Raw genomic sequence first — 72,089 nt, 5'->3', positions numbered from 1 at the left:
GATTACAACCCCCACCTCACTACTATTAACAATGCAGCTCACCTTTGTACTGGTTACAATTGGTATGCAAATATCTGCATCAGGACATCACTCTATGCCTTTCAGGGTGTCTGTTTCTCTATGCCTCTCTGTCTGTCTCTCTCTCTCTCTCTCTGTCTGTCTCTCTATCTGCCTCTGTCTGTCTCTCCCTCCTCCTTTCTCTGCCTGTCTATAGTTGCTATATTTGTATATGTTACCTATATATATGTACATCTATCACACTCAACAGATGCAGATATATCACATATGTGCCACCTCCAGATAGCTGCAGGTAATTCTGTTTGATGGGGTTGGGGGAGACAGTTAAGGTGTATATAGCTACTTATATGCAAAGACATATTTAGACAACAGAGCTGTATAGTCAGATGTGGGTTTAAACATAGACTGTAATTCTCTAAGTGTTGAAGCATGCCCAGTATGACCTTCAATACTAAGAGTTTGACTCCATTCCAGAGCTAGCTGATTTTGTGTGCTACAGCCGATTGGCTGATGAACCTGTGTAAACAGTCCAGAACCTCAGTGATATACTGTGTGAAGAATACCTTGGCTGTGTGCTGTCCTTATTAATGGAGTCATATCCTGGTGTGGGTACAGAGTACATTAGACTGAGCTGAGTTTTCCATAATATGTGTGATATAGTCTACATAGCACTGTGATTTCCTGGTATGTCAGTGGCAGATCAGTATAGATTAATGTGAGGGAGCACTGACAGACATTTGTTTACTGACCCCATACACTGCAAGGAATTATGTTACAACACAAATTGTTCTACTGTGCACATTCTATGTTTGCCTGCTCAGTGGTTCCCCTTCACATTATATGTGTCTCTTTGTCTTTCTACATTCCAGTCACAGTCTTTGTCCACAGTTGCTGCTGTTATGTATTTGTAGCTATGGTGTTAGTTGAGAAGAAGTTGTAACATCACACACAGGGTTACAGACCTCATACCTCTGACTGTACCTGTTTAGCAGGTTGTCCATCATTGTGCCCCATACATCTGCTGTGGTCCTCAGGCAATTTATGTTGCACTATTATAAGACTACAGGTTGGCCATAGCTCTCAAACTCTTACAGACAGACATCTGGACAGGCCCACATATAACAGTGTGACACAGGCCCAGACATGGGGGTAGGCACTTAATGCTCTTTGGAATGTACACAGTTGGTAGAACAGTTTTCTTTTAGCTTGCATTTACTTATGGGTATGACATCTGCATCTCAACTGTCTGTCATTGCTGTTTTCACATCAACCTTTATTGGTTTGCCAATAGTTTGGCAGGCAAATGCAATGTTATGACAAGCAGAAGAGATATATGAGGCATACGTGTGGACATTCTGTGACACCCTGTCATTTCAGGGGTATGGATGGTCCCACTGACTTGTTGTCAGTACTGACACAGTGACGTGGCAGCCTTTATATCCTGGCACTCAAGTGACTTGTCACAACCTGTAATAGGCACTGTGTAGGTTACTCAGACCTGTATACTGTCCATATATGTGGCCCTCTGTCCCTCCATTGTCCAGCTTTTCTACAGTAGCAAATATTGAGTTCTGGCCAGTGTGAAAAACTCCTATTGTTGGTGTAGCTGATATGAAAAACAGTTGCCATGGCCAGTCTCAAAACATGGACCCTAGCAATTACAGTACTGTACTTAGACCACTAAGCTACAGCAGACACCAGTAAGTGCTGTCTACTTGCTGATACTATTAACCACAAACATACATAGCACATTGATCCCTGCATATTGTAGAAATGGAACAAGTTATCAAGTTGATTGTGACAACCCTGGGAATGTGTGGCCTGCTGCTATCACCTTACAGACATGAATATTACTGCAGTTCTATGTGGACATAGGTGTGTTGAGGGAAGGGGGAATACTTCTCAACTGTGCACATCTTCACAGACTGTGCAGATGTTTAGCTCATATTTTGGGTCCATTTTTCATACAAATGTGGTTGTGTGGCAAATAATAGTGAAATCATTAAAGACTGAAGTTAGAAAGTAATGACAGATATTTCAGTTTCAGACTTCTAGACCTTCAGAGAATTCATGCTACTGCAACAGCTGTTATTCTATTAACGTTCTATGCTTGTAAGAGCAATATTTATGACTTGTCCTTGTTTTTGGGCCTTTGCCCCACAGTTGTTTTATGTTTGTACAGATGACTTGCTGTAAGAGGTTTAGAGCTATGTATGGGACTCCAACATTTACATCCATGCATTTGTCCTTTAACCCTGCTGTTTGTAAGTCCCTCGCATAGTGCAGTGGATTTTGCTGGCTTAGGCCCTACTGCATACTGTGAGTCAGCCAGTATTTGGGTGAGAGTTCCTGTTGTCCCACAAAGCTGTCCATTGTCTGTTGCTATCCTGGTAACCCACTCCATTCCCAGGCATACATGCAGTAATACCATACATATACTACCACAGTCTACTACCCCATTCATTTATTGTTAATAAGAATGACTTACCTTGTACCAGCAGCAGTTGAGAGGACAGTGCTTCAGGGCTGACTCTCTCAGATGCAGGCATTATATGGCCTATACATGGTAAGGTATAGGTAGTGTGATGTGGCTGGCATCCATTTTACTGTGTGCATGTGAGTCAGAGTAAGTTGTCAGTCCCTAGGCCCTTAGGGTGTCAGTGTATGTGCTATGCATTGCCTCTTTGCCAAGGCCAGGGTGTACTGGGCACACCTACATCTGCCTACAGGGACAGGCTGATGGGTTCCTCCTCTGAGTTAGCCTGTGCCTGTGGAGACCTTGGCAATGGTGGAGGGCTGTGTCCCCTTTCCCTGTGATGTTCCTGCCACAGCTGTTTCCACAGGATCATATTGTGTAGCATGGCAGATACTATGGACATGTGTGCACATGTAGCTGGAGAGTACAGCAGGGCTCCACCAGATATGTCAAGGCAGTGGAACCATGACTTGACCAGCCCAAACACATGTTCTAGCATGTGTGCCTCATTATGGCATTCTTCAGTGGGTGTGTGTGCATTACTGATAGGTGTCATCATACACGGCTCCAGTGCATAACCAGCATCCCCCACTAGATGGCCGTATAGGATGTCCCCCCTGGCAAATACCTGGTACAGCTGTGAGGTGTGCCAGATGTGGGAGTCATGATAACTGCCAGGGCTCCAAACACAGAAATGCCATCGAGAGCTTGTAGCTGAAAAAAGAAGCCCAAAAGAACTCACAAAAATAAAAGTTTATTCAACAATAACCACTGTCAAGTGCTTTTGTCCTGAACACCAGGACTTTTTCAGAACAGTTGATTATTTAATTGACACTCATTAAATCACACTTTTAAAACTTTCCAACCAATCACAAAATTTAAAAATGCTTACCACTTAAAATTAAAGAAGTACACATCCAGCCTTGTATGTTTACTTTATAAAACCAAAGCCCTATATTTGAGAATAGGCATAAGGGAGCAACAATCATTAATACCAGCTGCTACCATTGCATTAATCCTATGCTGCCAATAGTGTTCTGCTCTTTCCAGTTTATTTTCCCAAAACCCCCCCTCTAAGATCCCTTTCTACAATCTCTAAAATTTCAAACTGGAACCTTTTACAAGAGGGATACTTTTTGACATGTCTAAAGAGGGCATTGTTCTCATCCTCCTAATAGCATATAGATGTTCATAAATTTATTTTCTAAAACCCCCCTCCATTTTGCCCACATAATAGTGTAGGCATTCTTGGCAAATAGCCAAATATACAAATCCACTAAGGGGGTTCACCTACTACTACAATCCTCACTTGTAAGATACACTTACAGTATCTACAGGATCCACACATTACTGTTCCCTTATTAATCCTTCTCTGGGAAGGGGGGTTATTGGGTGTTGTAAAAGAAATGTTAAATTCAAATTGGTCCTGTATAGAAAGGTAGGTATGTTATCCACTGTCTCACAATAGTCTCCATTACCTTGGAACAAAACTACATTTTTATTCAAAATATCTCTTATTTTACACTTAATTCTCCATAGGTCAAAACCATGGAAGTGACATGAGTAACATTACTATTACAAGCTTTGTCAATTACTATGGGAACCCCCTAATAGGAGGTTATATCTGATCCCCCATCCCCCTATCACTGATCACAAATATTGAGTACTAACTGGGAAGGGTACTCTCTCTCCATAAAAAAATCTAACCAAGGTACCCATTTCTCTTTTACATACCTCAATATCTGAGCACATCATAGCTATTCTGATCATCTGGCCTTTAACTATATTCTTCTTAATAAAAGACGGATGACAACTACTATAATCCAAGTAGTCATTTGAAAACATTGGTTTCCTATAATTTTTTGAAGAAAAACATCCCTTAACATTGTCCTTCATTAATGTAACATCTAAATAGTTTATACTCAAATTAGAATGTGACAAAGTAAATTGAAAATAACTACAAATCCCATTAATAAATTCGCTAAACTCAGCTTGCTTCTGTGTTTTTGCACAAAATAAAAATGTCATCCAAAATTCTTAAATAACACGACCAGTGATTACTTTCAGTACAATACAGTGAGTACTTTCAAGAATGTGTCTCCTCAACCAATCATACATAACTAAATTGGCAATCAATGGTGCACAGCTAGCACCTATTGCCACTCCTCGAGTCTGTCTAAAATACTCCTCCTCAAAAATAAATTATTCTTCAAAATAATTTCCATTAAAACCATTACAAAATTTATCATTGTACCACTTAAGGATGTCCGTTCAACCAAAACTTCATAAAAAAGGGTCAATCCTTCATTATGTGGGATGGAGGTAAACAAGTCTACTATATCTATAGTAGAAAAAACAACAATTATTGGTATACAATTCATGTTTAATTCTGGAGAGAAAATCCCATGAATCTCTTAGTATATGGTCAATAGGAAGTAAAGCATTCCTTAATAACCTATCTACAAATATACCCAAGGGGTATGTTGCACTGTTATGTGATGTCACTATAAGCCGGCAAGGGGAATTCAGTATATTTTTATGAGTTTTGGAATCATAAAATGGGATGGTATCAAGGGGTGGTCATTAGCTAGAAAATTAAACACTTCCTCATTAATATTATCCTGAAATAATGACTCTTCTAACACCAACTGAATCTTCCTATGAGCTATGTTTGTCTCGTTCCAAGACACTACATCATATTTCTCTTCATTATGTAACATGGTAAAAATGTGACTATTATAGTCTGTTTTATCTACTATGACCACCCCCACCCCACCCCCATGTCAGGTTTCATAAATCTCAAATTAGGATTAGCCCTCAGATCTATTAAAACCTGCTTTCATCTTTAGTCAGATTATAAAACCCAGGTTTAGGTTTTCTGAATAGCTCAAAAATCTCTTGAGTACAAACTCTTTCAAAAGTTGCTATTATAGGATGCAATGGGGGGGTTAAAACAAAATTTTCTCTTAAAATTCTTACCCCTCTCATTTGTATATTCCTTCCATCTTTAAACATATACTGCAAGTTTAATTTGCAGGTAAACATTTTTAGTTCCATAAGGGTTTGTGCTACATCCCTCTTTCTTGCTGGCACAAATTTAATACACTTTTTTAACAAAGAGAAAAAAATTCTCATCAACCTCCATATTGGCATAATTAAAAATGTAGGAGCTACCAGCACACACATGATGATAATGCCCTGGGCATTGCACATGACCTAGCAGTTGATGGAGTGACAGCCCTTGCGGTTGACATACACTCTACCCTCCTCACCAGATGGTGCCTTGATGTGCACATGAGTGAAGTCTATGGCACCCAGTACCTCTGGCTAGTGTGCTGCATGGTTAAAGAGATGCATATTGGTGGTTCTCATCTCAGGGGTGTTGGGGAAATAAATGTGCTCACTAGCATGTCTGTCCAGGAACTGATGGAGTACCCTGGATGCAGATGCCTGTGAGATCCCCTTGATGTTCCCAGTAGGTCTTTGGAAAATATCTGTAGCTAGTATTCTTCAGGCTACACATACCTTTGTTTCCACTGGGATGGGTTCCCCTCTGTTGGCTCTGGGTCTGACTTGAGGCTGGCAAAGCTTGGTGAGTTGCTGTAGTATGCCCTGTCCACCCAGTAGCACTCTACTATCTCCAGCTCATGGCAGCCCCTGAAAGGTTACCCTGGGTCTGAACACTGTTCTCCTCCTCAGTCTGGGCTGGTTGCCAGTATAATCCTTATCACTGACCTCAGCCTGTAGCATGTAGAGATGTAGCAATGCAGCAGCAGCCCTTATCATTTTTTTTTCAGTTAAAATGCCCAAATGTGTACTCCAATGGTGCAGAGTATGTGGGAAAATCAGATTGCAGGGTGTTTGCATACTTTATAATAGTGTGCTGCAGATGCAATCTATGTGGTTAGCTGACTATGATACATTCTACCTGCCAGCTACATTATTGAGGAGTTTGAATGGGCCACTGTGAGTGACAGAGGGCTTATTAGTCATTTATAGTTGATTATCTTTTCTCAGCTATTTCTTTTTAATTATTTATTTATTTTATTTTCAATTTCCTCCACTTCTAAGCCCTGCAGCACTCTGCACAAACCCGTGGAGTTGGTGTAAACATTGCAGAGTAGAAAGGGCCCTCTCCTGTACATGAGCACAGTCAGCATTTCTTTAACAAGCACAGCTTAGCAGCCTCAGACACCGCCCCCCCGCTTAGCTGTGCTTAGCTGAGTGCAAACAGAAACCACTGAGCTCCAATGTGCTTACACAAAGCATGACACACACCCTTTTCATGTTAGCTGCCTCTTCTGCTTACGCTACCATGTTGTAGCCCTTACATGGATAGGTACCTGTGGACACAGTGACCCATTTTGCTATTCAATAAACTTAGCTCATTTACATACAGCTAACTGCATATACCCTAGTTACTGCACTACACCAGAGTCTATGTCCTTAACAACTACTATAACCTGTCATTGCATGACTCTGCCTACTAGCCAATATAATGTGAAAATTCAATATACCTTTATATCTCATATTTTACTATTTTAATTTTTATTTTACAGTCTATTATGTTTGCACGTCGCTGCGCACCACTTAAACATGCCATGTGTTAAAAAAAAACTTTGATTTTTCATTAAATGCATCACTTTTAAATGTCAGTGGCCATAGTTTTGGCCATTAGCATGCCTACTGCATCTAATACATGCTTTTATCTGAGTTGTCGCAGCCCCATTTTTATTTTTACATTCCAGTACATGGTTAGTAACTGCATACATTTTTCCTGCAGACACAGCTCCTACACGGATGCCTGTCTGCTTCCTGGATCTCAAATTCACCGCATTTGCATGTTTTTCACCAGTAAAGGAAGTGATTTGCATTATGTGGTCACTTCTGTGTATGAACAGTGCTGGGAGGCTTGTGCATGCCCCCAGTTTTGTTTCCTGGATCGCCTGGCCTCCTGAATTTGTGTTTGGCCTGTGGCACTATTCTTACATGGAGAATTGCTCCATATAGAGCTTATTGAATTACCCCCATTAAGTACTATACAAAATATGTACAACTGCTAGCAGTTTCTACCTGAACTTTCAGCTGCATGTTGAGCATCATGTGCAGTTCAAACACTTTCCTTCCAATAGTGCTCTTCTTGTAATCACTGCAACCCATACTTATAAATTGTGCTAATGACAGGCTGCATAATAAATATGGTACAAAGACTGCATTTCTGTACCTGCACTCCATGTTTATGAATAACCCAGCCCGAGTTCTTCTGTCTGACAAATGTTTTGTACCATTTTTATTCAGTCTTTAATTTGGCTGCTTTTAAATATGTGAAATGTTTGCTTGTATTTCATGGTTCACAACTATAATAATGCAGTGTAAATTCATAAAATTATTTTCTGCAGAGGAAAGTGATAGAATATAACCAGTATCATGTAGCATTACTAAATGCAATGACCACTGAAAGAAATGAACAAATCATGCTAATCTTCTGACCAGGGAATGGATCCTCATATAACATGTGAAGACTATCCCCTAAATTCAATAAACCCTACACGGTCCATTACTACCATGTGCGTGTTGCAGTAGCGCACCATTTTGGATTCAGTAAGCACCATATAGAGGTGTGCACCACTGCTCAAACAAGGTAAACACTGCAACATGCTAATTGCAGTATAAGCAGCTGAATTGCATGCCAATTAACCAATGCAACATGATGGAGCTATTCAACAAGCTATAAAGCAACTGTGTAGACTGAAGGATGGTTTTCCCTGTGAATTCCAAAACCTTTTGGATACAGCCACAAAAAAGTGTACATGGAAAGAATTTTAGGGGCTGCTGCTGCTTTAATTCATTTGTATGTGCTACAGGCTGAAGCTTGTGCTGCTGCTGCTGATAGACCCAGACCAAGAAGGAGAAGAGTTTTCAAGCCACATTTAACTTTTCACAACCTACACTATGTGGAAATTGTAGAGCGCTACAGGGTGGATAGGGACATACTACAGGAACTCTGAAACCTCCATCATCCTCAACTCAGAGCCAGGACCAACTGAACCCATCCCAGTGGAGACAAAGATATGTGTAGCAATTAGAATCTTAGCTACAGGTACCTTTCAGAGACCAGCAGGGGATATGCTGGGGGTGCCACAGGCATCAGCATTCAGGATCCTCCGTCAATTCCTGAATGCAATGCTCCAACATGCCAGTGACTACATATATTTTCCCTGTATTCCTGAGGCCAGAGCCAGAAATATGAAGGAGTTCTAACATGTAGCACACTACCCTGAAGTACTTGGTGCCATAGATTGCACACATATAGACAATAAGGCACCACCCAAGTGTGTACCTTTAACCCCTAGTGGGCGTGGCTTCAGCATTTAAAAATTTAAGTTATCACCTTACATTTTTAACAAATACCCATTGACAGAGGTCATATATCAATACAATTGTGTTTGCTATCATGTATGCTTCAAGATAAAATTTTCCAATACCTTGTATGTAACATGGTTTTGGAATTATTAATGCAAATATGAACAGGCAATATTTGATGCCTAGAGGAGCAGTAGAGTGTAACTGCAGAAATGCCTGGAGATGTCACTCGGCTGTAGAAGTACTACTTTCTTGCCTAATAGTACAGCGACTGTTATAGCCTTTTTACAGTTATGTGAGAATGATGTTTATGATCTGTTTTTTAATGGATAATCATCCAGTTTTCGCAACTTGAATGTTAGTGAAAGAAAACTATTAATGGATTTAGTTAAAAGGAGTGATATTATACTGAAACCAGCTGATAAAGGTTTGAAAACAGTTATATTTAATGTGCAACAGTATCAAGAACTGATGTATGAATTCTTAAATGACAGTGCAACATTTAAGGTTATAAATGTTATAGACCTGAATAGACTGATTTATATGATTAAAACTGAATTGTATGACTATTTTCTGCAATTAGCGATTACTCCTGAACAATATAATTATTTTTATATAGAACATCCTGTTTGCCCTGTCATATATGGGTTGCCCAAGCTTCATAAGAACTTGCTTCACTCCCCAATGAGACCCATCGTCTCAGGAAAACAATGGGCTACTACAGCAATCTCAAAATATTTAGACCAGCAACTTAAATCTTTATTGAAACATAATATGTCCTATATAAAGGACACTGGTGAATTTTTAGAGTCATTGAGAAGATTTTTGGATATAAATATGACAAATGTACTGTTTGTAACTATGGATATTAAGTCCTTATTTACGGTCATTCCTAACAATATAAGTATTGAATATCTTAGAGAATTTCTAGTTAAGCACAGTACTTTTACATCAAACAAAATTTCACTGCTATGCTCTCTAATGGAGATTGTTTTGCAAAATAATGTTTTCCTGTTTGGGGATGATGTCTATCATTAGACCTCAGGAGTAGCTATGGGCACACCTGTAGCCAACAGCCATGCTGACATAGTGTTGGCTAGATGGGAAGAATATACTATTTTTGATTCTAATAAAAATGAATACCACAATAGTGATTTAATTCATTACAAACACTTTGTAGATGACATAGTATTGTTGTGGGGAGGTAATAGGGAGGCATTGGAGCTATTTGTTGAACATCCACAAAATAGCACCAGCTTCCTTAAGTTTGAAATGTCTTGTTCAGTAGAGGAAATCACCTTTTTGGATGTTAAATTGATGAATGTTGATGGTAGAATTCACACATCTATATATAGGAAAGAAGTACAAGCAACTAGTTATGTACATAACTCCAGTATGCACCCCACCCACATTTATAAAGGTGTAGTGAAAAGTCAATTCTTGAGAGCCAGTAGGTCAAATACTACTGAAGAGGGGTTTGCAGCTAAAATGAATACTATGACACAGGACTTTTTGACAAGAGGTTATAATAGAGGTTTATTAACTAAGAATGCAACATATATTAGCTCTGAAAGGCCTAGTGTGGCCAAACCTTATTTACTTAGAGAAGGCAATAATGCCCAGAATAATAGCTCTGTGAGAGAAGCTGGATGTAATAAACTAGAATAGATGATGAAGTACAACAGACATTCTAGACAGATTCAGTCCATAATTAAAATAAACTGGACTGTTCTTAGTTCTGATGTTAATGTTTGGAAACTAGTAGGATAAAGCCCTTATTTTGTATATAAAAAAGAGAAGAATCTTAAACAACTTCTCTTCTATAATGATTTTGGTAGAAATGAAGAGCTATATAGATTTAACAGGGGGACAGTCCCCTGTTATAACTGCATATTTTGTAAATTCATTAATATGGAAACAGAATTTATAATCCCATAACACAAGCCAATTTTATTTTTAAGGCATCTGGGACATCCAATAGTGAAAAATTAGTTTAGTTGGCTAATTGTGAGAAATGTTTATGATTTTATATTGGAAAAACCAACTGCACATAAAAGGAGAGAATTGCCTCCCATTTATCTAACATAAGAAGAGGGGTTGAGACAATTGCACTTAGCAAGCGTATTCTACATTGTGGAAATGAGCATGCTTTTAAATTTAGGATACTGCAGAGAGTTTGCAAGAATAAGGGGGGGGTCGCATTCTGAATGCCACAGAGAAAGCAGAATACAAATGGATAAACTATTTTAAATCTGATGTCTACCCAGGGCTTAATAAAACTAACAGTATTGAACACATTTTAAAATGAAAACAAGCATATGTCAGTTAGAACACTAAATAACTTTTTTAGGTTGGAATGAAGTATTTTAGTCCATTATTAAGTTGATTATTGTCTTTAATGAAGTTTTCTAACAAATTAGGTTTAGTTAGTTATATTAATTATATTATTTATACAAATTGCGTAATTATATAATGTGTTTATGAGTATGTTATGTGATTGGCTGTTGTTGTATATTTATTCTGTGATTTTAATGTATTGATTCATTCTTGAAAAAGAGTTTCAACTCAAAAGCTTGATGAAAAAGAGTTTCAACTCAAAAGCTTGATGTAATAAACCCTGTTTTATATGGAAGGGTGTGCTGTGCCTTTTGTTACTGAAGATAACAAGAGATATAATTACTAATACAGTACAATAATTACTAGAACATGTACTAATAACAGTTATGTGGTTTCATATTACTGCAGATGATGTTGCAGTTAATTGTGTGCAGAATGATTTAGTTCCTTGCAGCACAGCTGTCTGTGTGGCAAAAAAGGATAAGGCACCCATTCTGTTCTGAAGGTTCATTTTAGTGAGAATTCAAATCCAGATCTATGTAGACATATCGCATGTGAACCATCATATTTAGTATGTATGTCATAGATTGAGTTTTCCTCATTTCAACTACTTGTCCTTTTTTTCTTTTCTGACTTGTTTTTGTAATTATTGTTCTTTTTTTTTTTTTTTTTTTTTTTTTTTGGGCCAGTGTTTGTACAATAAGTTACATAGTGTAATCACTGGAAAGGAGGAAATGCATGGCAGGTTTGGCTGTGCTTATCACATTAGCGTGAAGAATGACAGTGCACAAACTCGGCAACTGGAGCACCCAGTAAGCAGACAGAGCCAGACAGCCAAAAATAGAAACAGGATTCTGTTGGTCACCATGCAAACCCTTTAAGAGGCATTGCATGGGAGTTAACACAGACACCTTAAGAATGATTAGTAAATTTGGGAAAGTCATGCAATTAGTCTTGTGGCAGCAGATGTAAGCATAGGGCTAGAGTACAGATGGTTCTGGGTTCTAGTACAGCGTGTGCAACCTTTTTTTTACTGTTGTGATAATGCAGTTTATAGCAATGAACTGAAACATGAACAAGTATACTTTAACCTTTTTTATGGCAACAGGTATAAGTGTAAGACTGCCATGCACATGGTCCTGGGTCCTGATACAGGATATTCCATACATTTTTAATGTTGTTCCACTTACCATTATATTCACTCTCAGTTATAACACTTTAGATAGTTGAGATGTTATTAATTATATGTATGAGGGATGACAAACTATTATTGTTTTTCATTTTATTTATGTATTATCAAATTTATTATCAGATGTATGACTGAGGGTATACTGTGTACTATATTTCTGTAAGTATAATTCTGCTATCTGGACTTGCACGGCCTTCACATTTGTTTAAGACACCTACACAACTGCCTCTATATCCAATAACCTTTTCAGGTCACACACATACATGTGTAGCAGCTCATACTGTCACCTGCATTTATGTATGATGCCTGACTATGTTGGCATACCACGTCTTCTGTGGAAAAGATGAAAAATCAACACTGTGGAAGTAAATGTTTTACCCCTTATGCCTAGGTTCCACAGTGTAAAAATAAATGTTCTCATTCTTCACTGCTTAGCACTGCTGCTGTCTGTGCAGTATTATGCAAACATGTTATGCAGTTGTGCGCAGTCTAGTAAACACAATTACTGGAATTGGCAGGAAAGCATCAGTCTCGATTGCTCTAGATCCACTGCTAGATAGGCATGTCAGGCATCAGTGTGGAAGGTGCCAGGTTTAAGGCACAGAGGTGAGGTGTCCAGGAGTCTAGGATATTCAATGGATTCCTAGTAAAGCACCACAGTGGAATGCTTCTGCAGAGAGACTATTCTGGCTTCCGGTACAAGTCTGAGGTGTGGGATAGTTTAGCCCCAGGCTGTATCCAGTGCCACTGGTATCCCGTGCACTAGACAGCAATGTAGGCATCATTTTATTGACTTACAGAGGAGGAAGAGGGATACTCTCGACTGTTGGATTGAGGAATTTAGGACTGAGGATATCACATATCTGTGTAAGTATCAATTAAGAAAGTACTTGTAAGACTTAACAAGTTGAATATAGGCAAGACTGGTATGCATAACGGTCTTCTGTTCTTTTGCATTTTTCCCCATCTGCCAGAGATCGGGAGTTCAAAGTATGGGCCACGGGGCTAGGTTGGAGAAAATGAGCGGGAGCAAATGGTATGCAGCAGAACAGAAGTGTTATTGTAGTATTAAAAGTTTAGAGATTTTATAGAGGGCTGTCAAATTGAGCATGCATATCCCAACTGTAAATGCAAGTATGCATGTATTAGCCTGTAGTACAAACCGATTGTAAGAATCCAATATTTGAATTTAGTCAGAGGTTTTGGGTTCAAATGCCACAGTTCATGACTATACCATGCTGTTATTTCTGCAATAATATTTACATTAAATTAAAACCTCTATACCAGTAGCACAAATGCCCTGCTGTTAACTGTAATCTGTATAACTGGAACACGCACATATGCAATATATGCACATTTCAAGGATAACTTGCAGCAATCTGTAGTATAGTGTGTATCTGTTAGGAGGTAGACTTAAATTTAAAACTTAAGATAATAGAGTTGTATAATTGCATTAATGCATTTTATGTCACATATGAGGGTACTAATCTTATCTCTTTTTTTCTCACCCCACCCCTTATCTCTCTTTTTTATTTTCTTTATTTTTATTTTATTTTTAAAAATATTTTTTATTTTATTTTATTTTATCATTTTTTATTTGTATTTAAATCATTTTTGTGCTCTTTTTATTTTATTAAAATTTAATTTATTATGTTCTTTTTTATTTTTATTACATGTCATCAAAATGTGTCCATATCAATCATGTGTACCACATCACTAAACTCTCCACAGCACAGCAAGATAGGCTAGCCCCATTGGATCAGGCTGCTCCTGCTCCACCAGCTGAATCACAATTTCCCAGCATGTCTGAGAACCAACCTGACAGCACTACCTCTGCTGTACCTGCTCTACCTGCACCCTCAGGTAGTACTGCCCTGGAGGCTGGTCCAGAGGTATCCTTCAGAGGCAGTGACAGAGGTGGTAATTTCATCACCTGCAGTGAGTTTCTAGGGATGTTGCATAGGGTGGTGTGCCACACCACTGCTGCACACCTACACTGGCTGGAGAGGCTGCTCTCAGTCATGTTGCATACTAGGAGGAGAAGAGGACATCTAAGCATTCCAGCCACCTGTGCAGTAAGGTGACAATGATGACAGTCCAGTGGGTGAGGACTCAATTCTCACTGTCACCAAGCTTGACGGCCATGGGATAGGTTGTCCCCACCCTCACCCCAATTATGGTGTCCGCCAACCTTTTGTGCCCATCACCATCCCTGTCTCTTATCTTGTTGGTCTTGTCTGTCTGCAATGGCTTCCTCATTTATACAACTTACCTGACTCAGACATACCTACATCCCTTCCCCAACATTCCTCTATCTCTCTCTCTCTCTCTCTCTCTCAAATACAAAATAAATGGGCACCTGTCCCACAAAAATATCATCCCATATATAACTTTCCATTTTGCACATGTCTTCTTTCACACTTCATTTGGTCCACTTAGTTAATATTTTGCACATATTTTCAGTTTACACTGTAAAGTAAATGGATAGCTATGGCTCTTTCCTGCCTCCCTCCTGCACATTCTTGTCCTGTATTCCCCTTGTTCTTCCTCCTGCTTACTCCCTGTTTCACCACTTTCTATCTACCCCATTTTTACCACTTTAATCTGGGCAAAAATTAGAATCACACAAAACACATAAGTTGCTGCAACAGCAATGGATACCTTCACGTTTTGGGTTACATGTTTGCATAGAGGTGCACATCTCACACCAATGCACAGCAACAGTGAGCAGTGGTAAAATGGTGCAGTTACCTTTATGTAATGCTGCTTAACCCCACTGTTTTATGCCAACACACAGTTACACATTTACTATAAAGAATTCATGTTATTGCATTATCAATGTTTAAATAAAAGTATTTAAAGTATCCCATAGACCTGGATTCAAACCAAGTACCACCTGGGTCCAAAAAGGAATGTATCAATGCATTAACATAAGGTGCCACAGAGTCAGTTAAGCAGCAGGTTTGTTGCATAGACTCAATACTAACTGTCAGACTTTAGCACAGCAGCTTGCATTTGTGCACTGCTTAGCTACACACACAAGCATGTGTATCTCGCATGCATATACACTTTGCCAAACATTGCACAAACCCACTGCCTGCTGCGCTATGAAAAAATAAATATTATTATGTATTACTGCTGTTTACTGTCCATTTCCTGTCTATAATATGAAACTACATGTGGAAACATTATGAAATGAAGACCCTATCTAACAATATATCACATATTTATAATACAGCCATGCATTGCCACCCGACCACCTCTGTAACCCTGGTGTCTCAGTACTTTTTCCATACATATATCACCTACACTACAGAAAGTAATTTCAAATGTTGTGTGATATGCAATGCAAATCAGTCTGGTAAAAGCCTTATCTGCAAGGCTAGGGAAGGAATCAGCATGAACCTTATCCACAGGGACATAGGTGACCTTCAACACACTTGACCCGACCCATTCTGTTTTTGTCAAGGGTAGATCTTGCTTACTGAACCTTGTGGTCTTCTTTGATACTGACCCCAAAGACCTGGATGAGGGATAACAGGACATACCACCTATTTTGAGTTAGCCAAGGCCTTTGACACTATCCTCCATTCACATCTCATAGTGAAGATCTCCTGTCTGGGAATTAGGTCATACAGTACTAGATGGATAGCTAACTGGCTCACCGACAGAACACACACTCTCAAAGTTGGGAACTGTGCCTCCACCACTAGCCCACTTACCAGTGGAATACCACAGGGATCTGTGCTGGGCCCTCAACTGTTTGGAAACTTCCCTGAAGTACAGGTAACAGTAGATGACCTTTGGTTTACCAAGTTTGTAGATGATTGTTAACTGGATGCACTCTATATAGAGTCTCCCATTGATGGTAACATATTACAGAAGTGGCTGACATAGCAAATGATTGATGCCAAACTCATAGACTGAACCTTAAAACAAACAATGTCTCATTGTCTCCTTTGGCAATGAAGTACCCCTGCTAATTATGATATACATAGCACCCCTCTAAGCTCAAACACAATTTTGTGAGACTTGAGAACACATGTTGACAGCAATATACACTTTCATCCCTATGTGTCCATAGTGGCGAGACATTCTGCATTGCGCACCTCATACATATGGACATCACATCCAAGACCAAGGAGTCATAGCTCTGCTGTACTCTACCCTTATCAAGCCACTAATTGAGTACAATGCTCCCTTCTGTCTGTACCTTACCAGACACCTGCAGCAATTGGAAGAAGCACAGGGTTTTGTGACTGGGAGAATCCAGGGCCTCCAAACATGACATACATGGAAACACTGAAAGACCTGTAACTATACTCAGTATCACACAGGTTGCTGACAGGTGATATATGTCTGACCTACAGAGCAGTTTCAGACCCTGCCTTACTGCAAATGCTGGACATCTGCAAATCAAATGGGGCAAGAATAACTTGTTCCAGGGTTCTCAACCTAGCATGTGACATAAACAGAACATGACAGGGACACAGCTATATCCCCCAGTGATTGACCCCTCTGTAATAGGTTCCCAGTGTGTGTGAAGCAGTGCTTCTCAATGACCCTGTTCAAGTGCAACCTTTCAGCTGACTGGGTGATTGTAAAGTCATCTCTGAGGTGGTACCTATGTCCCTCATAGACAGGGCCAGTCGGTGCTGTTCACAAAATCAATCTGCTAACAATGACTATCTAACTATGCTCAATAAGGGTACTTGTGATTTTACACAGCTAGGCTTGTAAATACCCTATTGCAATTGCTAGACCTATGAAGGCCTCTTAACACCTTGTCTCACACATTGCTTGCTGATGTCATCTACTATAAGGTGACCAGCACTGGTGTAAGCCGTGACACTTGCATAAAGTGCTGTGTTCTGTAATCTGTATACTTAGATAGGTAGGCGGTTCTGTTTTCACTGGAGTCAACTTGGTGTGTGTGTGTGTGTGTGTGTGTGTGTGTGTGTGTGTGTGTGTGTGTGTGTGTGTGTATGTGTGTGTGTGCATGTGTGTCTCTAGACAGAAGAGCAGAAGTGTGTATCCTACACTTATTGTCCAGTGACATGGATTGACAGTATTTTTATGCTTGCACATGCCTACACATCCATTTCATGCAGGCCTTCCAAACTTTTGTCTTTCACATGGCCTACTGATATCATCTAGTATAAGCTGACTAGCGCTCTTATAAACATCACACTTGGGCCATGGCACTTGTGCAAAATATTTTGTTCTGCAGTCTGTGTACTTAGGGGTTCTGTTCTCACTGCAATCAATTTGCTGTGTGTGCATGTGTCTAGACAGAAAAGCAGAAGTGTATATCTTACAGTTACTGCTCCAATTCCATGGACTGACAGTATTTTGTTACTTGAACATGCCTACGCATCCATTTCATGCAGACCTCGCAACCTCTTTTCCTCCCACATGGCCTGCTGATGTATTCTACGTTAAGTTGACCTGCACTCTTGTAAAAGTGACACGTGCTGTGGCACTTCCATAAAGTACTAAGTTCTTTAGTCTGTGTAGTTAGGTAGGGGTTCTATTCTCACTGCAGCCAAGTGTGTGTGTGTGTGTGTGTGTGTGTGTGTGTGTGTGTATGTGTGTGTGTGTGTGTGTTCTTGCTTGACATTATAAAGAGCATTTTACACCAGCATGTGGAACACTGTTATTACCATATTGTCCTCAACACACACCACTGATGTCATCAGCTATAAAGTGATGTCTGAGACACTCCAAGTTGGACTTGTGCCATGATGCTTGCATATAGTACTAAGTTCTGTAGTCTGTGAACTTAGGTAGGTGTTCTATTTTCATTGCAGTCAAGTGTGTGTGTGTGTGTGTGTGTGCGTGTATGTGTGTGTGTCTGTGTGTGTGTGTGTGTGTGTGTGTGTGTGTGTGTGTGTGTGTGTGTGTGTGTGTGTGTGTGTGTGTGTGTGTGTGTGTATGCATTCTTGTTTGACATTGCAGAGAGCATTTTACACCATGTGGGACACTGCTATTACCATATTGTCCTCAACACACACTGCTGATGTCATCACCTATAAAGTGCTGTCTGAGACACTCCAAGCTGGACTTGTGCCATGGCACTTGCTTAAAGTACAGAGTTCTGTTTTCTTTGTGCTTACATATGTAGGGGTTCTGTTCTCACTGCAGTCAACTGAGTGCGTGTGTTTGTGTTCTTGCTTGACATTACATAGAGCATTTTATACCAGCATGTAGGATACTGTTATTAGCATATTCTCCTCAACAGACACTTCTGATTTCATCAGCTATTTCAGATTTGTGGATATGCAGTACTCCCACCAGGTCAGTGCCAGAGACTGGCCTGGAGTTCAGGGAGATGTCACCTCATCTTATGTGAGGCAGATTACAATGACATAGCTTTTAATGCTATCCACATACATCATGGCATGGTTTGTAGGCCTATGTTTTCTTGATGAGAAAGCCCTGTGGTCTCTCCAGCTGCTGCATGTGTCTAGTGAAGTACATGCAAAAGAAAAAATATATACTCTGTTAGTGTTCTGATAGGTTGGAGTACAGTGCGGTCATATAATCCTAAGATCTGAATATGATGGTGTGACTTATAATGTGCAGAGCACAGGCTTTCAATGCCAGTATGGACACTTGATTGTCGAAGTCCAGATTGCTAGCTACATGTGTTCACAATGTTTTCATCACTGGGTTTCAGCATAGCAGGACTGTTGTCAATGTTGTGATTAACATGGAATTTCACTTTTCAGATGGGCAACATAAAAAAGACACATGTTCCCATTTATTTGTAGATCATATGCCTTTGTCTCCAATAATTTGTCTGTGTTACTTCCTCCTATACTATTTTATTATCATTGGTGGTCTCAATGATTGCACCCAAAATGCAAGAATCAGTAAACTTGGTAAGCCAAAGGCCATATACTTTAGATTGAACTGTCAAAAAATAGAGTCCAAACAGTGAAGGGCCAAGCACAGATCCCTGGGGCTCGCCAGTGGTGACAGCTGTACTAGTACAAGTTGATTCAACAAATTTCACAGCATGTGTTATGTCAGTGAGCCAATTGGTTACCCATCTAGTGATGAAGGGATTAATCGCCATCTGGGAAGGTTTCTCAATGATGCCTCCATGGGGACTGCGTCAAACCCTAGGCCAGATCATAACAGGCAGTATGCACTGTCTTACCTTCATCCAGGACTTATCACATGGAAGCACTGGCTGCGACAACATCAGAGATCACCTATGGCATGATTCGAGACATACATCTTCTTGATGCAGTTGAATCTGCACTTCAACACACCTTCCACATGGGCTATGTTCCTGTAGAAGGGTATACATCAACATGCACCCATCTAAGTTGAGGGAACAGCTCCTGACACATGTATGTACAGAGACATCCTGACTCTCCTCAATTGTGAGGTAGACCAGCATGTCATCATGGACCTCTTCTAAATGGACACCAGCAATATTCCAGCTGTGTGCAACAGACCTGAGAGAGTCATTAATGCTAAATCATGTCTATTACATCTGATAGATGTCCTCAGAGAGGTCATTGAGGGCATGCACAATGACAACAGTATCATTCTGTGGAACTTGACCAGGTCAAGGCATTTGACACAAATCTGCACTGAGATATTCAATCAAAACTGTCATATGTGCCCATAAACAACTATATCACCATCTGGGTAGACCAGTGTATCACATATGTTGTGTCTCACTATGTTGGAATGTGTGAAGTGACCAATATTTCAGGTCCAGTGATCAGGTCCGTACATCAGGGCTGTCTGCTAGGCCCTTTCCTGTCCATTATTTAAGTGATGGATATCACAGATGACATACACATCCTGGGTCCAAACAGCTACCCGAAAGCCTACTGCTTGTGGGCAAACATTGACTCCAACTATGATATTGGTATAATAAGACAATATCAACACATGCCAAATATTGCTACCACAGCCATGAAACACTGCAATGATAAGACAACATGGGGGGATTTGTTAAGTCAGGTGCACAAACAACCCAAATATGATTGTGTAGACATCACACCCTATAATCAGACCAATAGGTATGTGACCCATGTCCTGGGGTACATGGTAAGTGGAACATCCACCAGCATGTGGTCACAGTGCTGACTACCCCCTTGAATGTAACACAAGTGCTGTATATGTGAAGGACATCCACATCAGAGGCCATAATACCTTCATAGTTCCCAGACTTTATCACACCAATAACTGAGTACAATGCACCCTTCTTCATGTACCTCCCTACACATCTTCCAGTGATGTGTAACTGAAGTGTACCACCTTTGTCACACTGAGATAGGTATTCATTTTGTGGAATATACATGACTGTCCGATGGTGTGGAACACCAATTAAGTTGTTACACTAGATGCATGTGTGCTACCTGTTCTGCTTATGCACACACTACATGCATAGGTGTTTCACAACATTAATGGTATGTTCATAGGTTCATGGGGTCATAGATTATTACTAGGTTAACTGTCTTGTGTGCCATTTTATGCCTAGCCAATTACCCTATGTGAGAATCAAACCCTGCACCTTGTACCTGTAAAGTAAACACCTTAACCATTATGCCAACCTCCTAGGTATATCATTCATGACAGTGTGGACTGTCAACTGGCCTGCATGGGTCGTATTTTCACATACAGGTATAGCAGTGTCCCTCTTAATACCTCCAGCAGATATTACAGTGCCAAAACAGTGTGTGTGGTTACCCTCATAGAATGTGGATGTATCATAATAGTTGTTCAAATGTGTTTGTGCAGTCTCATCTCTTATTAGTCTAAATCACATATGTTATGTCAGAAGCATGGGATTACTGGTGGTATTATTCTGATATTGTCCATGGGTGTGATTGATTCTTGTAATGTTTTCCATGAGCTTTTACCTGTGCCCACCTTGCTGGAGACCTCTGCTGAAATTACACCCATATTCAGGCATATCAGTTCTCACAGCTTCACAGTATGAAACCTACCCCAATTGTATGTCAGATCCCCATTAGATGTCCTCTGCATTATTTATGTAAGGATGCTTATCTCACACAGACATCCTCCCCATTGTTATGTCACCTTGTATGGCAGTCACATAAAACACATTTTCTCTGTACAGGCCATACTGTACCATATAGATATGTGATTGGTGTTGCTGCTACAACCATCTTCCACTAGCATGCCTTAATCTGCTGTACATTAGATTGTTTCACCTGCCCTCTTTCCCTGTGTTCATTCCTACAATTCATCTGTGTGTCATTATTCAATACATACACTTCCCCTGAGTGTTCATTTTACATGGCAGTCCATGTCCTGTTACAGATCATTTACAGCTTTAGTACAGAATGCCAGGAATGAGATATCACAATACTCTGCACCGTAGATACACTGTTCTGTACTGTGTTTGGACCTTATAATTCACATTCATACCTCTCATCTTTCCAGATATTCCCAGGATGTCCAGATTTGATCCTTATCAAACTTGTGGCTTTCTGCCATTTCACTGGGATGATGTCAGGACTCATGTGACTCAATATTACAACCATTTGAGTTCATACCTCTCAACTGTCATGATTTGTGCAGAATGTTCAGTTTTTGTCCCATATTTTTGATCTTTTCCTTATAACATTTTTGTTTTCTAGGAAATCATTGGCATGACTCTGCAAATTGATTTCAGGAAATAATGACAGACATTTGAGTTTCAAACTTCATGCTCTTCAAAAAATTCATGCTACTGTAAAATCTATTGTTCTATTAACTTTCTAGGTTTGTAAGAGCAATATTATCTCCCTATTTTTGACCCTTTGCACACCATTATTTATAGTTTTGTCCAGATTTTTGCTCTAAGAGGTTGGAAGGTATGTTTGAGTTTCATTCTACCTCATTTGTATATGACATCTATGTTAAATATGTCCTTGTTTCTTGTTAATTGTCCTCGCATTATGTTGGCCTTTATGCAGATGTTTTGAACTAGCAGATTGAAAGATCTGTGAAGCCATGGTGATCATTATGGCATTCCGCACAAAACCTTGGAACATAGGCACTCTTCTTTCAACAGAATTGCTATCCTGGTTCACTTACATGGTATTCAGGCCAACATCACTGTTCCAGGAGTGAAACCTTGTTTAGAGGCGGTGTGCGACATTAATATACATTGCGCAGTCGTGCTTGCTGCCTCTCACCAGGCACCACCACATACACACATGTAAACTCTGTGTAGGCTTCACATGGAGCCTACATGGAGTTTATTGAATCCCAGGGTATATGTTTGCAATCTCGTTTTGCAAAATGCATCATCCTCCAGGACTGTGGTCTATTGATTCTTGAAATTTTATTTTGGCAAAATGGAATAAAATACTACCTGTTGTGGTCTTGTTTTAAGATATAATCTCTAGTATTTCTACTTGATGGATCCAGTCATCTCCCATATTTTGCGCTATAAGGTCTCTGTTTCACAGCTTCAGATTCTAGGGCCCATCCTGATCTGTGTCACTACCTTATTGGAGCCCCCCCCCCCCGTGTCCATGTGAATTTAATCCAGGTAGTCTTTCTCTGTCATGTTTCTTAGCCATGTCCTATTGCATAGGTCATCTTACTGTTCAGCTCGTCTGCAAATACTTGCAGACTCAAAGTGTTTGTTGACTATTACTATTAAAATATTGTCTTGTGTTTTCTGCTTGCCCCAGGTCAAGTCCACAAAGTAACAATCTGGTCAGGCAACTCGTGTGGTTAAGAAATAAAAGCACAGAGGAATGAATCAGAAGTTCATTTTTTTTAAATTTTATTTTGCTTTTTTAAAAAATAAAATAAACTGCTGTTTTATTCCTCTATGCTTCTGCTATTTATTAACCATGCTGGTGTATAGGTCACTCTAAATCAATACATACATACGTGTGTGTGTGTGTGTGTGTGTGTGTGTGTGTGTGTGTGTGTGTGTGTGTGTGTGTGCGTGCGTGCGTGCGTGTGTGTGTGTGTGTGTGTGTGTATATACATGTGTGAGTGTGTGTGTGTCTGTGTGTATGTACATGTATGTGCGTGCAAATACACACAAATATGCATATATGCTATTTATATTAATGCTTATCTTGCCCTTGTAGCCTAGACTGTGTCTGAAATGGGTCCATAGACCAGGCAACATAAAAAATGAACAAATAATAAATAAATAAATATATGCATACATAAATAAATAAGTTATCTCTTCACATGATAGCAGTGTCACTTTATCAAGTAGTAAATAACTGATTTCCCATGATATTATTTTGAAAATAGCAAAAGTACTATTTTAAAATTAAAAAAAATATTCATCATTCTGGAATTAGGAATAAGTTCATGGCAAAATATTTTCAAATAATTAATACATGCGCTACCTAAACTAATAAAAACTCATCCGAAAAATTAGGCCAGAAAGTGACATTGCATGCTGTGTCTTGGAAAGTTGCCTCCCTTCCTGTTGTGCTTTATAACAGCATTTCATGCATAGCCAGCCCATGGCACAGTATTGTGTTGGGTAAGCACTAATATCAGTTGTTATATATAGCTGATGACTATATTTAATTCCAATTTTCCTCACTTCTGACTGAAACACTTGTAATACAAGGCATGCTGCTTAATCCTCAGTTCTCTCTCTCTCTAGAGGGATATTTTATTAAAGAAAAATACCGTTAGTAGCAGGAAGCCAGATCACTAATTCTATGGGCGGTGAAGCAGTGAATAACATACACAGTTCCCCATAGGAAAAAAGTATGATTTTTTAATTTAAGCATTGGACCTAACCAGCTCAGCAATGGAAATTGCCTGAAGGCAAATTTGAGGTCAGTGAGCCTGCAAAGATCAAACCTATGCTTTCCCTAGTACTGAATTTCATTTCTTCGGTGTTGCATTTTTTGTGACTTTTTCTCCTGTTAACTTTTAAATGACTCATTAGTAACCTGTTGGTTTACACTCTAGATCTGTTTATTTCATGTTGGCTCAAAGCTGCCTATAACTGTTAGTTTTTAATTTATATTCTGATGTCTTGTGGACTAGTTAATTATAAAATGATTTAGATTTGCAGACCTTGCTGATTTAATTTCTGCCCTATGGTTTCTATAAGATGTGAAATATGTTTAAAGCATATTATTTTATGCCTAATCTGTTACTTAGACTACTGAATATATTGCATATTAAGACCTTCTTGATTTCTCTTTACATTTTGATTTATGATTATTTGCAGCTGCGGGCTTGCATTTTACGTTTTGGTGTCTTGCAGAGTAGTTTACTCTAAAGTAATTTTAAGTACACAGACTTTGTAGACAGAGTTATAGTAAGTGTGTGGCATCTGGAAATATATTTAAAGCATATTATATAATCTTATTATGTTAGCCTTTACTCCTTCAACTTCTGAAGTGAACAAGGCCTAGTATTTGGGTTTATTTATTAAGTTCTGAAGTTAATGTATATTGGGAAAAATCAAAAAAGAGGGAACAATATTAGCTGGGATGAAAGCAGTACAGAATGAGTGATATGGGACTGGTTCAGCTTTAGTGGCACATAAGATAAGAGTTATGCTATGCAAGAGAATTGGTGAGGGTCAGGAATAATATGGTGCCTACAGGTGGTTTAACATAGAATAATCAGATGAGAAAAGGCAGATTGAGATAAGGCAGAAGACAGCAGTACTTTGCTAGGAGGGATACGTTTTTCAGAGGCTATATGTAAATTTGGTAGCACAAAGTGAGAAGGGGCAGAAGTAGCCATGAAAGACAGAGTAAGAAACATGAAGTCAAGGTAGAAAGAAGGGAAAAGGCAGCTGTGACAAAGCAAGAAGGGAAAACTGAGCCAGAGGTGGTCATGCAGGTGTCAATACCATGTGAAGTTCAGGAGGGAAGTGAGCAAGGAGGAGCAAAGATAAAAAGGACAGAAGAGTGTTTAGGGTTTACAGAAAGTTGCAGAAGGAATGGAAATGGGCCCTGTGTATCACAAGAAACCAGGAGAGATGAAGAGGAAAGCTGTAACAGTGCAGCTAGAGGAGGAAGGGTGAAGAAAGGAAGTGTACCGACGTGGGAGAGAAAAAGAAGCAGATGTGAGCCAGTGTGGGGAAAGAGGGGATAAGTGACAGGAGAGTTAGTCAGCAAGCAAATTACGAATCTTGGCAAGGGAGATATGACATGCCTCCTTACACTAAAACCATCATTGGGGCTTAGACTTAGTAAATTATGGGAAGAGGTAATAACGGAAATGGTAGCATGCACAGCCAAAAAATGAGTCAGGACAATACTAAGACAGTGGGTGGAAGGATAATGTAGGATTTTTGGAAGTATTATCTGTACCAGCAGCCAGCAAACTGAAGACCAGAAGAGTTAGGGAGTGAGAGTGGAGCAGGGAAAAGGATTTGTGACTGGCAGGAGGATTGGCAGTCTTTAGGGATGCCAGATCCATGGTAGGAGCAATGTCTCTCTTGTCCAGAAATGGCAGACATGCACAGAGCTATGATAGAAAGGTTCAGTTCAAGTCCAAGGTACTGATGATTCTTCTACTCATTTTCTGTTCTTTTTCCTGTCTTTGGCATATTTTCCTTTGGAACCCTATGTGGTGCAGAACAAGGTTTGTTATAACAAGGTTGTTATAGCTAAGATGTTATTATGAACTTCATTACAACAAAGATATTTTTTTCTGACAGTTTTAGTGTGTAATCATCATGCTTCACATACTACATGAATTTTATGTCCAGGTTCTTCCACAAAGAACTCACTTCATAGCTAAGAGAATGTCACACTGCCACACACATGCGCGCGCGCACACACACACACACACACACACACACACACACACACACACACACACACACACACACACACACACACACTGCAGTCACCACAAAACTGTATGGCAAACCAGTTAAAATATTCAAAAACTGTAACACACTGCACACTCCCACATAAACAGCAGCCAGAAGCAAAATCAATATAGATAAGTGGAGGATTAACATTTAAAATATAAAGTCTAACATTGCAAGGTGCTGTTTTTTAGAAATTAAACACCCAGGTTGTGTGTGTGCGATTTGTAGACTGATTTGAGACCTGTGAGTTTGTTAGCAGTAGCCTCTCTTAAATACACAAATGACTTCACCACGTTAATACTACTATGATGGGGGCGGAACCTAGATGGCCAACTGGTAACAGCTTTTTTCTTGAGCTCCATATCAGTTACTAAGAAACAGGAAATTTATTATTTAAAATTCTACTACCAGCTCCTTAAAGTTATACGATCTATTTGGGAATATATAATCTACTAGATTCTCAACTTTGGAGCCTTTTCTTAAAAACTTTCCTGCCAAAACTAATGATTATACAACTAAACAGAGATGAGCAACTCAAAATCTTCACATGCTGATTCCACATTAAGGAAGGAGATCCAGTCTATATCTACCACTCTCCAGGAACGGTCTTCAAAAATGGATAGATTTACTGACAATCTTGAAACTTTAAAGATGAGCTGTCAACAACAAACTGATGTCCTGAAGGAAATCCTCCAGCAGCAATAATCCAAAATTCTGAACATTGAAACTTCACTGAATGACATAGACAAAAGGCTTAAAGAAGATGAATCCCACTGTGAGACCATACTGCAACCAAATAACTGGCTGATAAATAAAGTAGACAACATTGAAAACAGAGAGAGGAGAACAAATATTAGAATCTTTAGTCTCCCTGAAAAAAAACAGAAGGAGAAGATATTATTTCCTTCCTAAATTCCTGGCTGCCTGAATTCTTAGACTTAAAAGAAGGTAAATCCTACGGGATCAAGACAGCACATAGAGCCATAGGGAAACCTATTTCTTTTTCCCCTAATGCTTCTCCAAGATCTATTGTTGTGAAGTTCCTATCCTCCTTAGATAAAGAACTTATTCTGAGAACAGCTTGGAGGAAAAGTCCCTTATCTTTTAAAGGAAACCAAATAAGGCTAGATAATGATTATTCCACAAGAGTCCTGGAAATGAGAAAAAGCTCTTGGCCACTGGTAAGGTTTTTAAAGCAAAATAAAATTAAAGCACCGTCTATCCAGCCAAAATCAAAATCCACCACCAGAATGAGATGAGATCTTTCAACAGTATAGAAGAAGCTGTTACTTTTATCCAAAACAATAACATCATTTCAATCCCAGGAGGTATGGACTGGGCACCATCTATGACCCTTAAAAGATCATCTTGAAAAACAACTGGATGGATGTAAAAAAGAAGAAATTGAAAACTGGAGCCAAAATTACTGGACTTCCTAATTCTCTCAAAGATCAAACTAAGTCATAAAATGTTTATGGAAACCTAGACCTAAAGAAGTATGTATCATCACTTTATTTGTCTTGCATATGTCTTTATAAAACTTTCAATCTAAAATTAATAATGCTATACTATTATTGGATACAACTGCTAGTGATACCTAGAGTGCATAGCTGGTTAAATCCTGCACACATATGTTCATTTATTTATTGAATTGTCTTTCCTTCCTTACATTACTTTGTTATGGGAAGAAGAGGGAAGTGGTGTAGGGAGATGTTTGAAACAGGTAATTTTAGAACTGTCCGTTTAATAGCAATCTTAAATAGACAATTTCAGAATCTGATTTTATATGAACAATGCAAAGAACTCTTGTTATATGTTTATTTATTTATTTTTCCTTTTTTTTTTGAAGTTATTTCAAGCATTTTGTCACTATTTGACTTCAACATATTATAATATTCTTCCCCGACTCTATTTCCAGCTTAGCGTTTTAGCATTCCAAACTGTCATTTCTTTCTTTCGTGAGGAAAGTAACCTCAAGCACTGCACTGAATTAAAAAGTTGCTTCTCCCTTTTTTTTCTCACTCAAGTACCCTCGTGGCTCCCTGTAAACTGAGCTTTGTTTAACATTAAGAAGCTCGTCTGAGTTGCCTTTGCGTACTGTGTTAGAAATCCATGGTCAGCTGTACGAGTGTTGCTGTCATGTTATGGAGATCTCCTTTGCCTATCCCGTTGATTCAGCAGCCTGAAGTTACTCGTAACATAACCCAAATAAGATATTAAACTAAATGTTAGAAATTATTAGAATTGTTAATTTGATCCAAGTAAAATTAATTAGAAACTGATCTCTATAGTAACCAAGGCGGGACTATGTAAATGGCGATGACATCACTGCTACATTACAAATCTCCTTGAGTGTTTGGGAAATTAACAGATCAAAATTAATAGATTTGGCTTTACATAATATGTCATTAATAATTAAATACGTTATTACTCTAGTTTACACACAAGCAACTGTATATAAAAAAAAAAATGAAGTATTCTGTAAATAATGGATAGGGAAAGAAGCGGTGTTGTAGTTGAGGGCCTCACCAGATGCGCAATAGCGAGCCATGCCCAAAACCCACCCCCCGTGATATGATATTCATGAATATGCATACCCTCCGAATGTACAATTGAAGAAAAAGTGCACTGACATTGCAATATGACAGTAAACATAACAGTAAACTGAAGTAAATTACCGGTATGCATGAATGACATTTAAAGAAAAACTCTTTCTCGACCATGGGTATTTCAGTTTCTTAGAGGACTGCCAACTGCTAAATTATGGATTTGATACAATGTAATAGCTTCTTATTTAAACTAAAGTGGTTCTGTTGTCACAGTGCTTTTAATAGTCAAACAGTCACCAAAATCTCATTCTTTTTTTACTTATTTATTTGGTATTTCTTTTCCACAATGGTCCAACTGATCTGGTGGAGACCAAAAAGTGACCGTTTTCAATAGAGTACTCATCTGAAATAGGTTTGCCTTAAATCTGACAAGTAACATCTATCACAGCAACATACAGCTCTGTAGAAAACATAAATTACAGATCTTGAGACATACATATACAAATGCTAATAATAAGTGTCAAAAATTTGCCAGAAAGGTAGTTTTTATAGCGCCAAGGTGGAAATTACCTTTTGGAAAAGAAACATGCATACTACAAAGACGCTGCTCTAATCCAGGTAATAAACCAATGTCGCAGAAAGTGCGAGCCAGAAATAGTAAAAAATGTTATGTTATGATAAACATTTGATAAGGCAGTTTCAGTTACACCTTTGGTAATAATATCTAATAAACCCAGCCCTTTAAGGAGATGCAACTTATGCACCACAAAGCAAATTTGACAATCGTAACATAACACAATATTTATAGGATATAGTGAATCACAGAATAAAATCTCCTTTAAACATTCACGCTGTAAGAAACACAGAAATTACTAGGTGTGGCTATTGGGATGGCAAGTTTAATTGACCTAAAATGTTAAGAAATATAGAATTGAACAGATGCTGTTCCATTCTGAGGATGCCACATAGATAATACAACTGATATACTGTGAAATCCTATGAATTTGTACATACATTTAAGCATGTCTGATACCCTGATCACTGTTGTGCACAAATGAATACGCGAAGAGGAAAGCAAATCAGACATTTGTTATTAATTCATACATATTAAGGGGTTCTAGGGCAAGTATGTTACAGATATGAGCCCATACATTGTACATCATAGCTGACAGTAACTAATATATGTTTAAACAGGTTCTGATGACTCATAGAAATCTTAAAACCTCTGTACTAACATCTCAGTTTGTGATCAAGAGCTGTCATAATAATCTGGTGACAAGTTAGTAGAATATAGTATAAATTTTTAGTTGTAATTTGGTTCTAACACATCTAAACTGTTCCTGTTTAAAATCTCCTAGTGGGTAAAACAGTAAGGACAGTCATAGGGAGCATATAAAATCATTTTCTAGTACCATCATTTCACATTTGGACTCAGGCTCTTTCAGTTTTGATTTGGGATATCTGTTTCATTTGGTACAACTGTACTGTACCTTACAGTGTAGCTATTGAGGAAATATACAATATAACTGTTATAGGAGCTGGCCCATGAGGCACAAATATCCAAGATATTAATAAATTTATGCTTAACCATGCTTAGTGATGTTACAATTAATCTCCATCCTGCAGTTGGTATATAAAGAAGTTAAGCCAATTTCAAAATGTTAAAGCCCTAGAGGATTACTACTATTGGAATGTTGTCCTCATATACAATAGTGGGAGAAAAAGGATAGTAGATAGATGTTTAGCTAGATATGTGATTTTAGAACTCTTTGAACATTTATTGAAATAAGAGTTAAAGGAAAATATGAGTCTACCTTATTATGTACACACAATAATGTCTGCAATATAGACTCTAATATACTTATTAGTATTTGAGATGTGTTACGAGAGATTGTCTGATAATTACAATAACAAATAATTGGACAACACGTTAAGAAGGGGAATTTTCCTTTAACTCCATTCTCAAACTTTTCTTTCAAACACAAAGGCTCTCTTGGTTATTGATAAAATTAATACAGAGAGTGTAAATTAACATATATGTGCATAAATGATATGTAGACATAAATATGTGCTCATATATATAAGGATACATAAGAATATGAACATGTGTGTGTGTGTATATATATATATATATATATATATATATATATATATATATATATATAAGAAAACAATTATTATGATGAAAACAAAGTTTATACACAAACACAGTACTATTGCAATTAACTAGGTCACCAAGTCTGACCTGAGTAAAAGGCTGAAGATTAACTATGTAGTAACGGGGACTGACTGTGCAATGCTCAAATGTTTAACTCAATACATATAGAATGTAATGACAATGCTAAGGATTGTATAGCAAATGTTTCTTTTCATTAAAAGAAGGTTGAAAGAGAAACAGAAAGAGGAAATAAATAAAGAGGAAGGAAGTAAATATACATGTACAAAAAAAGAAGAGTTTTTCTTGAATAAGTAATGACTCTGCATTTAAATATGTTCAGAATTGTTGACTCTGCCAAGTTTTACCTTACAATAGAGAAGACTATTAAATTGTTGAAATATTTAGACATGCTTTTTTATATAAAACCTTGCATAATTTGTTAGAAAGTAAATTTATATTTATTAATTATTGTTGGAGTCTTTCCATGGTTATATGAACTCACTGAGTTTGTGATAGATAGGAATTGCTTGAGCAGTATTTCCTCTGTCAACCATCACCATTTGTAAATATACATCCATTTTCCATATCCTGCTCATGATTATACTATTGTAATATTGTTACTAATTAGTAGCAATAGGGAATATGTGAAATTACTATATAGAGGAGTGACAATCACATAACACCTCATAGTGAGACAAATGCTTTAGCAATTAGTTGCATGTATTATCTGTCACTATAAATACTTTAAATGCTGATCTACTATTGTACTGATTTATCCTGGTTAACACTGTTATGTTTACCTATCTTTAAATTATTGGAAATTTTACATATTCAGATACTCTTTGAGACCTTAATGGATAAATATCACCTATACATGCTCATTATCAAATTGTAATTTCTTTCTTCTGTAATAATTCATACAGAAGTGAGGATATGTATTTTTTTAATCAAAGACTTATTAATGAAATTTAGTTGTACTATATATAATCAAACTATATATTATATCAATATATTGTTGTTTGCTCATATCAATTAATCTATAGAATTTCATAAAATACATACTCTGGAGCCTCAAGTTGGGAAAACTTATTCCAAAAAAACTGGAAGTGATGGTTAATCTGACTGGATTTTTTTCCTGTCAGATTAGGAATGTTTTACATTCCATGTCAGTTAATGGATTTACTGATTGTTAAATGTTTAGCTTTAAATATTTTTTCTTTTTTTAGGCCTCAGTCTGATATTAAATTGTATTTTATATTGGGAATCAGCACCTTGTCTCTAAAATATAACCTTTTCAAGAAGGATACACAAATCCTTAATATTATGACTACTTTGTTATCACACTTATTACACTCTAAACATTGAATAAATAAGATGGATTTGATTTTTATTTCCTTAAATGTTAATGGATTAAATAATCCAGGGAAAAGGCTCAACCTGTTAAAATACTTGAAATTAAATAAAGCGCAAGTAATATTTTTACAAGAAACCCACTTCAAAATAAATGGTAGTTTTAGCTGGAACCTGAACTTCTTCTTCTTCTTCTTTCAGCTTTTCCTGGTTAGGGGTCACCACAGTGGATCACCTGTCCGCTCATGATTGGCAGTGGAGTTTTACAGTGTCGGGTTGCCAGCTCGGTGCCCAACCTTCCACAGAAGGCACACACACACACTCACACCTAGGGCCAATTTAGAGTGTCCAATCCACCTGCAGCATGTCTTTGGGATGTGGGAGGAAACCGGATCACCCAGAGGAAATCCACGTGACCACAGGGAGGACATGCAGACTCTGCACAGAAGGCAGCCCAGCCGAGGATTGAACCGGAGAACCTCTTGCTGTGAGGTGACAATGCTAACCACTGCACCACTGTGGCCACCCCTAGCTGGAACCCAAATGAATACCTAAAACTATCCAACACCTCATACACCAAAAAGACCAGAGGTATTCTAACACTATGGAGGAAAAGCGTTATTTCTCCTCAAATGTTGTATAATTATGAAGATAAGGAAGGTCTTTTATCAATTGTAATAATAAAATTTAGAAATAGAATATGGACACTGGTCAATGTTTATTGGTTCCCGGGAATTGGGGTAACAACAATAAAAAAACAGAACTCATCACTAACAATTCTAAGGGTAGTTTGATTTTAGGAGGTGACTTTAATTGTTTGCTGAATGACTCAGAAACTACTAACAAGAGACCTTTTCGTATTACTCCTATAGGGAAAAATCTTAAAAAATGTGTAGATAACTTACAGTTATTTGATTTATTTTATCTTAGAATTGATAATTCATTAGAATTTTCCCACTGTGATTTTAGATACAGGACTTAAACCAGAACTGATAAAGTATTTATATCCCAAGATCTAAAAACAAAAATATCATATTTTATAATAATCCCATGCCCTATGACTGATCACAATGCACTTACTTTTAATCTTCAAACAGCTTTTAAAAAATGATCTTTCACTAAAAGAATACCAGCATATATTACTAAATTGAAACAATTCAAACTTTGGCTTGATACAGAGATAGAAGTTTTCTTAGATACAAATTTAACCAGTGAAGTAAATGTAGTAATACTTTGGGATTCATTGAAAGCCTATTTATATGGTAAAATTATCACATGGTTTAATAATAAAATGAAGGAATCGGAGTCAGAACTATCTAATATACAAAAACAAATTGTATCAATTAATAAAGATAATACTAGAATCATTCCACAGAAGAAAAAAGAAAGTGAATCGTTAAACAAAAAATATAATGACATTTTAACTCATAAAACCAACTTGGCCCTAGAAAAATTAAAATTAAATTATTTTTCTGTATCTCCAAAATATATGCGTAAGTTAACAATGAGAGTGAAAAGAAATTCCATTGAAAATAATATTGTGAGTATATTCCATGAAGGGAGAAATAATAAAAAAGATTCTGATATTGATGATATCTTGGATGCCTTTAAGTATCACTTTTCGGAACAGTACAAAAACAAAGACATTCAATATGAATTCTCAGAGCATAGCTCAAACTTCCCGGAATTTAAGAATCTACCAGAGACTTTGATTAATGAGATTCAGAAAAAAAATCACTTTAAAAGAAATTAATGGGAAAATTCAAGAAAGCAAAAATAATAAATCACTGGGTATAGATGGTATTATTAATGAAATATATAAGCTTCTGCCACCCTCTGCTATATCACTCTTACACAAAGCCCTAAATGAATCTTATTTACAAGGTACAATTCCACCCTTGTGGAGATACTTACTAATTACTCCCATATTAAAAGAAAATAAAGACTCCCATTTATGTAAATCGTATAGACCAATTTCTTTGATTAACAATGATTACAAACTATTAATGTCTATACTAGTTAACCGATTTAAGAAATCATTAACCCATCTTATCTCAGATGACCAAATGGGATTTAGTTATAATAGACATACCCAAGATAATATTCAAAGAATTATAACTACTATAGATATCCTAAATAGAGACAAACAAGAGGCTCTTATAATCACTCTTGATACTGAGAAGGCCTTTGACTCATTAAACTGGAAATATCTTTTTAAAATTCTAGAATTATATAAATTCTCCACTCAATTCATTACTTTTATAAAAAATATTTATTATAACAATTTAGCATATGTAAAATTTGGTCAATTTACATCAGAATCAATTAAAATGACTAAAGGTACCAAACAGGGATGCCCAATGTCTCCGATTTTATTTGCTCTAGCAACAGAACCCCTTTCTTTGGCAATTCAGTCAGATCCTAAAATTATAGGCCTAAATATAAATAATCAATTTGAATCCAAGATAATGTTATTTGCAGATGATATCTTTCTTATTTTAATACATTCTGAAGAATCCTTACAAGAATTAGATATGCTTGTCAAAAATGTTACTATATTTCTGGTCTTAAAATTAGCAGCTCTAAATCTAATCACATGATCTTAAACAAAAAAAATTCTAATGATAATACTAACTCAACTACTAATGAAATAATTGGGAAACAGGTTTCTTCTTTGAAGTATCTAGGGATTGACCTATGTGAAAATATAGAACTAACTTTAAACACAAACTATAAAAACATTATAAATTCACTAAAAACTCTCACAGAGAAATGGAATAAATTACATCTTAAATTTGAAGATAGATTACAATTATTTAAAATGATCTTATTGCCAAAAATAAATTACATAGCTCTTTTTATTTATGTATTATCCAGTAAAAAACTTTTAAAAGAAATAAACAAAACGCTATTAATTTTTTATGGTACCCCAAAAAGCATAGAATAGCTCTAACCAATCATATCAGACCATGGGAGCTTGCAGGAATAAATTTCCCAGATTTAGTATCCTATATCAAAGCCGCTAACCTAAAAACAATATTAAATTGGATAGATCCCAAATATTCTTTGGCTTGGAAAATGCTACATATAAGTATTATCCTAAATGAAAATAAACTAATAAAAAAATTACAATTGAGCAAATTAAGTAATAAACTTTGGTATGTACTTTGTATTAATATACAGTATAATACTATTAAATTTACTAACCTAGATTACTTAAATCATATCTATAAGTCCTTTAGAAGCTTTGTAAATAACAATATTGACATTAAAATATGGATCCAGCTTTTATTCCCCTTTAAAGCTACAAAAAACTTTTTTGATAATATTAGTCTAGATACACTCAGCTATTGGGAAATGAGAAAATGTACATGCTGGCTTTACTGCATAAAGAATTTAGTTACCATAGATATGCAAATTCTGATCAAAGAATATGAACTACCATCATCAGACTGACTAGTTCTCAACTGTCTGCTTCCATTCACTCAAGATTTGTGCAGAACGATACAGAGTTCTTCCTTTAACTCTCCACCTAAATGCATAACTCTTATGAATGAAATACTACATGGTGATTTTAATTGGAAAAATTTAATTTCAAAAATTTATAAAATTATTATTACTTATAAGACTACTCCTAATCAGAGGTTTTGGGATTTTGTTGCTAAATACTGCACATTGTCCCTAACTTCTACGAATAAATCAAATATTTTGCATTCTCTTAAATTAACCTCTAACTTACAAATGTGGAAAGTTTTCTCCTGGAAATTTTTGCATAGAGGTTTTTACATGCCTAGTAAGATTGCTAAATGTAACTCCACGGAGCAGGTGACATGCTCAAGATGCTCTTTAAAATGCAATGCCGACTGGTCTCAAATCTTTTATGATTGTTCACGCATTAAGAAAATTTGGAATGATATTGAAAATTTTCTCCAAGCCATCTTTACTGATTCCTTTATATTATCAAAACCATTAATTTTTCTGAATGTAAATGAATCTATTGTATTGAATAACAAAAATAAGTATCTTCTTTGAACAATCCTAGCAGCAGCCAAAAAATGTATTACAAGAAGATGGAAGTCACCCTCCATTCCAACCTTACAAGATTTCAAGACCCTTTTGAATGAAATAGTGTCGATGGAAATAAAAGATAAAGAAACAAGAATATATCCCAGAAAATGGACTAACAACCCCTGGACAAAAGTTTTATCCCTTATTCAGACATTGAATTTGGATCTATCTCCATCAAATTAGTCACTTTGAAAGTATGAATGAATGACTATTGCACCCTTCTTTATATCTTTAACATATCATACAGTGCCTGAGGCCTTTGTAAAATTTGTACATAGTTTTATCATAATTTGTTGTTTAAATGATTGTTACTGAAAAATCAATAAAACACTTTGGAACAAATACTACTATTATGCTGGTACATGGTTCCATTGCATATAGAAAGCCATTGAAAGTGTATACTACTATACCACTCCAGATTTATGTTGTCACCTACATATCACAAACCCCCTCATTATATCATAGCTTCCACCCTTTCCATGTCCTCCTCAACCTATACCTCTTATCTGGCCAATATGGAGTCTCTACACATTAAGCCAAATGCACTTCTCCTAGGGACTTCAACTGCCCCTCCATACATTGGAAGCCTTTTACATCATCAAACAAATGCCCTGAAATTTCTGGACTTCATCAATACAAACACCCTGGACCATAGGGGTGATAAAATCATGGGCATGGTCCTTAGCAATATTACACAGGTTTGCTCCCTACCCATTGTCACTTTTTTCCTGGTCATTTTGGACCACAAATCTCCCTCATTCAGCATCAGACTGAAGCAGGAAACACCTTTCAATGTCTCTGCACTTAAACATTATACTAAGGCTAATCTATTAAAACTGAGTGATGAACCTACCAAATGCAAAATCCCCCACAAACCTGATGATCTCACTGCATATGTGAAAAACTTTCCATCCAATTTCTTTACAAATGTAAATAGACGCATCTGGCCCCCTCTAAAGTAAATATGATGCAAAATTTAAGAATAAACCCCTATGGTGGAACCCAAATATAAACAGAATTTATAATAAAATAAAAAATATATATATTACACGCAAAAATAAACTTAATTCTCAAGATGCTAAAACACTGTTGCTAAACTAAACAAAGTACTCCAGACCCTGAACAAATCAGCAAAGGCCAGATATGAAGTAAAAATAGATACCCAGGGGAAGGATAATCACAAATCCGTGTTTAGCTATGTTATAGGGAATAGGGATCCCCTACAAAACACCAAATGCTCACATTATTGAATCCCATTTCATTGAGTCTGACTTTATTGAATCTTTATTATATTAAACTCCTGGAACAACAAAAATGAACCCCAGGAAAGGAACCAGTTGTGCCCTTCCTTGCCCTGTAGTGCAATCTCAGAGTTGGTATATTTAGTTGGGGGAGCAGAGGCCCCCATTTGGAGTTTTTTTTTTTGTTTTACTGTTTGTTGTTTTGTCCTGGTGGTCAAGTGGTTCCTTTCCTGGGGTTTGTTTTCATTGTTCTGGGAGTTCGATATAATGAAGATTCAATGAAGTCAGGCTCAATAAAGTGGGATTCGATGATATGAGTATTCAATGCTTTGAAGTAGATTTGTTATAGACCTCCAAAACAATGCCCAGCTCTGCAAAGAACTAATAGTAAATGAAATCCCATACTTGGACCCAGAGGATATAACTAATCTAGTAGTAGACAAATTTATCACCAACTTCATCCTATTTGCTACTGTTTACACCCTGCCTGCATGGAGTGCTATATCACTTATGTTTTTCTTAAAAAAAATAAATAAATAAATAAAAATTCCTTTTATAAACTGTAGCAAACTGTTTGCTACAAATACAGGAAACAGTTGCTACAGTTTATACCCTGCTTCCATGGAGTGCTGCACTGCTCATGTTTAGTTTAAAAAATCTTTTAAACTGTAGCACACTGCTTACTACAAATGTAGTAAACAGTTGCACAGAGCACTACAGCATTCATGTTTTAGTTACAAAGATATTTTTTCTTACTTCTAAACTTTAACTAGCTGCTTGCTGCAATGTAGCAAGCAGTTGGTACAATTCAAATCATACACAGAGTGCTGCAGAGCTCAGGTTTAACCTCAAATGCAATATCACCTCCTAATAGACCAGGTATTGCATTAGAGATCAAGATTGGTGCACCTCCAACCCATGGCACCAGGGGCAATTGCCCCTATTGTCCAACCCTAGCTTCACTAGTGATCCTAACACACCAATATGAAACCCCAATACCAGGAGAATTAAACATACACTGGCAGTTTGTAAGTGCCAACGCCCCAGCTGAGACTATATCTGCATGGATTCTCACAATCAGTCACATCTTTAACTATAATACATAAATGAAGAGGACAACAATAAGCTTTAGATTATGATACTAACTAATAAAGCTAACAAAATAAAGACAGCTGAATATCTTCCAGATAGCATAAGTGACCATTTGCCAACTTGTATAATCAGAAGATGTAACATGCAAGACAGCCAAATCATGTACAACCAAATTAGTAATACAACCAAATTTAATTAAAAAAAATCTTCTAATCATAGTACAGTATAACTGGAGACTCTTACAGTACAACACTGCTGTATCACATTTCAATGACATATTTAAAAAATTCTAAACAAACATGCCCAAGTATGTAAGGAAAGAGTCAAATACAACCCTACACAATGGCTAACATAGGAGACCAAAAACCTGACTCTACAATGTGATAAAGCCTGGAATGAGTGGCACTAAACAGAACTCAAAATTCATATCAATTATTAATAAGGCAGCTTAAATACTGTATCAAAGTGGAAGAACAAATGTGTACACAAATCTATAACATATACATCAGAATAGTTTAAACTCTTCTGGGCATTCTTAAATAAGTTACAACACCCAGGCCGAGCTACCACCCTAGCCCCACTTCTACCAACAATACTAACTCAATTCCCATTCAAGTCATCACCATCCATATACAGGTAATGCAATTTCTCTTAAGCAATAATACCTCCTCCCCACTTTTACTTTCTGCATCATGCCCTAACCACCTATAGCCCTTTAATTTCAGCCCTGTGTCAACCTCCACCACCAGTGGTGCAAGTTAAAACCAACCTCCTTTCATCTGAGCATTTCCTCTCTGAGTACCTACAAATGACTGCAGATGTCATGGCTTTCTCTGTCTCCATTTTGATAAACAGGTCCATATCTGACAAACCTATCCCAGCTGTCTGGAAAAATCATATATCATACCCTTACATAAAGGAGGCACATCAACGAACGTCAACAAATATCGACATATTCTTATTCCCTCCCCACTATCAAAAATACTTGAAAAATGTATCCATTCATAGCTTGTACATCATCTTAATGTAAATAAAACAAAAGTATTTCATTAGTCTATAACACAAACATCAAAATAACCGTAAAGTCTTCTGGGCATCCTAAAGTAAATTACTATTCCCAGGCCAAACTGCCACCCCAACCCCACTACAACCAAGAATACTGACTCATTTCAACAGCTGCATTATAAAGGTAATGCAATGCTAAATAATTCACAGCTACACCCCCACCAAAAAATAAATGAATGACTGATCTTCACTCCTAAACATACCTTTAACAACACAACAGTATTCACTATCATCTCTGCCAACAGCACCATAGTAGAATAAGTAAATTACACAAAATTATTGTGTGTCATTATATATGACCACTTGGAATGTGAGCACCATGTATCACACATGGTTAAAAATAATCATTTAAAACAAGTAGATTATAAAGAGTAAAAACTTAGCTCAGTGACATATGCAGAACAGGTATAGACTCTACTTTCTTGCTGTCATCTCTCCTGTCCTCTATGCTACCCTGATCTTCACTAAACTTCAGGTTTTTATGTTATAATAAAATAGCCACATTTGCAGTAAACTATAGCAACTGAACACACCACTTCCTAGACCTCAGTGAGTTAACCTGGTCATAACTACCACTCGGAGTTGGCATTTATAAGTAGCAGAGGGTACAGACAGTGCAAGGTGGCTTGCCCTGCAAAAATATTGGTTTTGTGTTGTTTCCCTTGATCGATGAATTGCATTGTTGATCACATGGTCTCGAACATGTGGGTTTCAACAATGTCCTTCATCGATCAATTGAAATAGTTCCCATATGAGTAAGGTGGTACAGAGTGGATAATACCACATATACAAGGTATGCACAAAAATGGTGCACTAGTGGCAATATTCTACAGTTTTGTAATGTCAGCGATAGAAGGCATTGCATGCAGAGAACTGATATTCTATGTGAATATTTGTTAACTGCTGTGTTTGATACCTCTGCATAAATTGTGATTGACAAGATGTCCCTTCATTTTTTTAATCACATTAAATTTTGTTGGTTGTACATATTGATTGGTAATAGTTTTGTGAAGGCATTTTCCAGAGCAGCAATGCCAAATGTGGTTACGTATAGTGATGTGGAGTGACTACTGGCATTCCTTAATGAACACTTCCCTACTGATGTCTAACTCTCACTATAGAAAGGGACAGAAGTCTAAGTTACATGTTTGGAATACAAGGGTTCCTAGCACAAAAGGTGCTTTGTTAGCCAGTGGCAGCCAATGTAGTTTATTTAAAATTTCACAGTGATGAGTGAAATTATTAGCTAGAAGGTCAAAGTGACATCCTGATTTTGGTCTGAAGGGCATGTTATTATTGCTTAAATGCAGCATGGTAATAGGTATACTCAAGCTTTGATAAAAAACACATTTTTCTCTAATACTTGTCAAGTAAGTGTGATAATTTGCACCATTGTTTTAGTTAGTACAGAGTTCTGTGCACAACTGTTTCTGTGTGCTTTTAAATTATAATGCATGATCTGGGATTATTCCAAGGTACTATTATTGATTGCTGTAAGGGATCGCATTGTCTAGGAATTCTTTGAATTACAGAGATTGTGTTTTGTTTAATCTATCAGGGATTGAAAAAAATGGTAGCTTATTTCTTAGGGATTTATTGCAGTTTTGTTATTGGTGGTGCAATGTTGTAATTTGGAAAAAATAGCCTGAATTTTTTCTGATAAGATGATGAAGATTTTGTCAGAATTTAGTAAAGAAAGGTGTTGTCGGACTACATTATAATATTTACCTGTTAAAGGTCTACAATGACATCATTAACAAAAATGATAGCAGTGGACCTATTACAGAACTCTGGGTACATTACAGTGAAAGATCGCCATGTCTGACATTGATGATTTGCTGAATATTGAAAGGTTCTGTCTGTCAAATAACTATTTAGCCAAAAAATAATTTCAGTGCTGGAGTTAAATCTTTGCTAGTTTGTTTTGCAGTAGGCTGTGGTTTACTGTTTTGAATGCCTTGGTAATATCAATAAAAATTAAAGAGAGAAGGACATTATTTGTGTTACTTCATGTTGTGTATATATATATATATATATATATATATATATATATATATATATATATAGAGAGAGAGAGAGAGAGCTGTTGTATAAATGTGCTCTCAGAAACCATGTTGTGTATTTGATTGCAAGCTGTCTTTATGTGCTCATATATCTGCTTACAATTGGACTATGGTGAGTTAATTTTGTGAAGTGGTAAATATACTGTGAGTTTGAATCGACATGGAAGAATACTGGTAGTGAGCAACAGACTGAAGAAATAAATCAATGATCTGTCTAATAAATGTGTTGCTAGTCTTAAAATTGCTGGATATATCTTACTGAAACTGGCAAAGACTTTTTGTCCACTGTTTTTTAAAAGTAGAAGGTGAGAGACATCTCAGCTAAGGTATAGAATTTCATTTAGAGAAATGAAGGGCTGTATTATTGTTGTTATTAATTATTATTATTATTATTATTATTATTAGATATAATAGTAATACTTGCCCAACTTATCTCAATAAATGTTTTAGACTTGATATTGGTAAATATCAAAAAAGTAAACTAGCTCTTGAGATTGACTATTACATGTTTCTTAAACTTGTATAAGAAATTAGAAGAGCTGATTCATCTTTTTTTGATATGGCAAAATGAAACATAGAATGCAACAATAAGCAAAGAAAATAAAAGCAGGGAGACCAGGTCATTTGCTAATTCCTAAACCCAGTAGCTGTTTCATTCCTTGTTTACTAACAAGCCAGCCACAGCTTATAGGACAAGGTCAGCAAACATAATACTGTGGTGGCCTGAAGAAGAAACCAGACTACACCAGTAGACAAGGTGAAGCCCCCCTTCCCAAAACTTTCTGCAGATTTTTCTGATTTTTTTAATTGCTCCAAGGGTGGTGGGATAACTTCATTCATGACAAAGTAAAGTCATTTTGATAATGTAACTATTTTGTAAGTTTTTATCTGGCTTTCTAAAGACAAAATTTAGTGCTACTATATCAAAGCAAGTTGGGTCTGCTGTTAGGTAGTCTTTTGTGAAATAATTTGAAAAGCTTTCATGGAATTCTAATGAAACCATCCAAACATTTCCATGGCGTGTCCTTACATCAAACTGGGTTGCATACAAACAAACAAAATGCAGTTATTATTTTGACCTGTCTGGTACTGCAAGAATGAAAAAAACAGAAATTCTTGAAATCTTTCCCTTGATTTAACCATCTAGAAGTGTCAGCCACAATAAGTAATTAAAAATATGAGCAACAGTGAAACTTCAGTTTTAGGAAGTCAAAAACCCCGGCTAAGCTCAGAATGCTTGCTTTCATACTGTCTGCTATTATAAGTAAAACACCAGCAGCAAAAATATATTACATGTGCTATAATGAGGAAACCCATGAACTGAATGCTTGTCAATGGACACCATAGCCATTATAAACAAGATAACAACTCTGATTATCTTAACTCATTTTCTGCTTCCTCAATAGCCTTATACTATAGTCGTTGGCTTTTGTGTAGCACCACCAAATTCACTGGATAAAGAAAACATTTGTTCACTTTTCAACCAGACTCAATGCTGTATAGTTAATGACAATACCCTCTTTTATGTTTTTTTTTTCAATAATCCGTTTTTTATTGTTTTCAGATACACTAATACAAAACTACTACATATATACAATATATACATGAATGCTTCCAAAAGCTACACAAAACATTGTATATTCACATAAGTTATTAAAAAGGTAATACACCATGACAACATCAATCTGTATTATTAATATAACATATATCTAATCTCAGCTTGAATCTCTCCTATGAACATGTAACCTGAGAAGAAGTGGATAGGAACCTCTAGGCCAGCACAATATTAAATATTTGCTCCCATATTTTTGTGTTATTTATACTTTTCTTATGGTCATTAATCAACAATTTATGTGCTAGAATATGTCTTATTGCTAGCGTTTTAAAATTTTCCCAAGAGGTCTGGGCTGGGTTCAACCAATTTGATGCTATGTAAAGTTTCATTAATAAGCAAATATTTATAATTATGATCCTTTTTGATTTGTCTAAATTGTCTGGGGAATATGCAGGATCATAAATTCCCAAGAGAGTGTTGAGTGCTGGTAGCCCATTTTTTGTAATTGAAGTTTCAAGGAATTCCAAAGTTTAAAAATGCATTTACAACTCCAGAACATGTGCAAAAGGTCAGCCGTCTGATCTATACAGTGCGGGCATTTAGGAGACTTCTTTGAGTCAAATTTATGAAGAGTAAGACGGGTATAATAAGCATTATTAAATATCATTAGTTGTGTAAATAATAATTTTTGGAGAGATACTGACTCTAATGTTAAGTTAATTGCTTTCAAAATCTTACTGTCATCCACCAATATTAATTTTTCCTTCCAGTACTTAGCTAGGAGAATATTTTTGTTATATTTCATCACTTTTATCAATTTGTATGAGGTAGTTATATATTTATTGTCCTGTATCAGAGTTTTCCACAAACCACGGCATATGTTTAGGTCTTCTTCTTTCATTTTAAAGTTGTTGAAATAACTTATAGCAAGTTCTTTTAGTTGTCTCATGATAATTAAATATGAAATAGGAAGATTCTTTTCTTTTAAAATATCTTGTACTGACACACCAAGAAAGGGGTATAAATCAAGTATAGTTAAATCACTTATTAGAGGGAATTTCTTTAAATCTATCAGTTGATTACCAATTATTAAGTTTGGGTTCTTGTGGAATGGTTGAAACGTCATCATATGCTGTAATAGGTTTAGAGAAGTAAAGAGATTTTGAATTGAAGTTACATATACTTTAATATGTTCCATCAAATCATACCTACTAAGAATTCCCCTATTTAAAAAGGGCAATGCTTTACAATTAATTCCCACTCCAGTTACATGTCTATGAGTCAGGACCAACCACTTGGGTGACCATTTCAGACTGGATCTGTCAAAGTGAATCCCTCTTAAGAGTCTGTTCGCATTTATTATTAAATAATAGGTTTCAAAATCCGGTAAGTCTAGACTTCCCCTACTTTTTGGAGTCATCAGTTTCTCATATGTTATTCTCGTTTTCCTAGGTTCCCATAGAAATCTCCCTAGTCCTACATGAAGTTATTTAAAGAATTTCCTCATAATTCTAAGTTGTGTAGCTCTAAAAATGTATAATATTCTGGGAAGAACATTCATTTTGATAATTGCGGTTCTTGTCATTATTGGTAATTTCAACTTACTCCATCTTTTTAAGTCCGATGTTATCTGATCCCAAATTGTTTTAACATTGCTCACAAAAAAGTCTCTATTGTCCGTTGAAAATACGATGCCCAGATATTTTGTTCTTTCCTCTGACTTTACCTGCCCTATCAGTGGTAACAATGAGAAAGGTGTAGGCATCTCTAATGGAAATACTTTGGTTTTTTAAAGTTAAGCTTATAATTAGAAATTTCTGCAAAGTCTTCTACTATTTTTAATATCTTCTCAGTATCTGAAACAGGTGTGGTACAATATATATTTAAATCATCTGCAAAAGCCGCCATATTTATCTTCGTACCATATAATATCGGGGGATTATAATAAATATTTTGTTTGATGTGTAAAAATAATGGTTCTAAATATAGATTAAATAAAATAGGAGACAATGGGCAGCCTTGACGGGTACCATTTTTAATTTGTATTCTTTTAGAACAGTCTTTATTAATAAATAAATTTGTATAAGCATTGTTGTATATTTTCTTTAATGTTAGAGTGAAATCCTGAGGTATATTAAAATGTCCTAAGATATCAAATAGATATTCCAAATTAACTCTATCAAATGCCTTTTGCGCATCAATTATAAGGGCATACATGTTGAGATTTTTATACTTGGCGTAGGAAATTAATGAGTGCAGTGTTAACGTATTATCAGTGGTCTGTCTCCCATTCATAAACCCAGCCTGTTCATCCGATATTATTAAATTTGTGACTCTATTCAGTCTATTTGCCAGGATGGCTGCCATAATTTTCATGTCCATATTCAAGAGTGAAATGGGTCTGTAGTTATCTGGGTTTTTAGAAACCCCATTCTCTTTCGGTATCAAAATTGTCTTTGAAGCTTTAAAGTGAGGATCATTAATCTTATTCTGGACTATATAATTGAATATCTGTGGAAATATTCTACTCAAGATCTCCCTAAAGGTTTTATAAAATTCAGAGGTTAAACCGTCCGGGCCTGGAGCTTTATGGGGTTTCAGATTCTTAATTATCTCTGTTATCTCCTCAGCCAAAATTGGTTTGGTTAAATCCCTATGGAACTCATTATCAATCTTCGGGAATGTAAGTTTCTGTAAGAAATCCTTCCTAACTTTATTTGGTACAAGTACCTGCTGTTCACCATATCTCTGATTATATATTGTTTCAAAGATATTCATAATGTCTTCCTTATTAGTATATGTTCTATTCTTATAATGTATTTCAGGAATTACTAATGTTGTTTTCGTTTGATTAATAATGCGTGCTAATGCTTTTGAGGGGGTCTGTATATGGTTTGCATATTTTACTAAATTCCTCTGTTCATAAAATGACAATTTACTATTATGTAATAAAAACAGATCTTTCTGACATTTTAATAACTCTGTTTCCATTTGTTTATTATAGTTCCCATTAACTCCTGATCTAGTACTCTAATTTTGGTTTCCAATTCTTGTAATTCCCTATTCTGCATTTTTTTATGGTAAGTAGCTTTTTGAAGAAAAATTCCTCTTATTTGCGCTTTAGTTGTAGCCCATTCAATATCAGCTGGGTGCCTGTTTTTGAGGAGATTATGAAGTAATTGTTGAAGCATCTCTTTAACTTCTTTTAGTATGTCTTCTTTGCTCAGTAAATATGGGTTTAAAGACCAATTGTACCCTCAAAGTCTCCTGTTATTCTTGTTACTATTGTTTAACATTAATGTAATCTTAGAGTGATCCGACAACTGTCGAGCCTGAATGGAAACACATGGGTCAGCAGATATCAATACATCTGAGATTAGAAAAAAGTCAATTCTAGACCACATTTTATGACAACTTGAGTAGAAAGTAAAATTCTCTGCCTTCATTTGGGTATTTGTATGTTTAAATGGGTCATATAATTTAAAATCAGTTTTAAGTTCCTGTAATGCTATCACTGCCTGTTTATTAAGACTCTTATATGAACTTGACTTATCTAACTTAGGATCTTGATACGAATTCCAATCCCCTCCCATTATTATATAGCAGTTATTATATTGGTGTAAGATGGAGTAAAGTGAAGTTATAAAATGATGTTGATTAGTACATGGGGCGTATATATTAATAAGTACCACCGGTTTGTCATAAAAATTGAATATAAGAATCACTAGACACCACCTTCCCTCTTTGTCTATTTTAGAATCTAAAATTTTCTCTTGGTATTGATTTTTAACAATAATTGCCACCCCTGCACTATTCGTCGTCCCTTCCACCGTCACTACCTCCCTAACCCATTTCTTATATTTCAATATATCCCATTGATCATTAGTCAAGTGAGTTTCCTGCAATAAAATGAAATCTGCTTTTGATTTGAAAAACAAATGTAACAACAGTTTCCTCTTTTTCATGTTCTGGAGTCCTTTGACATTCCAAGATTCTATTATCCACATATTGAGGTTCTCAAAGGTATACTTATAGTTCTGATATTAAACGACAACCTTAGATTGATGTATATTAAAACAATATAAACTGTTTGGAAGCAAATCTGACATCCCATCCCTACCCAGTGCCTATCCACTATTCCTCTGGACCAGGATGTACATAGGTTTTTCACATGCTTTGAACTTTTCTGGATATCTAAACTTCTTCTAACTCTACCAATTAACACAAGAACCCCATGCAAAAAACCTGCAACCACTATCTCTAATTCTACCAAGCTTAATCCAACCATTCCCTAATAAACACTGCTAACTAACTACAGCTCTAGACATATTTTCCTATCATCAAACAAATATACTAATTGTTCTATTAGAACCCAGCTTAACTGATACATGACAAAATTGTTATTCAGCAGTGACATTAATACCATTTAACATACTTGTCATATAAAATAATAATTAACATAGAAAGCAAACATTTATTTCACATTGCACAACACTCTTAAGCCTGTTTTTTATTACCTGAACTAACTGCTTTATTTACTTGTCTTTATCTAAAGGCAAATGAAAATAACACTCTGCTACTGCTTAAAAAAAAAAAAATAATATAGCTAACATTATAAACTGTAAATACACTCAACATTAGGCTTAAGAAATATGTCCATGCAAAAATACATAGAAAGATAATCTTTAGTTTTCAATAGAAAAAGGAAGAGAAAAGGAAAAAACAAGAAAAAGTAGAAAGAAAAGGAAAAAATATAAATGACACACCTTAAGCTTTTCAGGACCACATTCTATTATATATCCCCACCTTAAAACCCTTTATTATCTAACTTTTATTATGTTGTTAATACCTTGTTACTATATTAAACAGAACATAGTCATACACTGTTTTACTTAAGAATGAGAAAAACATCAATACCTTACTATGCTATTATACAATATAATACTTTTCTATTTTAACTAGAATATTTCACATCAGTATTTTTCCTACCTGAATAGCTGTATACTTCCCTTTACAAAACTGTAGCCATTTACCCTTAAAATAAGTCCAGGAAGCTTTGTTTTGCAGTCCAGCTATTTTCTTCTAAATCCCTAGTGTCCTTGATGTTTGGTAAGCCTGGTTTCTTCTTTTCGGATTCGCGACGGGGGAACCAATTTGCGAACGGACCTCTGGATGCGCTACCTTGTAATCGGTCCCCCTTCCTCCCCTGAAGGACTTCCTGCTTCTTCGTGACTTGCTGGAGATCGCTGGAGCCATAAAACTTTGGAAAAACCTCATGGACGAGCTGGAACTTTGAAAAAAAAGGGTAAACAAGCATTTTCCAAGGGCCTGGTGCAGAAAAAGACCAAACAAAGGATTCTGAAGCCTCGGATCATCGTAAATACACAGTCTCAGTCTGCCTGTTGGTGAAAAAAGCCTGGATGATCTGCTCAAGCTTCCGAAGGTGGCAGGGACTTGAAAAGTTTCAGAAAGGTAGGTCTTGCTTCTTTTTTTGTATTTACTGAATATTTAGTGCCATCAACTGCAAAGATTAAAGTATTGGGAAATTTCATTTGGAATTTGATGCTTTTTTCAATCAAAAACTTACAGTATGGTGCTAGCATTTGCCTGGCTTGTCTTATCTGTATTGGTAAATCCTGTGCCATGGATATTCTGTTATTTTGCCACATAATAAATCCAACATTCTTTTTCATAGTTAAAAGTATTTTGCTTACATCCTGGTAATTCAATATTTTGGCATAGATTGGTCTAGGTGCATTTGAAGTTTGTGATTCTCTGAGTGCTCTATGGGCTCTTTCTATAACAATTTGTTTTATACTGTCTGAGTCCTTAAACAGAATTTCAAGTATTTGAAAAATGGTAGTATTTAGATCATTGTATTGAATTGTTTCCGGAATTCCTCTAATAATTATATTGTTCCGTCTGGACCTTGCTTCCAAGTCTAGAATTTTGTTTTGCATAGCTTGAATGTCTGCACCATAAGAGTCTGTTTTTTTAGTGAGCATTATTATTTTATCCTCATTTTCGGATATTCTGGTTTCTGACTTGTCCATCCTTTCCAGAATTTGACTGCATGTGGCACCAAATGTAAACATTTGAGTTGATAAATCTTTTAAGGCTTCTTGAATAGGTAGCAGCGCCGATTTAATTTCCTCCATGCTGGCCAGTTGATCTGGTTTGTTTGCTATTCCTGCTTTTGCAGGTTCCTGCTGTTTAAAAGTTTTCTGTCTTTTAATTAAGGTTTCTTTTTCCGGAGACTGCAATGCTGATAATTTGGTTTTGGTAGTTGTGATTTCCATAGTTTTATCTTCTCTTGACATTATAAGACACCGTAAAACAGAATTTTACCAAGGCTGGGATTTCAGATGAGAGCTAGCTAAATCCTTTGTTTTAAGCTCTGTTCAGAGTCAAGCCGACAATCAGTTCCAATACTGCTGTTACTGTATATTTTTTTCCGATTCTTTTTCCTCAGAAGCAAAGTTTACCTCTAGTACTTTAGTTATTGCTGCCAATTAGTGTATTAACCCTTACAATATATCCACAGGGTTGATTTTTATTTCTGGTATCTGAAGAGCTGTAGAACTGCTGTGCTTATAGAATGGTGGCCATCTTGTTCTCCACCTTCTTTTATGGTTATTTCTGCAGGAATGTCCATGCAAAGTTTAATTCTGTGATTGCTCATTTCTAAATTATTATTTTACCAGTATGAAGACCAAATCATGCTGCAGTCCTGCAGTTTCAGGAATTTCACAATCCCTGTCCTGGTAAACTGAAAAAATCCTAAGTGTTCTCTCAGTGGCATCTAACTGGATTTGAGTTAAGGTTTCTTTAACCAGAATGTTCAACATGACTGACTGATCACACTGAATAAATGATGTTCATAACCTTCTGACATGTGACCCATTTCTCAATATACCCAAGATTCTCAGGGTCTATATCATATGAGCGAATCACGCAAATTGCGAACACTCATAATATCGAATATACCGGACCTCGAAGTGCTTTTTCTGAGATTGCGGTACAGTGAAGAATAGGATATTTGCCCTTTCTTCACTGTAGTGCGATCTCGGAGTTGGAATATATATTTAGGGTTGCCACCTTTTAAGTGGATAAAAGTGGGACATGGGGTTGTGGCCAATATGACACTGGCCACACCCCCTACCATGACATCACCACAGCAGTTAAGGGTACCACTAAACATGTTCCCATTCCTCAAAAATAGGGACATATTTTAAATATTACTCATAAACTTAGAAAGGTGCTTGAGTAACAAGGCTTGTGTTAACATACATTTCCTGAAGGATGTGAGTGAAGTCTGAAACTCAAATGTATGTTATTATTTATTGACTTCAGTCCTCAGCAGTCGGAGACAAATCTCAACAGAATTAGGGACACATTTAAAATATTAGTTCTGTTAACTTGAGGCATTAACAGAATAAGACAGTGTGAATTAATATACATTAATATACATTTCCTGAAGTATAATAAGTCTTGCTGATTAACTGCACAATCAGGTCCTTGCAGATCATGAAGAGAATGGAGAAGAGAAAGGCAGCCTCTTTTTGGACTAGAGGACAATACAATTATTACAGCTTCATTGGAGAGGAATGTGTGATTTCACAGCCCAGTGGGCTCTCTACTCTCACATCTCCAAAAATACTGCCTGGGAGAGGGAGAGGCAAGGGAAAAAATCCCCACCCAATATTCTAAACATCGGTACCTGTTGGATGTTCTCCTGATAGAGATTTGGATGTTTACTGCAAAATTATACCAAGTTACAGTTGCGGCAAACACCTTCAAAAGTGAAATATACCTCTTCCAATGAGTCTAATGCCCAGGACAACCTGATAAATAAATAATATAGTTACTAAAAAATACATTAATAGCATATCACTTAATGCAGGAGTTAAACATCTCAGGCATTATTTTAGAAAACCAAAACATTAATAGCACAATTTTTTTAAGTATGTGAGCCCTCTTAAAAAAAATGAAATTTTATGTTAGAGGTTGAAATTTGTAAAACATGTTATATTATTGTTTATAAGTGTGTGACTCATTGCTGTATAAATTATGCAAAGGATGTTTAAAAAATACATGGTGGTTTGTACTGTGCTTAGTTTAACTTATTTGCTACTCATGTCAAAAATATATCAGGTTTGCATTTCTGGTACAGGTTACAGCCATAACAATTCTGCAACTATGCTATGAAGTTTGCTTGCCTCCACCGATAATGTACTGGGCAGACTGCTGTGTCTTTTGCATGCATAACAAATGTGTAAGAATTCCGTGCAGACGACATCACAAGTACAAAACATAAACAAGAAAAGTCAATATTATATGAAAAAATACAGCCTCCACCACCAGCCATGTGATAAAAAGTATCAATCACCTTGAAATTGTATTCAATCATTAGTAAATCCTACTGATGAAGAGAATTATTTCCTCTCGTGTATACAGAGTAAAGATGGGACGACAAATGTACACAATTCTGACTACTGGAAATAGTGTAATGAAAACACAACGATCTCCAATCCCCAAGACACACCCACACATACACACACACACACACACACACACACACACACACACACACACACACACACACACACACACACACACACCTTGGGTGGTCACTAGATGAAACTAAACACTTGCAGTTCAGTAAAGTGCCCTTAGCCTTACAAGAACATTTAAAAAATAAATAAATAAACGAGTCAGTGAGCAGATTTTGTGCGGTCATACCAATTTGATTACAAACGGTAAAGGTGAGAAATGTGCTAATATACGTCAAATAGTATATGGTGTTGCATAATTTCATTGAAGAGCTCGGTTGAAATTTTAGAGGAGCACTGCAACGTCCATCATTTTTTTTTGCAACACTTTGGGGGCCACTGTGTGGTTCACACATAATTGTGTGTGTGAGTTAGTGTTAGTACCTGCAGCAAACAGCTATACAGCTTTTTTTTTTTTAGTTTGACACTGAGGAGCTTGAATTCAGCCAGAAAGAGCCCTACATAGATTATCTCTGTAGGGCTCTTCCTCACTGAATCCCTGCCCCCTTCATGAGCTGCAGCCAATTGCTGCATGAGTTACAAAACCCGGACCTAACAGGGAACAGCTCTTCCCACAGGTCCTGGTTTGTCATCTTTGGTGACGTAACCGAATTGCCGAGGAAAAAAACTGAAGTGTTTGCAGTTTTTCCTCAGCAATTCAGCATTGTTGAAAAGCTGGACTTTTAACGTCCCACTGTTTTACAGAGGTTGCTCAACCCGTGAGTGTCCCACTGATAAAGGGATGGGTGGCAACCTTAATATATATTTAGCGGGGGATGTGGGGGTGCAGGCCCCCACAATAGGAAGTTTGAGGTCCAGTACATTTGATATTATGAGCGTTCGCAATTTGTGCAATTCTCTCATATGATGTAGACCCGATTCTCACACTGTAATTAGTTATTGAGACTGTAAGTTCAAACACCTTTCATTTAATATATTACTTTATTTCTGAAGCACCTTAACATTTGATTGCAGTTCCAAATTCTGAATTTCTAAAAACTCCAGTTGCTCTGACTGCATTTTTAATAACAATTGTTTAGGCTTGGAATTTATCCTTAATCAGTTTTTATTTGAATAACATCAGCTTCTAGAACAAGTGCATTAATCTGCTTTGAAAGATGGTCACTTCTGTTCATAAATAAGTAAGAAAGAGGTTTCCTTCCAAATCTATTTGGATTTCATTGATACAGATTCTGGTACAGAAGGACACTTGAGTGCTTCAGATTCATTGCAAGCCGAAGGTAGAAAAGAAGCTGAAAATGAACCATCTGTTTCAGTTGTTTGAAGATCAGTTTTAAAGGCATGAAGAGTACTTGAACAGTTGAAGAAACCTTACCCAGTACCTGTAACTTTCTTGACTGCAGCACTGTGAAGAAATGTGGAGGACATTTTGTCTTTTTCTGTGGCAGGGAGAAGTCAGTATTCTAACTTCCTTTCCATTATTCTGTGAATTTTATTGAAGGACTGCATAATATGAAAAGCATGTAATGAAGAGTTACTATAGTCTAGGTACGTTAAAGGCAGGGAAAAATGTTACCTAAACATTCTGAATGGCTCCTTACAAACTCCTTCTGAGTCCCTATGATGAACAGACTGCATGTTGCTGACCTTGTCTGCTTTCAAGCCTTATGCCTCTCTGAAATCCTAACTGAATCCCCGGGACTCATTAAGCAGAAAATTCTGTGTAGGAACAGAGTAGCCATTCCTGCACAGAATGTGGCCACCGAGCAATCCAGCAAACAGCTGATCTGATGTGCATAAGCGTGCCTACACTGTTCCTGCACAGATAAGCCAGCAGAGTGCTAATTACCTCATTTGCTGGTGAAAACTATGCAAATGAGGTAAATTAGCGATTCACCAAGCAGGTAGGTATCCGTGCAAGAGCAGTGTTATTTGCCGAAATGTATTCGGTTACTAACCAAATACATTTCTGCAAATAAAACAGAGGCATGACAGCTCCAAAAAAGCATGTATTATAATGTTTAGCCATTCCAATGGCCAAAGAGATGGCCAGTGGCATGGAAAACTGATTCTTTTTTTATAAAAATCAAAGTTATTTTTTTTGGGCCCATCTCGACCGGTTAAGCATAGGGCAGTGGCATGCAAACAGGATCATGCCTAAAACAAAACAAAAATGTGGAAACTCAATTTTAAGGGAAATCTGCATTTTGCCATTATAGTCTATGTTATGCACAATCAAAACAATACCAAGTAACAATGGTTTCAAGGGGAAAAGCTCTGTGTTAGTACAGTAACTATGGACTAAGGCAGTGGGGGTATGCAAATGAAGGGAATTTACTGAATCACAAAAATTTTCTAAGTCCCAAACTGCACCTAACCATATAGGTGCTCTAGCACAATAGTGTAACTAGGAGGAGCAACAGACTTGAAAAGGGATGGCATGTTGTAAGCACATTAGAGCCCTATGGTGTAGAGATAAGCTTAGCTAAGCAGAACTAAGTAAGGGGGCATGTCTGAGGTTGTATTGACTTATTCCATGAAATGAGGAGTGTGTTCGCGCCCAGGGTAAGGCTAATTCTTCCTGTTTACATTAGCTAAATGGGTTTGTGTGGTGCGCACCTGGTCTAAAAAAAAAACCCTGGAAATAGCAGGGCTGTTTACATTTGGGCACCAGGTTTGCGTGGTGCACCTTGGGGCTTAAAAGTGGAGGAAATGGGAAGGGAAAAAAGAAAAAAAAGGAAAATAGCAGAATTACAGCAATCAAGTACAAATAACATAGCTGGCAGGTGACATGCATCATAGTCAGCCAAACATACAGGCAGCATATGCAGCACAACAGTATAAAGTATGGAAACACCTTACAGTCTGTTTTTTCCCACAAACTCTGCACCACTGGTATACACATGCGGGGGAATTTTAACCGGAAAAATGTTAGGGCTGCCATTGTTTTGATCCATCAGTATGTGCTAGAGGCTGAGGATGGAGAGGAGGATAATGCTAACAACTGCCACAGACCAAGGAGGAGGAGAAGAGTGTTCAGACCCAGAGTAACCTACTAGGGGCTACATGATCTGGAGATAGTAGAGCACTACAGGGTGGACAGAGACATACTTCACCAAATCACTGAGCTGTGCCGGCCTCAACTCAGACCTAGAACCAACAGAGGGGAACCCATCCCAGTGGATACCAAGGTATGTGTAGCCTTAAGAATTCTTGCTACAGGTACTTTCCAAAGACCTACTGGGGACATCATGGGGGTCTCACAGGCATTAGCATCCAGGGTACTCCACCAGTTCCTGGATGCCATGCTACCACATGCTGGTGAGCACATTTACTTCCCCAACACCCGTGAGGAGAGGACCAGCAATATGCATCTCTTCCACCATGTAGCAGAATACCTGGGGGTACTGTGTGGCATAGACTGCACGCACATCCACATCAAAGCACCACCCGGTGAACAGGGTAGGGTCTACATGAACCACAAGGGATACCGCTACATCAACTGCCAGGTCATGTGCAATGCCCAGGGCATTATCATGAATGTGTATGCTGGCAGCCCTGGAAGCTATCATGACTCCCACGTCTGGCATTCGTCACAGCTGTACCAGGCATTTGCCAGTGGGAACATCCCATATGTCCATCTGGTGGGGGATGCTGGCTACGCAATGGAGCCATGGATGATGACACCCATCAGAAATGCACACACACCCACACAAGAATGCCATAATGAGGCACACGCACAAACCAGGATCATTATAGATCATGTGTTTGGGATGCTCAAGTCATGGTTCTGCTGCCTTGACATGTCTGGTGGAACATTGCAGTAATCTCTACAGCCACATGTGTACACATGTTCCTAGTATTTGCCATGCTACACAATATGATCCTGCAGAAACAGCTGCAGCAGGAACAGCATGGGGAAGGGCCACACAGCCCACCACCATTGTGAAGGTCCCCACAGGCACAGAGGGACTCAGAGGAGGAGGCCCTTGAGCCTGCTCCTGCAGGCAGAGGGAGGCTTGCCCAGTGTGCTCAGGCCTTGGCAAAGAGGCAACGCATAGCATGCACACTGACACTGTAGGGACCCCAGGAACTGACAAATCTCTCTGACTCGCACACACGGTACAATGGATGATACACACATCACATTACCTGTAACTTACCATGTATAGGCAGTGTACTGTGTGCATCCAACATAGGTGGCCCTCAAGCACTGTCTACATAACTGCCACAAGCAGAAGGTAAGTCAGTCTTCTTAACAATAAATGAATGGATTAGTATGTTTTGATAGCATATATATGGTAATGCTGCATGCATGCAAGGGAATGGGGTGACCTACTGGGATAGCAGCACACAACAGACAGCTATGTGGGACACCAGGAAATGTCTGGCCAAAACTGGCCTCTACACACTATGCAGTAGTACCCAAGGTGGCAAATCCCAATGCAGTATATGTGTGAGGAATACTAACTTGGGGTCATAGGTCACAGGCATGGATGTCAGTATAGGGCTCTCATAACCACCCCTCACACCTACACAGCAAGTCAGCTGTAGAAAACCACAGAGAAATTTCTGGTAAAGGCATACAAATAGCGACAATTTTGAATTACCCATCTACAGACTCACACAGTGATAGCACAGCAGGATTTGCAGATGCAGTAAGGCTATGAAGGGTAAGAAGTCTGAAGGTCAAAAGAATGCCAGTACAATCCGAGCTGTGCTCTTTAGTGATATGTCTGTAGTCCCCATGGTAAATGGAACCAAAATGTAAATTAAATATCAGCAGTCTGTGCAAATGTGTACAGTTGACAGGTGTGCCCTTCCATATACCTGCACAAATTCAGTAACATGTATGTTTGCAGGGAAATAGCAGCATAGCAGACATTGGCAGGGCTGTACCAATGAGCATGAAAACATGTTGCTTGTCCACAATATGCAAGGGTCAATGAGCTATGTGTATGTGTGGTTAATACTGTCTGGATCTGGCCAGCACATTCTCCTGGCAGTCATCTTGTAGTGCCCTAGGTACAGTGTTGTTTTTGACTGGACCATGTGCAGATAACTGCAGTGTCAACTGTTATGCATGTCAGTGACACCCACTGCTCGGCCACTGACATACCTGGAAGTCACAGTGCTATGTGGAACATACCCCTCCTGTTCAACATATACTTCTCAGAGGTACAGGCTAGCATGGGAGAACTATGGCTGACCAAGTTCGCAGATGACTGCAAACAAGGGGCTATAATTGACTCTCCAGCTGACACCAACATCCTCCAAAAGGGTCTCACTGAGACAGATATCTGGTGTCAAAACTATGGCCTCAAGCTAAATGCGAAAAAGTGAATAGTCATCCCCTTTGGAAAAATCATAGTACCCACAAACTACCACATAGGTGTTAGCCCCCTAAATACGGAAGATGTAATAAGGGATCTGGGGATCCAAGTAGATAGTAACCTCTCCTTTGACAATCACACTGCCAAGTGGTTAGAAAATCCTTCTATGTGGCCCACCTAATCACAAAAGGGTTTGCATCCAGATCAAAAGAGGTCATTGTGCCCCTCTACACATCACTCATCAGACCCATCATAGAGTACAATGCCCCATTTGGGATGTACCTTACAAGACACCTGCAACAGCTGGAAAGACCACCAAAGTACCTCACCAAGAGGGTCAGTAGCCTCAAATAGATGCCCTATGCAGCTTGATTGAAGAAACTCTAGATGCACTCGGTTGCATACCACTTACTCAGAGGTGATCTCTGCCTGACACACAAGGCCATGTCCAACCCAGAATTGATGGCCATGGACCACCTAAAGAAAACCATATCCCCTCGAGCCACACACTCTAAGGATCTAAACTTCACCACAACAATAAATAGGACATGCTGGAGGGATAGATTCCTGTCCCAGAGACTTTCCATGCTCTGGAACAAGATTCCAATCTGCATTAGGCAGAGATCCTCACTAACCCTCTTCAAGAGAAACCTTGACCAGTGGATGGGAAACAGAAAGTATACCCTGGGGATCACTTCAATGGCTCTGCTGGACAGAGGCACAGGGAACTAATCTAAGGGGGCAGCTTTCTGGTTAGGCTTATAAATGCCTTCAGGCAGATAGCCTAGTACCTACCTATGAACCTATGAACCTATACTACACAAATTAGTGACATCTTGAAGGATGTGTAGCTGAGGTGCCAAGGCTTTTGTGAATATAAGTGCGTTTTGGTACTGTTGCCAGTGGTTATTCTCAATAATCTTTTTTTCTTATGTTTACTTTTGCATGTAATAGACATGCCTGCACAGTTGAATGCACTCTGTACCCACAGCCATGATTCTCAACCTCTGACAGCAAGATGTCTGGACAAGGGCAGAAATAAAAGTGGAACAAAGGCACAATGATAGGCATGTGTTGTAAATATCACCCTTACATACTGAGAAAGTTTGTAGGGTGAGGAGGTTTGCAGTAGAGGGAATTGTCTGAAGGTTATGTAGTCTTAAACAGTAATGCCTGTCATTATTTTGTAACATCACTCTTCAATTATATATAACTAACTTGCCATAAAAACACAAGTTTACATAGAAAGGATGAAATCTCTAGCCAAACACCTGGACAACCTGCCAAAAAATGTACAGGTGAGAGGTATGTCCACACAAGGATATGACATCTCAGGTTAGAAAGATACCACACAAGCAGGTGATCCCCACCCAGTATATCACCAAGTTGCTGGACTGTTTACACAGTCATATCATTACTAAACTGGCTGTAGCCACACCTCACAAATGCCCTGGTTGAGCAAGAATGTACATAGCTACCCGCATAATATTGGTCTATGCATCATACAAGTAGTATTCCTCTGGTAAAGCACTGTGATGATCTGAGGATGTCTAGCACTAGGTAATGACACAATGCGTTGCAGTGTCAGACTACAGATATGTCAGAAAATGTCTGCTAAGCAAAACATGTACCCTGAGGAAAGTCCTGTGTACTATTGAGAGGTATGGCACTAGCACACAAAACCCTGGAATGGAGTACACTTAGAGAATCACAGGACATGTTGGAACCCATATCGGAATATATGACTGTATTGTGTATATATGTCTGTGCATACAGACAGCTATGTACACCTCAACTGTCCCCACACATCAGACAGGATTACCCTCAGCTAGCTGTAGGTGGCCCATATGTGATATATCTGCATCTATTGCATGAGATACACACAAATATATATGGGCAACAGATAACATATGTCAAGCATACACACACATAGATGTGGGGAAATGAGAGACAGACAGTGATAGAGAGGGAGAGAGAGACACAGGACACAGACAGAGTGACTCACACACACACAGATACCCTGAATGGCATACAGTGATGTCCTACTGTGGACAGTGGCATTCCAGTTGTATACAGTTGCACATGCCAGCATAAATGTTGAGTCCCATTGTGTAACAGTACTGAGGTTGGCTTTATTATGTCACATCACGTGTGTGTGTGTGTGTGTGTGTGTGTGTGTGTGTGTGTGTGTGTGTGTGTGTGTGTGTGTGTCCATCCGTAGATCTAAGTATTAGGAGACTCTTCTCACTCAATACACTTTACATTGCCCTACTTCACAGGATCTGCTGCTGTCATTCACCTTAGAAGTAACATTGGACAACGATCACCTCTATAAGCTCTGTAGTGAGTGCAATAACACTATAGTACAAATAACCAGATAGATAGGGGTTCTAATCTCAATAGTGTGTGTGTGTGTGTGTGTGTGTGTGTGTGTGTGTGTGTGTGTGTGTGTGTGTGTGTGTGTGTGTGTGTGTGTGTGTGTGTGTGTGTGTGTGTGTGTGTGTGTGTGTGTGTGTGTGTGTGTGTGTGTGTGTGTGTGTGTGTGTGTGTGTGTTTGTAGGTGAAACAGTTTTAGGCTATTCCCACCCACAACACTTCCCAGTGTCCCACTTTATTAGCTCTGCCGATGTCATTCCCCTTAATGGCATCTTTGGCCAGTTTTCAGCCCAATAAGCTCTTTAGTGTGTGTGATAACTGTGTAACACTATAGTATAAATCACTAGCTAGACAGGGGGGTTTAATCTCAGATCCGACAAATGAGTATGTGTGTATGTTTGTAAAAAGAAGTATTTTGATAAGTCTCCCACACACTGCCCTACTTTATCACTCATGCTGATGTCATTCCCCTTATCCGCACCTTTGGCCAGTTGTCAACCCAATAAGCTGTGTAGCCCATGTGATAAGTGTCTAACACTGTAGTATAAATAACTAGATAAGCAGGGGTTCTACTCTCTGATTCGGCAAATGTGTGTGTGTGGGTGTGCAAGTGTGTATGTTTCTGGGAAGAAGTATTGTGATATGTTTCCCACCCACTGGCCTACTTTATCAGTCAGGCTGATGTCATTCCCCTTATAGGTTCATAGGTGTGTACTAGGCTAATGGCCCTGGAGCCTTTACATGCCTAGCCCATAGAAGTGCCCTGCCATTGTACCACTCGACGTTAGTTCCCAGTGCCACTATCAAGTAGAGTCACTGGAGTGATCCCTGGGGTGAACTTTCTATTACCCATGCACTCAAGATTTCTCTGGAACAGGGTCAGCTAGGTGTTTTGCTCGACATATATGGAAAGTCTATTCCAGGGCATGTGCAGTCTCTGGGTGAGGAACCTGTCCCTCCAGCATGTTGTCCTGATTGTGGTAATGAGGTTGAGGTCTCTGCAGTGTGTGGTGCGAAGGGATTGGGATGTCTTTAGATGCAGCATTTCTAAAAGATCTGGGTCAGACATGGCTTCATAAGTCAAATAGAGAGTGCCTCTAAGTAGGTGATATGAGACAGAGAATAGCTGGAGTCTTTTGAGTCTGTATGCATAAGACATGTGTTTAATGCCTAGGATCCTCTTTGTGAGGTACTTCTGTGGCCTCTCCAGCTGTTGCAGGTGTCTAGGGAGGTACATGCCAAATGGGCCATTATACTTGATGATTGGTCTAATGAGAGAATAGTACACAATGATCTATTTCTTCCAGGATGCAAAACCCTTGGCAATAAGATAGATCACATAGAAGGACTTCCTGACCACAGTGGTAATGTGGTGGTTAAAGGAGAGGTTGCTGTCAACCTGTGTCCCCAGATCTCTTATAATGCCTACAGTGTTCAGTGGGCACCCGTCAATGTGATACTTAGTGGGAACTGAGATTTAGCAAGGGGGATGATGATGCATTTTGTGGTGTTAAGCTTCAGGCCATGGTTTCCACACCAGTCAGTGGTCTCAGTGAGGCTTATCTGTAGGATGTCTGCATAATTTGTGGAGTTAATGATGGCTCCCAGCTGGCAGTTGTTTGTGAACTTGAGCAGCCAGAGTTCCTTTGTGTTGGCCTGTACACCTGAGAAGTAGATGCTGAACAAAAGAGTACCCAGGAGTGATCCCTTTGGGACTCCACTTGTGACTGGTTGGCAGTCTGACTTGGAGCTCACTACTTTCACACTGTGTGGTCTATCTGTGAGCCAGTTTGCAAACCACCTAATGATATAGGGGTTGATGCCTAGTATGGTGGGTTCATCAATAATTCCTGAGTGAGGAATGGTATCAAATGCCTTGGCCAGATTGATGTAGGCTGTATGCAGTGCCTTACCATCATACACAACCCTTGTGACTGACTCAAAGAAGTCAACCAGGTTGAGCAGGTATGATCTCCCTTTCACAAAGCCAAACTGTGCCAGGTCTAGAGTTAGGAGATTACCCATATCTTTGTCAATCAGGTCCCTGATGATGCACTCCATAGCTGTACACAACAGACTGGTCAGGCTAATGGGCTGATAATTCCCAGGGTCTGTAGTCACTACCCCTTTATGGAGAGGAATGACTGTAGAAGGGCACCATTTGGGAGAGACAAAGCCTGAGGTAAAGCTGTGACTGAACAGGGCACACAGATGTGGTGCCACGTATCTTTGTAGTTCATGTAGAACACAGCCAGGGATATGTTTGGGTCCCGTGGAAGCTGTATTGTTGCCCATAGACAATGCAGGTTTAATCTGGGCTGCAGTAATCCTGGGTTCCTGGGTTCCTGGTATTCTTCTGGCATTCTGATTGTTCCCTGGGGGAAGAGAGGTGTAAATCTGGCACTGAATGTGTTGGTAAGAATGTTGGCAATATCTGTTTTCTCAGTACAGGAAGTAACATTGTGCAGTAACTCAGAGCACCACTGGGTATTGCCATGGATGTTCTTGATATAACTATTAAAGGCTTTGTGATTGTTAATGTCTGCTGTAATTCTGCCATCATAGCTGGCTTTAGATGATTTCATGAGAGATCTCAAGTTGTTGTTGAGGCTAATAAGGATGTTTTACCACTCCTGGGATTCCACCTTTTTCTATAACAGTTTCTTCCTTCTATTGTACAGGTTATTAATGGCAGGGGACCACCAGATTGGCCTCTAGTGTTTGGAGGACAGCATCGTGGTTCTGTTGGGTATGGCTAGTTCCATGCATTTATGTACATGTTTGTGCAGTGCATTTGTATATAATTCAGTAGTCATGCAGCTATTTTATATTGGCATGGGTGCTGTGAAGTTAGCCACCTATGTTTTTAGGAGTTCAAAGTCAGCTTTGGAGAAGTTTTTCAAGGTGGTTACCTTTGCGGAGGCTGTGGGTAGGATGTGGATTTCCATGGTGATTACTTTATGGTTGCATCTGACCAGGTAGGGATTGACAACTGTTGTCAAGCAACGCTCCCATATGTTAGTAATCAACACAGGTCAAGGATGTTGCTTCCTCTACTGGGGGTCAGAATGAGCTGGTCTAGGGAATTGGAACTGATGAATTCCAGGAAGTGCTGGACCAGTGTATTGGTGCTTCAGTATCTTTCCCAGTTGATGGAGGGGTAGTTGAAGTCTCCTAATATGAGAGTGCTGAGTTGGAGCTTGATAGATTCCAGGGTGTTGAGGAATGTGGATTGAGACTCTAGGGACATGGATGGGGACATATAGCAGGCTATGACCTGGATTGCAGTATTACCCAATGTCAGTTGTACCTGAAGTATCTCACATGCATTATGCTAGGATACTAGTCTAGAGGTGTGCATATCCTTTATGAATATGGAGACACCACCACCTTTGGAGCTGTGGTCCATGTTTTGGGGCTAACAGGTGTGAAATGAGTTATAGCCTGGTAGTGCAGGGGTGTTGCCTGCTGCTGTAAATCAGGTCTCTGTTACAGCGCAAATGTCAATGCTCTCCATTTTGAGGAGTGGTTTGAGTGACTGCATCTCGAGATTTAGATGTCTAGTGTTGAGCAGCATGACCCTCAGATTGCATTTATTTATAGCTGTTATGGTGGTAATTTGATTTGGAACACCACCTAAAAGGCACTATAGGGGTGGCAAGACACTTAACCAGTACCTGGAAACCCAGGGGTGACAGATGCAGGCCATCTCTGGCAAGCCACTGGGGTCTGTCAATCATGTCATCCCAACCAGACAGATACTGGATTCCCTGAAAATGGCACCAGTCACCAATTGTTGAAGTTAATCATTTGTTGCTTGTACTGTGGTATCATTCTAGTTGACAGTAGTATACTGCTCAGGGCTACTGTCATAACTGCCTGGCCCACATAATCTGAGAGCTCCACCATGTCTCTTTTCATGTAATCCAGGGATGTATGTCTCAGGTCATTCACACCCACATGGACAATGACAGAGTGATACTTGTAGTTGTTGTGGAGTGACCTGACTGGGTGTGTTATGTGTTGGAGTCTGGCACCTGATAGACAGTCGACTGTTATCTTCTCCATATTCAACCTAGTGAGTGGGACATCTGTGTGCCTCATTATTAAGTCATCTATGATTATTATATTGGGCAAGGTGGTTAGCCTTAGGGGCTTAGGTTGAGGGGCACACTGTGTAGGTGAGATATGTTTCCTGTGATTTGTGCTGTGTTGTTGTGATTGAGTGGGTGTCTGTCTTGCTGGTCTCTGCTGTTTGGGTAAATGTCTATTGAGTACCTCTGTGAAGGTGGATGCGTGTTTTTTGTTTGTATGTCAGAGCTGTGATAGTGAGTGTTCTGGAGGGATATGTGTTCCATGTGGTGTGCTGCAGGTGTTGACCATTCTCCTCTTGACCAGCTAGTCCAGTCTTTGCTGGAGAGTGCATATATTCAAATTTGGAGATATGGGGTATCACTCAAAAGTCTTAGTGTTGGCAGTTCAGAGGAGAGGGTTGTCTTTGTACATGAGGCATTTGCAACAGTGCATCAGAATGCCAAAATAAACCAGGCTAATGGTCAAAAGCACAGAGAACTGCACTTTAATCATGCCAGGAGGGTTGGTCATAATTACTATATACTGGAGCTAATTCCATGAGGAACAACTACTACTGATGGCTCTCGGGTGTGCTAGAATAATTGATACAAAAACCTGTTCAAATGCAAAGCTATTAGGCTATTTGAAGTGCAACAGAGAAAGAACTAGCAAGATCTGAGGGAAAAACTGAAGGCAGACTTTCTGGCGCCTGTAATAGTTTACCACAGCTGTGCAGTTATCAGCACCTTTGACCAGTTGTCAGTTCAGTAAGCTTTGTAGCACATGTGGTAAATGCGTAACACTATAGAGCAAATAATTAGATCATAGGAAGAAGCATTTTGATATGTTTCCCACCCATTGCCCTACTTTATCAGTCCTGCTAATGTCATTTCCCTTATCAGAACCTTTAGCCAGTTGTCAGCCCAGTAAGTTCTTCTGTAGTGCTTGCAATAACTGTGTAACATTATAGTGCAAATAACTAGATAGGCAGGGGTTCTATTGTCAATACTGGCAAGTAAGTGTATGGGTGTGTGTTTGTTTGGGAATCACATAATGTGTGGATTACACCAGTTTGAGTTGTGTACCACCCTGTACACTTCACATCACCCTACTTTACTAGGACTGCTGATCTCATTTACCTTAAAAGTACCTTGGAATGAGGTGAAATCATATAAGCTCTATGGTGCATCTGATAACTGTGTAACACTATAGTAAAAAAAACTAGATAGGTAGTGTGTGTGTGTGTGTGTGTGTGTGTGTGTGTGTATATATATATATATATATATATATATATATATATATATATATATATATATATATATATATATATATATATATTGTGTGGGTATACCATTTTGAGTTGTGTAACACCCTGTACACTTCCCATCACCCTACTTTACTAGGCCTGCTGATGTCATTCACCTTAGAAGTACCTTGGGATTAGGTAAAATCATATAAGCTCCATGGCGTATCTGATAACCCTATAGTAGTAATAACTAGATAGGTAGGAGATTTAATCTCAATACTCACAACTGTGTGTGTTTGGGTGAAGATCATATCCTGTTTGGGTGATACCATTTTGATGTGTGTACCATCCACACCTGTTTACCACCTCCCGATGGCATTACTTTATATAGTGTGGTAACGGCATCTGTCTCACATGCAGCATGTTAAACCATTGTGCAGGCTATACCAGTCCTCTGTACAGATGTATATGGAATATCCAGATGCTTACAACCTATATGTGGTTAGAATCCCTTAATAATGCCCATGTATGTGATATTGTTGCCAAATCAGCTACAGTGAGTGCAGTGACACACATGCCAGCATCAGGTATCATACCTGACTGAAGCATCACGCTGATACAATGTCTACTACCGTATCACTTGTCCAGGCTTGTACGAGTAATACATGACTCCAGATACTATTTCTGGTGGGCTATCTCACCATCCATGAAAGCATTCAGAACATTATATGTTATAAGAGGTAGTGTGTTATGTCCTATGAATATCATCTATGTGGGGCATGTCATGTGTATGTAGTATTACAGTACATCAATGTGGATATGTAGATTTACTAATCTGTCTATTGCCAACTGTGTTTGTTTTACTGTATGCACATCCATTGTATCAGTCCTTACTGTATGTATGCAAAGGATATACCATTTCTTCTCCCTGTTCCACCCTGTGAACTCAGGAATACATACCATAAACCTGTCATACACAGTATTATGCATGCCCGCACCAACTGCAAAAGGGCTGAGTGTATGGGAAAGAAATGGCAGGGCCAAAAGGTGTTGACAGGTGAATCTGTTGCAGTTAATGTAATGGCTACTGAGGGACCTGTGAGGTGGCACAAATCTGTTACTGCAGTAACCTGTTCTGTATGTATGAGCCTGTGGTACTACACAGCACTGAGCTGACATGTCTGAAGGCTACCTGTCTGTGACAAGGGGTATGTATGCAAGGTCACACTGTCTGACAACAGTGTCCCTCACACACTGTTGCATGCATACACAAGTGGTACATGTACATATAAAGCTGTGCCTTGCCTATGACATGGTTGGTGTATTCCCACTCTGCCATACTCCCTCGTGGAAATGTCTGCAGGGCCACAGCCTGCAGATACACAGACACCTAGAACACAAACAGAACACAGCATGTCAGACTATATTCAGTCAGTGATACTAACAGCAATAGTGCATCCTGGCTAATAAGGTACATACACCTGTATGTGTACCCATAACAAATGCAAGCCAAGAGCACCTTACATAGTATTACACAGCTACACTGTACTATATTCACTCTGTGCATCAGACCAATATTAGCATGTCGCTGCATCAATGTCGCTGCATCGATGTTATGGATGACAGGGATTTGGCACACGTATCATCATATGCACAGGGTGTGGTGCGGGTTTACCAGAGGCCTAGGCTGGGCCATACGGTTGACATCATATGTGTATGTTTGGAGAGGTAGCCAATAAATAGGCTGTGCAGAGGTGCTTTCTGTATCTGGAGGTGACCTGCCTATGGGACAGATGTGTGTGTGTGTGTAGTTATGCACACAGTCATGTCATGTTGCTGCCCTACACAGGGGTATGTTGGACAACTGTGGACCATACATGGCAGGATGTCCAGTTCACCATCTCTAGCCATGGACATGGGAACTGGTCCTGCCAGGTGTATCACTGGCACCACCAGGCTCAAGGCCAGATGCAGTGCTGCTTCCTGATTCTGACTGCTGTCTGCTGGATCCATGCCCATGATGGGACCAGCCAGGACCACGTGCCCATGGCCTGCTCTGGTGTGATGTGGACAGCAACCTCCTTCGGTACTGCTGGTGTCATTGCCACTACAGGAGTGTGAAGGTGCATGGCCTCATAGACACTCAGCTGTTGTTGGTGCTGACATACATCCACGTGGCCAATGCCCATCCCTCACCACATGCTCTAGCAAGACATCCCACGGTTGAGGATTGCCAAAGACTCACCCCACCATCTATTCATGACCTCAGTATTTTGACGTGTGGCCTCAACAAGGTCATGTATGTCACCATGTAAATCAGGAAGAGTTGCATCCACCACACTGAGTATTTGTCTGGTGTGACGTTCACTACATGCCTGTGCATCCATGACAACCCAAAACATGCATCTGGTGACACCTGCTGTGGCACTTGTGACAGTGGCGTGATGAGCAGCAGTCCTTCTTTGACCACCCCTGTCCATCCACCTGTGTGGGACCTCACCTGCACTCTGGCTATAGCCAGTGTCTACACCCACACCTGCCATAGTGACCACACTAGCATGTTCCATGCCACTACCTGCCAACTGTCCATCATCTGTGGCCACTGGTGACGTGATGTGTGGGCATTTTCACTGTGTGAGGTGATGGTGTGGACAACAGTGGGATGCCAACCAATGGCACAGATTCAGTCCCTGACAACCCCACCTGTACCTCACTATTCCTATCATCATTGTCAGAGTCTGCAGAGATAATGACATCAAGTTTTCAAGTGGGAGGGACCTCGAACCCCATTGCCACCTGTGAGGGGAAGACAACATATGTACATTAATACCTGCACTTTAAGATAGGCTGGTACACACAAGCACACATACATACACACACACACACACACACACACACACACACACACACACACACACACACACACACACACACACACACAGACACTTACAGGTGAGGTGGCACAAATCTGTTACACAGACCTCACATTACCCAAATGGTGATGTGCATGACAAACGGCCCTCAACATCATGCATTGCAGCAAGTTTTACTACATGTAACTAACAATATAGAGTTCTGTAGTGAGTAGTGTTAGTAGGTGATGGTCCTTCCCCAGCACAGACTGCACCCATGTACACATCATTGCTGTTCACCTGTATATCACAGTGGCAAGTACTGCAGAACATACCTTACAACTGTACAGGTCCTTGCAGGATGAGTAGATTTCTGGTTCATATATTTGCTCTGTTTCAAATAACCCCTGTGTTTGTCTGATACATAACTGGGATGATCTGAGGAGTGATGTCACTAATTAATGACATACATTTGAGTTTCAGACCTCCAAACCAGCAGTAAATGTTTGGTCACACAATTCCTTTTACACCACCAAACTTCTAAGCTTACAGTGGATATGATAATTGTACACAACCCTGTTAACATGCCATGTTCTTGTAATATATAAAATGAGACCACAGTAATGCATTCAAAAATATTACCCACCTTTCATGTGACATATGACCTGTGCAATCCAATTGATATACAAACAAATGTGTTACATGTAAAATATAATGAATGAAATATGTACAATATGGTGGTTGCATAAATGTGCACACCTTTAAAATGATACTTTGTTGAAGGACCTTATAAGTGACTTACAGCATTCACTCTTCTTGGGAAGGTGTCTATCAGCATAGCACATCTTGAATTGGCATTATTTGGCCACTTTTCCTTGCAAAGGTCTCCCAACTCTGTCAGATTGAAAGGGTAGCTCATGTGCACAGCTCTCATCAGGTCACACTGGGGTTTTGCTATCAGAGTTAGTTCTAGGCTCTGGCTGGGACAATCTATAACCATGAGTGTGTTCAGGTGGAGCCATTCTTAGGTAGCTTTGGATGTATACTTTGGGTCTTTGTCATGTTGAAAGCTGACACACCTCCCCCATCCTCAGCATTCTTGCAGATGCCTGATGGATTTGGGCCAGATATGAGTGGTATTTTGAACTGTTCTGAATTCCCTTCACCATGACTACAGGCCCAGTTCCAGCTTTAGAACAGCATCCCCACAGCAGGCCAATGCCACCAGCGTAATTCACCATGGGGATTGTGGTCTTCAGGTGAAGAGAGGTGTTGCTTGCGCACCACACATACCTTTTGGTATTGTGGCTGTGAGGTCAATTCATAGTCTCATTACACCATAACACATTTTCACACATGCCTTTGAGAGACTTGATGTGCTGTATTGCAATTTATATCCACACCTGGATGTTTTTGGTGTGGGGAAATGCTTCCATCTTCTAACCCTACCCCATAGGCCAGACTTACGCAGAATATGGGAGATTGTTCTCACATGTAGTACACAACACCAGTACTTGCAAGAGATTCCTGCAACTCCCTCAGTGTTGCTGCATGTCTCCTGGCAGCCTCCCTGACCAGGTTTGGACATGTCTTTTCATCAGTTTTGGAGGGACGTCAGGTGCTTTTCAACAGCACTGTTGCCCCATATTCAATTCACCTTTTGATGACTGTCTCTACTGTTTTCCATGGTATATGCAATGCTGTGCTAATGTTGTTGTACCCTACTCCCAACTGATCCCTTTGCTGCTTTGTAAGCTGTCTGCAAGCCATAGCTGTTGCTGTTCCAGGCAACTGAGCAAATGTCATGAATATCCTACTTGGACAGCAGACTGTTATTTGGTGTCACTCAGAGTGCCTTTACTTGATGGCAGGTGTGTTCCCAAGCAGACTGAATGCTGTCAGTAAATCACAAGTTGGTGCAATAAAATATTATTTGAAAGGTGTGCATACATATGCATCCAGCTTATTGTAAGATTTGTATACTCCATAATCAGTGCCCAGCAGATTAGTTGGTTTTACAAGTGAATTGTTCATGTTATGAGTCCCATTAAAGGTTAGAAAAGGTTTGGGCTGACATACTGTGGTCTCAATTTGTATATATCACAAACATCTGGCATCTTAACAGGGGTGTGTACACTGTTTATGTCCACTGTATAAAAGTAATGTTTTAAACATGTCCCTACCTTAGGCCATTTGTCCCCCCATTTTGCTGGTCTCTGTCAAGACGTCTTGCACTGGCAGGCTGTGAGGTATGCTACAGGAATGCTACATTCTCTTCATATAGGCCCCTCTGGTGACCACTGTGATGCAATGCAGTTAACCCCACAGTGCCTGAATATTTGAACTGTATCTTACTGAAATTGGTACACCTTGTTTGCTGTAGCATAGACTAGATCCAGGCCTGCTGAATCTAGCTTTGTTTGTATGCTTGTTATTTCCCTGGAACGCTAATTCCACCTAAAACGCAGCTTCTCAGCACTTCTGTGGATCCCTAGTGATATCTGCATTGCTTACTGTACTTATTTCCTTGCTTCGCTTGAAAGAAAGTTACTGTTTGTCATTTTTGCATTTAAGTTACCTGTAACACATTGCACTTGTTACCTGGCACTTGCTCACTAAAGCAATTATAAGTCAGCACTAAAAATTAAAAGCACTACACCCTCGATCCCCATTGGCCCTTGTTTTCAATTATAAAGGAATTCCCAATATTATTCTAGCATGTCCAAAGGTCAGTTGTCAATCTCCTCTCCGGTCCAGCTGGTGAATATGGGAATCTTGAGGCAATGTTATAACTGCCTCATGTACACAGACAACCCTCTCCTCCTCCCAACAAATTCCAACACATGTGAGAGATGCAACCATATAGCCAAACTGGAGGCTAAGCTCTCTCAACTCAGTACTGGCATAACCAGTCAGGAGGAGAAGGAAACCACACTCACTACAATTCCAGTCTCACATAGACCTACCACGACAGCAAACCAAACACATAATCACACAAAAACATACTCGGAGGCTCTAAATAAAGATCTGCCTAAGCAGCAGAGACCTCCAAAGCAGACACCCAAGCAATCGCTACCACAAAACAAAACACGTGCAACACATATCTCACAAAGCCAGTGTGCCGAACAGTCACAGCCCTTAAGGCTAAACAACACACCTGATACACTTGTAATAGGTGACTCTATTGTCAGGCACACTGACGTCCCGCTCACCAGGCTGAACAAGGAGAAGGTCACGGTGAGCAGCCTGTCTGATGCTAGGATCCGCCACATAACACAAGCACTCAGGTCACTCCAAGGCAAGTACAAATATGACTCAGTCATTGTCCATGCTGGTGTGAATGACCTGAGACGTACCTCCTGGACTACATGAAAAGAGACATAGAGGAGCTCTCTGAGCATGTAGCCCAGGCTGGTATGACCCTGACCTTGAGTAGCATCTTACCCTCACCAAGAATGATGCCACAATATGAAGACAAGATGATCAATTTCAACAATTGGCTTAAGTATTGGTGTCATTCAAAGGGGATCCAATGCCTGTCAGCTTGGGATGATATGCACGACAAGCCACAATGCTTTGCTAGGGACGGCTTGCACCTGTCACCCCTGGGCTTTCGGATATTGGCAAAGGCTCTTGCTATCCCCATAGTGCCTTTTTTAGGCAAGGCTCAAAAGACAAACCCACCTCCATAGGTATCACAAGGGATAAGAAACTAAGAGTAATGCTACTCAACGCCAGAAGTCTAAACTTCAAGATGCACGCATTCGAAACTCTCCTTAGCATGGAGAACATCGATATATGTGCAGTAACAGAAACCTAGTTCAGGACTCCCGAGAGCACCCCAACACTACCAGGTTATACCTCATACCATGCTTTTTGGCCCCAAAACTTGGACCGAACCACAAAAGGAGGGGGAGTATCGATATTCATCAAAGATACCCACACCTCCAGGTTGGTGGCAAAGCACGAAGCATCAGAGACTATCCATGTGCAACTAACAGTGGGTAAAACTGCCTTCCAGTTTATAGCCTGCTACAGACCACCCTCCCAAACCCAGGAACCCCACTCGGCCTTCCTGAGAACACTGGAAAATATGAAGGTCTCTCCGAACACCATTATATTGGGCGACTTCAACTACCCAAACATAGATTGGGAGCATTACTCTAGCTCCAACACCCTTGCCCAAAGGTTCCTAGAATTCATAAACTCAAATGCTATGGAACAACTTGTTACCACTCCCACAAGAGGGGAAACATACTGGACCTGATCATCACCAACATGGGGACTCTATGCTCCAGACCAGAAGTGTATCCTCACTGGTAAGATCAGACCATAAACTGATCTCACTGGATATTCACATCCCG

The sequence above is a fragment of the Protopterus annectens genome, chromosome 1.part0, assembly GCF_019279795.1.
Source record: "Protopterus annectens isolate FY-2018-M chromosome 1.part0, PAN1.0, whole genome shotgun sequence".
Classification (NCBI taxonomy): domain Eukaryota; kingdom Metazoa; phylum Chordata; order Ceratodontiformes; family Protopteridae; genus Protopterus; species Protopterus annectens.
This window is presented reverse-complemented; position numbering follows the sequence as displayed.